A 72089-nucleotide genomic window follows, 5' to 3' on the forward strand; every position below is an offset into this window, starting at 1 on the left:
GGTGGCGTTCTCGATTTTTTGGTACATTAATTTAAGGATATCTTGAAGTTATTTTAATAGTTGAACTAAAGATACCGGAGACAAAATTATCGATTTTATAGGTTTGTAATCTCAATACAGAAAAATAAAAATGATTGTTACTTATTATCGCTTGTTTACTAGAAAATAAAATTTTACATAATTATACCCACTAGCTTATTTATGTCTCTAATATGGTAGCAGAGCGGTAAAAATTACAATCGATACATACAAATCATCTTCAAAATGTTTTCTGTATTGTTAACAAAGGATTAATTGTATATTTAAACATGAGAAATTTGTTAAGGACTTGGGGTTGTCCACTTAACTGTATATGTTTTGTATATAAGGCTAAGGGGCAGTATTCTTTGTAATCTTGAAATCTATTAGAGAAAGAAGCGAGTTATTTGTCTAATAGATTTCGTCTAATATTTGATAATACGAGCAGGTTTCTATGTTTCCTGAATAGATGATATCGGATGACATACGTCAATGGTGATGCCATCCAGTAGGCGGCCCGCTGATTAAAAAGAGTAAAACGGCGGGAAGTAACAGTATACAAAATATAGTATAATAATGATTTGATATTTTGTTTCTCCACAAGTTTGTTGAAAAGCGTCTCTTTGCAGAGTTCACCCAGAATTTACCTTTCCATGCACTTTCAGCTAGTTAGCTAGTTTGTAATTCAAATTACACATAGAAAAAGTATCGATAACCACACAATGAACATTTACTTTCAGTGTGCTTTTTTGTATCATACTATCATTTCAGCTGTGAAAGTGCATCGCGAACTTCTGTTATTTTATGAAATCCTGGTGCTAGATTATCAGGGAATTTCATCGGTGCATAGTGGGGAGGGATTTTTAAGTATTATTTATTTCCTAAGAAATTATATTTTATTTGAATTTATGTCATTATATCCTATTATCTATACTCTTTCTTGCATTTGTAACCTAAAATAGTAGACGATAATAAAGTATAATGTGATATCTTATGCAAGTATACATCTTATTTAGTTTTATTTTCGTAATATTATTAATGTTAATAATACTATATTTAGTTTACACCACGTAGCCAATATCTTATGACAACTTTTACTTTCAATGTGCTTTGTTTCGTACCTGTTACCTGTCAATAAGCGTCGCTAACGATTCAGATGCATACAGTTATTATAAGTGTATGTTATCAGATAGTGCATTGCAGACATCTGTTATTTAAAGAAATCCTGATCCTGATATTCTCCCAATTGTATCGGTGCATAGTGTTATATGGGGTACAGTTAATTTCGTGTATGAAATTTTGTGTGCATTGTTATAGTGATATTTGAATGATTCGGGGTATTTTCCATAACTAATGATCCTACTTGGAAATTCATTCAGTGTTGAATAGGTTATTTATCGAGGAAAACTATACGCTATAATTATAACATCATGCTATAATCAATAATAATGCCACAGATAACATAATATTCGTTATTACTATGAAATATGTCACAAAAACTGATATATAAGATCCAGATGAAGTTGCTCGGGCCAGCTACTAATAATGTGGAAGAAATGGTTATGGATATCTGGGAGAAATATCATATATTATTTAATAAAATTAATAACAATATTACTAACCTTGAATAATTTACACATATAATTATATATATATATCTGTTGGGAGATAACTTAGACGCCTATTACCTGAAAGTTTTGATGTAATCGATGTCAATATATAGCCTACATGTACAACCTAATCTGCATTTCTATTATTCTGTTATGTGATATAATCCTGGTTGCATAGGTACAGGTACACGGCAATATATTGGTACTTCCCATCTCGGACACGATGCAAATATTTGTTTGTACTCATAATGATTGTGTGTATCGACGGGTCTGAATGGTTTCATGTACCTATTATGTATTATATTGAAAAAAAATTAATAATATATCAGTACTAGACAGAGTTGTGTGAATTGTCCAAACTTAACCTATTATTATTGTTGCAGGTAACTAAGCTTTTTGTATGTGTCAAATGCAATTCATATCTCTTTTAATCGATGAAGTCCTGGTGTAAAACTTTCACAGAAATGCATCAATGTCTATAGCGCTTCTGTAAATATACTCTGTACGCAATAAGTTCGTAGGATAATGTCAAATAGAAATATCATTTATTCAGAATTTTGTATTTTATATAATATTTTTCATTGTACCTGTAAAGTCATTCCTACGTATGACTGCCATATATGAAGAAGTTTAATAAAATACGCGTGCGTTATAAATGCAAATAGGAAAGTTATATTCCATAATGTATATATGTTATTTTTTATCACATTTCGAATTGAGCGTGGTGATTTTAAAAAGTAAAACGGCTGGACGTAACAGAATAAACTGTACATTATAAATGAATAAAATATAATATTGTCATGTATTTTTATTATGTTTAAGTGAAAATAAAGTATAAACGTCGTAAACGTCGTCGTTAAACACACTTGGTTCTATTACGCCTTCGCCTTCGGCTCGGGCAGAAATTCCGCCTAGTATGTAATAAGCATCATAACACACTTATATTATAAAAGACAGTATATGATTTGCTATTTGTATTTATATTGTCAGTATTATTAAATTAAATTCTACTTTCTTTCCCATTAAAATTGACTAATTGGAAAAACTTCAGGTTATGATATCACATTTATGGACTCACATACGTACACTGTAAGTAGATAATGTAAGATTATATATGAAAACCTGGATGTTCACTGAATCGCATCGGTGTTTTTTATATTTTATAAGAATATTTTTGTTGACTTTACCAGTTATGATTATATTCTCAATCTTGAACTTGTAACTTGAAATAGTAAATGATAATCACTGACTAGAATAATGTGACATCAGATATATCTTATTTAGCTTTTTACCCTAAAAAATATTTTATTATTAACTGAAAAATACTTTCTTCCAGATTAGAACTAACTTTTTGCTTGGAAAAAGGTTATAATGTCATCACCTCTGTAGTCCCAATTTATAAAGTGTAAGTATGTACTAAGAGTAGCTTATGATTATATGTCTTTTCTTAACAGTGTTTATAACTTTTTAAAGGATTTTCAAGTTTGTCATTCAAATATGTAGAACAAAAGTTAGAGTACACTACGCAGCGTCATATACAAACATTTACTTTTATTATGCTTCATTCATCCTATCGATTCAGATGCATGTTAGTTAAAAGTGCATTGCAGACGTCTGTTATTTTATGAAGTCCTGGTGTCCGATGTCCACAGAATTGCGTCTGTGCATAGTGTCGTCTATGAACAAATTTTGTGTATTATTAAATAGTAATTTTATAAAATTATGTCTTAATTAACTTAAACACTACTTACTGTCTTCCCGATTGAAAATGTTTGGAAAAAGGATAATGGATGACACAATCAAAATGAGCAGCATCATAAGTGCCACAGAGAAGCCTACTTCAAAGTTGTTGTTTACCTAAGTACCAAATTTAATCCAGATTTAAAAAATGGCGATTGAAAAAAGTTAACAATTTGGAAATTTGGATTTAAACTATGTCTATGTTGTAATCGCCTACAATTGCGGCGGTTTTCGTTATTGTTTTTATTTACAAAATTTATTAACAAACAATAACTCGGTTCTTGTAACGACAAAGTTTATTAGATTTATTTTATAATCACATATAAAAGAGGAACAACTTTTCTTTTCATTCTCCGTCATAAATCTAAGTAGTTCAACTTCATGCTACAACCAATAGGAATGAAGCATCTATGAAGAATTTTGCAAAAAGGGATAAATATGATGAAATAGTTTTGGATATCTGCGAAAACACAATTTTATTTTTATATTTGTCAAGTTGCAAATGCTTGTGTTGTCCTTGTTAGGTAATTTTTAAACATATGTAGATACTTTATTTTCTAAATACATTTTTTCTCATCTACTTGTTTGTGTAATGGGAAGAATCGAATCCGCTACCAAAAAGGCGGTATTGTAATGTTTAAACATCACAAGTTAAGTACCTGATCCAATTTTAACTATTGTACTAATATTATGAACACAATAGTTCCACTAATATTACTTTATTGTCTTCTCCCATCATGCGATGCGATTCCATGCTACATACACGATTATAATATTTATTTATTTATGTAAGAACTAATAAATTCATCAAATAGATAGTAACAGACTTTTCAGAAAACTTATTGCCAGATTATGAAAGAGGTGATAATTATTATAGAACTCAAACTTCTCTGATAGTTGACAATACGTGATGGGATTCCATACTACACTACACGTGATGAGAGTACACAGCTGTTCTGCAAAGGTGTACTCGTAGATAGTGCAATTAATATCTCTGTTAATTTATGATATCCTGGTGCAACACTTTCATGGAAATCGATGTCTATAGCACATATTTTTAATTATACCTAGATATAGTAATTCCTACGAATGTTCCCTCTTCCTTCCTTGTTTATTAATCAATTTATTGATCAAGTTACTCATGGTTCAGAATGCTGCCTGTTTCTCTTCCTTCCTTCTCTGTTAATCAATAAAAACGTATTATAAAATATTGGTATATATTGCTATGACGTGAAAGTGCAGCATACACCTGTGTTCATTGATGAAACCCTGGTTTCAGAGATTCACGGAATTGCATCGGAAACTCGATTCGATTCCAGTTCGTTATTTAATTTGCGATTTACAAATTCTAAAAGGATATTTTTTTATTCTCTACTTGTTTGTTGTTGGAGATTATACGATACTTAAACCAATTTGGGTCATTTTTAATAATTATAATAATAATATTGCTGACTTTATTTCTATATTAATGATATCTACTTTCTTCATGATTTGTAACTTTGAAACAACTATCTCACACATGTGCTTTCATTTATATCTTCATTATAGGTAATATCAATTCGATGCAATTTTTTAATGCATCTAAGTAGAACAGCTGATACAGTACACTTCTATTTGTGTATGAAATTCTAGTACTAGACGATCACAGAAATGCATCGGTGCAGCTGCGTATAGAACGGTTATTGCTGTCTAACTTTTAATGTCATTTTTCTCTTCTTGTATGAATTACTACAATAAAATACAGGTTTTACTTTAGATGTCACGTTTTTTTAAGATTACCTCGCAGGATAAGACTACATTTTAATTGTATGTTAATTTTACACAAATTTTATGATACAAGTAACATGCGTGGAAAATGTTTGTTTTATTTGTAAGTACGTCATATCTGTAGTTAGTTCTAAATAATAATCTAAATCCGGCAAAATTGTCCCGTTTGGTAAATTTTATTGGGAAAGTTCGTTGATATTAAATGTTTTGTAGTAAATTCAAATTCAAATTCAAAAATCATTTATTCATGTAGGACATTTTAGCCGCTTATGAACGTCAAATTTTTACATTATAATTTTATTTTTTTCCCTACCGTCCAGTTCGGTATATAGATCCAATTGAGAAGAACTGGCAAGAAACTCAATTGAATTACTTTTTTTTTTTTTTAAAGCCAGTTTATTTACAATGTATATTTATATAGGTGTCTATGTCTAACATTAAATGAAAATTCAGTGCATGAACAACTATTGCCATGCACACTCATCATTCAAGTAATCGTTTAGTGAGTAATAGGCTTTGCTCAGTAAATATGATTTAACAGATGTTTTGAATTTATTTAAGGGTAATTCCAACATATCCTTTGGTATCTTATTGTAAATTTTTATACCTATTCCCATAAAAGACCTATTAACTTTTTCTAAACGATACTTGGGGACAGCAAGTTTGTCTTTAAATCTTGTATTAATATTATGAATATTGCTGTTTTTTGGAAATAAGTCAAGATTTTTATAAACATATAAGATATTTGAATATATAAATTGAGAAGCAACGGTGAGAATATTTGCCTCTTTGAATTTCTCTCTTAATGAGTCACGACTCTTCATACAGTAGATCGCTCGAACGGCACGTTTTTGTAATATGAATATATTTTTAATATCTGCCGCTTTTCCCCATAGTAATATTCCATAAGAGAGTAAACTAAAGTACCCAAGGATAGTAGTTATTGTTGTATATATCATTTCGTTATGTAGGTTATAACAAAATTTCTTCATTCGTACGGTATTTAACATATGGTACTAAATGTTATGCTTTGATTATTTTGTATTTGAAATGCGCCTGCTGGTATATAACAGGGATAATTTTTTCATGACTGGTCTATCTAGCCATCTAAATTATATCCTGTAGTATATAGGGTTGTTATTTTAATCTTGGACGCCAATTTATTTACATGTAATAAAAATGAATTCAAAATAATCAATCTTTGAGTACATTTTTAGGTTTAAATAATATTACAAAAGTAAATATTTCATAATTTATAACATAAGGTTTCATTTTAATCTAAATTCATTTGTACTCGACTTAGCAACACGCACAGGTAACTTATTGTACTTTTCTAAACCAATGCCTTATTTGATTAAGTAAGTCCTATTATTAGGAGCTGGATATTGTTTGTAGACATCTGGTATTTGAAGACATGTGGCAAGTTGGAATGTTCTCGGAGTGGATAACATCGACTTCCTCCAGTTACGTTCGTCAAGATCATGTTCATAATACTGTAGGTACCTACTATTGCGATTTGTACTTTGTACCAGGATATCTACATATCTATAAATTCACTTTCGGAAAGCTGTCTGTTGAGCTTCCTTCCTTGTCTGATAATCAATAAATACGTATTATAAAATATTTGTATATATTGCTATGACGTGAATATGCAGCAGACATCTCTGTTGATTGATGAAACCCTGGTTTCCGAGTTTAAAGGAATTGCATCGGAAAGTCAGTTCGTCCAATTCTTAATTTAATTTGAGATTTACAGTTTTAAAAAGGACACGTTCTCTAGTCGTTTGTGTGGAGATTATAAGACACTTAAGTCAATTTTCAGGCATGTAATAATAGGTGTGTAATAATAATAAGATTTCTGAGTTTAGTTGGAAGTTAATTTCTACGTTCTTCATAATTTGTGAATAAAAACAACTACGAGTATGTCACACTGTAAGTATGCATCTATAAAAATGCCAATTACACTTAATACTTCAACAATTGGATGCATTTTTAAAGCATATTATGCAAGCTAAAACTATGATGTGTATGAATTTGATATCTGCCTCTCAGATTAAGTTAAAAAGCAAGCTGCGCATTAAAATTTTAAGAAAGCTTTGATTAATAACTATATAAGAATTCTTTATTTTCCATGTACTCGTTATTTCAATTCACAACTTTTGTGTCATTTAAGATATATAAAAATGTATTATCTTTAATGTATTCAGATTCAAATTGCATAGGTATTTAAAGTTTCACTTTCCGTTCTATTTTTGTGTTCAACTCATTATTTGCATTTTACTAGATATATTAAATATCGTTAGTAGTAGGTAGTATCGTGTCGCCGCAATGCAAAGTGTGGTGTGGCAAAGTGTATAACTTTGTTATTTCATACATTCCTGGTACAAGACGATCATAAAATTGCATAGGCGCAGCTTTAGGTAAATTTTACATTAAATTTAAATTAAAAAAGAAGGCATTCTCAATTTACGTTCATTATATTTAAGTATATTTAGGGGTTGTTTTAACAGTTGAACTAAAAATGCCAAAATGAAATTGTAGATTTTATTGTATTATATTATTTACAATTTGTAATCTCAATACAGGAAAAGAAAAATAATTGTTCATCATCGTCATCAACATTGTAACGCTTGTTTACTGGAAAATAAAATTTTACATCTTTAAAGTTATTTCTCTAATAGATTTCGTCTGATATAATGATAAAACGAGCTGGTTTCTATGTTTCCTGAATATATGATATCGGATGATATATGTCGATCAACTTATAACCTAAGATCTCCCACTACCTCATTATTATGTGATGTCTCCTATTGAAACCTGGTCATTGTACGGGTATACCTGTATACCTTAGTTTCCAAGGTTGGCAACGCGCACATGACACCCTTGGTGTTTCAGGCGCCCATAGGCTACGGGAATCGTTTTACATCAGATGGACCGTATGCATTTTATCACCTAAATAGAGCCTCCCGGAAACTCCTCGGTATACAGCGTTGATGGCGTAGTCAATTTCATGTTCTGCATTTTGTGAAGATTTTACGTAGTCCTTACTTGAATGGTTAAGTCATAACACATCTTATTAAGTTATATTATTTTCAACACACTCGTAAAGTGGATCTAATATCATCAGTTTTTGATATATAAAAGTTTATAAACACGCGTGGATTATTATAACAATACTAACTCTTTATTGTGCACACATAAACACAGAACAATAAGTAGAAAACAATGGGAATAAATGTTTCACAAAAGGCGGTGTATGGTATAAAATATGGTAGGTCACGGTGATGGCAAACGAAGACTTTTAAGACAATTGGATTTATTTTCGACACATAAATTTTATAATGTTAATTAGAGATATGACGTGCGGTGTCGATCGCATCTAGGTGCAGACTGCGTGGCGTCTGTTGCGCCGGTTATAAGTTTTTTTGAAAACGACTACGACACCGCACGCAGAGACAATAACATAGACAAACATCATTTTAATTATTTTGTTTTTTAAGGCACAGAACGCGTCGCTTACACACCCCACCCCAGTGTTGAGCCTGGCTCAGCACTCATTATCCATCGAAATACGAACGACACGCGTCACCGGCCGTTTCAAAATGCCAGTCTTAGTTTTCAATTCTACGACCCTAACTCGACCATCCCTTCCTGGAAACACCTGCTGAACCACAGCTTTCAGCCAGAAATTACGAGGTGCATCAGGATCGACAATAAGTACAAAATCACCTACCTGTATCGGTGTCTGGTCGTACTGCCATTTACGCCTAGGTATTAGGTCAGGAAGCACTTCTCTGACCCACCGCTTCCAAAACATGTCAGCGAGCCTCTGCGCCTTACGCCACCGTTTACGTAGGTACAAATCAGAGTCATTAAATACACCAACAGTTGGCAAATTTGATGACGAACCCAACATAAAATGATTAGGAGTTAGAGACTCACTACTACCTACTTCTACCGATACATGTGACAAGGGTCGACTGTTGACAATATTCTCAACTTCCGTCAGGAGCGTGTTGAGTACTTCTTCACGTGGTGCACGTTCTTTTAAAATTACCCTAAGTGAAGTCTTGACACTCCTAATAAGTCGCTCCCATGCCCCACCCCAGTGGGGACTGGCAGGCGGGATGAAGGTCCATTCCACTCCATTATTAGCTGCTTCATTTGTTAGCCTATCAAAATCTACCTCATTTATAGACTTCTTCAGCTCAGCATCAGCGCCTCTCAAGTTTGTACCATTATCAGAGTACAGCATACGAGGCCAACCGCGTCTTGCTGCCATTCGACGAAGAGCCATAATGAGGGAGTCAGAGGTAAGTGATGATACCAGTTCTAAGTGGATTCCACGGACGGTCAAACAAGTAAATAAAACTCCATACCTTTTCTCTCTATGTCTCCCCACAGTGACCTCCATGGGTCCAAACAAATCCAGACCACAGTGTGTGAAAGGACGCTGATGATGAGCCAGTCGTGCTTCAGGCAGCTCTCCCATTCTCGGTACCTGTGGTTTTGCTCTTTTTATTCTACAAAACATACATTTATATGCTACATGTTTTACGGTTGGACGTATTCTAATAATCCAATATTTCTGTTTCAGGTTGTTTACAACGGTTTCCTGGTTCCCGTGGGCTGTCTTCACATGGTTGTATCTAACAATTAATTGAGATACCTGACTACGCCCGTCCAAGATGATAGGTCTCTTCATTTCAGGTTCAACATCCGGTGCAGCATCTGCGGCCGCCGACACGGAGAATCCCGTACTCATCCAGAAATGGAGATAACGTAAGTAACTTACTACCTTTTGACAAACAGTTACCATTTTTAATTGCAGCTATTTCATCACCGAATGACTGTTCTTGTGTATATTTTAGCAGCAATCGCTCAGCCCTCTTCATGACTGTGCAAACAGTCTCAATCTGCTTTCTACACTTGTATATAAATTTTAGAATACATGCCGTAGCCCTCACCAGTCGTAACCAGCATGAAAATCTTCCTGGGTCAGGTACAGGTAAGTTACAATCTTCATGTTGTATTATCATTACTCGTTCTAAACTCATTTCATTTATCTTATCGATTATATTCACCGGCCACGATGACTCATCGCTGTATAAGAATGACGGACCTCTAAACCATTCATTTTTAAAAAGAGAATAGTCGTAATTTTCTCTCGTAGCGAGATCAGCAACATTTAATTTTGTAGGTACATACCGCCACTCCTCAGGGCGGCTTAGCTCGTCTATTTCACCCAGCCGGTTTGCTATGTACGTTTTATAGCTACGTGTATTATTACATATCCAGTGTAGCACGGTACTAGAGTCGCACCAAAAATAACGCCTTACTGGATTTATTTTGTGTTCTCTGATTATTGTATCTGCCAACCTCGCAGCCAATAAAGCAGCTTGCAATTCCAAACGCGGCACGGTAGTATGACTCACGGGCGCGACACGGCACTTGCTAGCTATGAATGACATACATATATCTTTATTTACGTACCATCGCCAGTATGCGACTGCGCACATTGCTTTAGTCGACGCATCGCAACACAAGTGTAACTCTAAATTACTATATTCACTTCCAGCCAAAACCTGTTTCGTAGCGCCTGTCACTACGTCATTGCAGCGGGATGTCGTAGCGCAGCTATTAGCTACGCCAGTTTCGTAGCCGATAGCCCGTTCGGTTACGCTTGTAGATGTAAGAGAGGTGAGAGAGGTTATGTTTACCTGAACTGATGTGCTACGTTTTATCGCTGACTCGCTCCCACTCGTCGCTGCTTGATACCACCTCGGCAGACGGATATTTTTTATTTCACTCGTTAGTACATTGACCCACTGACACCATTTTTTATGTATGTCATCTGTTACTAAGTCGTCCCAGCTGATTCCAGCGCGCCAGGTATCTTGCAACATTATTTTACCTTGTATAGAAAATGGCGATAAGAATCCAAATACATCGAATATTGACATTATGACTCTGAGCATAACTCTTTTTGTTGGTCTATTCTTACCATTAATTATGTCATGTGGTATGCGCTTGAGAGACACATCGAACCCCAACTCGTCTTCGCGCGGGTACCATATCAATCCGAGCGTACGTTCACCTTCGCATTCTTGATCTATTTTGAACTTTACGGCCGTAGTACCTAAGGACTCCTTTGGAATACTATCCAATACGGCTGGACTGTTGCTAGTCCAATTACAAATATGAAAACCACCTGATTTGTGAATTTTACTAATATTACGTACCATTGTTATGGCGGCGGCCTCGTCTGGCAAACTGTCTATGTAGTCATCCATATAATGTTGATTACATATCGCTGCTACGGCGTTTGGCATCGATGACTCATACCTTAGTGCGTTTTTATTCTTAATAAATTGAGCTATGAACGGTGAACATTTCGCGCCAAATATTAATGACGTCATCACGTACGTTTTTTCATGTTCTGCAGGACTGCTTCTCCACAGAAATCTGAGTGCGTTCTGGTCTTCTTCTCTTACCTTTATCCTTAAAAACATATCTTTTATATCGCCGGTCACCGCTACTCTGTTCTCCCTAAATCTTACCATAATGCCGAACAGAGATGTAAGTAGGTCCGGCCCCTTCAGTAGATAGTCATTTAATGACAAACCATTTGTGCTAGCTGCGGCATCGAAGACCAGACGTAGTTTTTTTTATTTGGGTTGTCTACCCCAAAATGTGGTAAGTACCATGTCCGTGGCGAGACACTGCAATCTTCCAACTCTCTGGCATAATCATTTTGTAATAAATGATTAACACGTTCGACATACCTGTTACCATATTCCGTATTTAACATAATTTTCTTTTCTATACCTTTTAATCTGCGTACAGCGTTAGGGAAGCTATTTGGCATCCTGCAGCTTTCATCTTTCCATGGTAGCCCAACCTCCCACCTGCCGTTGATGAGTGTAGCAGTTTGCTCCATCACTGTCAGGGCACGGATATCATCAGCATTCTCCCGTGGCTTACCTGACACTCCCATGGACTCGATGGTGAATGACCGTCGCACCTCGTCATGGATGTCTCGTAACATGCGCTCGCTCTCGTCGACTGGTAAGCTGTGTAACTCAGAGATAAGGAGGGTCGAGTGGGACGATTGTTTATGTTCCGGTATACCTAAACAACCATGTATACACCAACCTAAGGGAGTGCGTGTAGCGACGGGTTCATTCTTATTACCTAAACTAGTTTGCAAAGGAATTAACAAATGATAATTATCCTGCCCTAATAGTATTTCAGGTTTCAATTTTTTTATACACAATTCATTTTTAATTTTACGCAAATTTTTATACAAGTTGTAATTAACAGTAGATAAATCTTGTATAGGCAAATCTAAATTATTTATGGTACGAGCTTTTACAGTATACACATCATTATTATCATATGAATTTACAGAGAAAATATCAAAGGTTACAACAGTAGTGTTACATAAATTTACAGAATTATTCCATGCACCACACATACGTAATGTGTCGCTGGGGCCGCTCAGTCCCGCGCGGTTAGCGAGATCGGTAGCTATGAGCGACACAGTTGAACCGTCATCAAGTAAGGCGGTGGTATTAATAACACCGTATGGTCCACGAATTTTTACCGGCACTACTTTTAATAACACTTGTTGATTATTTACGTTAATATGGGTCACAGTTTCACTCACGGGTGGACATTCGTTCACTTGTTCGGCGGTGACGTTGCTAGTCCTGCACCCGGTGGGTACGGGGTAGTGCAGAAGCCGGTGGTGCGCTCCGCCGCAGCCATCTTTATCGCAGGCGGGCGCCGGACATGTTTCGCGCTCATGACTTGACAGTAAACACTTGTAACAAAGATTGTTACGCTTAATGTATCGCCATCTATCTTTTCTTAGCGCTTTTTTAAACTGCGTACATTTTGTTAAATCGTGTCTTGAAACACGACAGTATTGACACTTATCATTCAGTACTAAAACAGAATGTGATCTGCTACTTATATTATTATCATAATTTTTATATTTATCGCTGCGTGCATTTATTAAGCATAAGTTAGATGTTGTGGAAATCTTTACTGCTTCTTGAGTTAGAAATTCGGATAATAATTCTAATCTAGATTTCTTTCTTTCTAGTAACAGTGTGTAACTATAATCTGACCACTTAGATACAAGAACAGTTGGCATCTTAGATAATAATAATGTAAATGCATCTATACCTTGTAAATATTCCTGGCGGCCGACGGCTCGTGTTGCTTCCACGAAATTCTGCACTTTCACAGCAAAGTACACTATGTCCTTTTGATATTCTTGTGACACTGGATGTAACTTTTTTAATTCTTGTATCAAGCGTGATATAATTATATCTGGATTACCGAACCTTAGTTCCAGTGTCGCCATTAATTTATCAGGAGTTACGGCGCTGATGAGTAAAGCTGATACCGCTTCCTTTGCGGCTCCACGTAGACATTTCCGTAAACGCCATAAATTTTCCTTCGGATTGAAGTTGCAGACTTCAGTCGATTCTTCATAGGCCTGTTTAAATTGCAGCCATTCCATGGGGTCCCCTGAGTAGTATGGCAAATCCTTCGGCGTGCTCAATCGAGACAATAATTTAGCATTCGAGTTGCTATTCGCAGAGGCGGCGGCCATGTTCTTTAGAGCGCTTGCTAGCATCTGAACTGTAGTACCATTAGTGCCAGAATCTATTGCTGGCGGACACGTGTCACCCTGTTGAAAACCATGATCGTGGGCAAACTGTGTGTTTTCCAATTCTTGCTGGCTGTGTTCGACCCACCTCTCCACATTACTATTAATGTTGGTGCGATTATCCTCTAGGTCTGGACTGTATTCTGCTTCTAAATCAGCTAGGTCTGCTTCCAATTGTTTGTCAATTAATTCCATTTGAATTTTAGCTTTCTTCTGTGCAGCATCGAGTTCTAACTGCTTTTTACGTGCCAGTACAGATGAATACGAAGACTTCGTGGACTTTGCACGCTTCGTTGTAACGGGCGTCGACGGTTGGCATTCTTCTTTACAAGTACCCGCTTTTGAATTTGTGCTCATAACGGTCACCGTCTTCTCTTCTGTAGGCTTCATATTACTCGGCCGTGGCGTATCTTGATACTGTTCAGAACCAGGATGCTGCTCCGTCTGCATGCAGTCCTTATTGCGTGCAGTACTTCGGGTGCCTACCATTTTGTGCGCTGGTGGTGTGCGGTACATAAATCCGGCCGAATGACCAAATGTATGGTATAAAATATGGTAGGTCACGGTGATGGCAAACGAAGACTTTTAAGACAATTGGATTTATTTTCGACACATAAATTTTATAATGTTAATTAGAGATATGACGTGCGGTGTCGATCGCATCTAGGTGCAGACTGCGTGGCGTCTGTTGCGCCGGTTATAAGTTTTTTTGAAAACGACTACGACACCGCACGCAGAGACAATAACATAGACAAACATCATTTTAATTATTTTGTTTTTTAAGGCACAGAACGCGTCGCTTACAGGCGGACTTATCGCTATCAGAAATCTCTTACAGACAACCTAGTGTTAACAGAGAGTATTTACATATAGAGAGAAGGTAGGAGGCAAACTAGACACTCATTTATTATACAATTATGGATAAACATACATTTCATAAATAAAATATAAATGCAAAAGTTATATTCCATAATCGCATTTTTTTATCGCATTTCGAACTGTCCGCCGAGTGATTCCATCCAGTAGGCAGCGCGCTTATTAAAAAAAGTAAAACGGCGGGAAGTAACAGTGTACATCATAGTTAAAACTAGTTATTTCTCTAATAGATTGGGTCTGATATTTGACAACTCGGGCCAGTTTCTATGTTTTCTGAATAGATGATATACATTGATCAACTTAAAAACTAAGATCTCCCACTACTCCATTGTTATGTGCTGTCTCCTATTAAAACCTGGTCATGCAGTTATATACCTTAGTTTCCATCTAATATCACCAGTTTTTGTTTTATAAAAGTTTATAAAACACGCGTGGCTTATAAATGCTAATTGTGAAGTTATATTTCATAACCGCATTATTTTTTTTCACATTTCGAACTGACCGCCCGCGCCGCGCGATGCCACACAGTAGGCGATTGATTGAAAAAAAAGATTTATTGATTGATTAAAAAAAAGTAAAACGGCGGGAAGTAACAGTGTACATCACAGTTCAAAATGAACAAAATATAATATAAAGATTTTTAAATCTATTTCCCTGCAAGATTGTTGAAAAACGGCTCATTGTAGTGTTTGTTTCCTTTTCCATAGACTTTCAGCTAGGTAGCTAGTTTACAATTCAACTACGCATAAAAAATATCGATAAATGTTATGTTAATGTGTCATTGAACTTTGACTTTAGAATTTAATAATATTATTATTCTTAAGTTAAAAAGACTTTCTTCACTCATTTTGTGGTTGGAAATTAATTATGTCATAAAACTGCTGTCTCAATTTATATTTACTTACAATATCCACTTGTTTTTGTAGTGGGAAGAAACGAATCCGCGACGATTGGAAGTATGAATAGAATAATAATAATTGTAAAAAGTAAGGCGGCATTCGAAATCAAAAATAGTGATACAATTTAAAATCTTTATTAAGTATTACATTATTGAAAAAAACTGTAGTGTATCGTACCTTAGAACATAGGCTCTGCTTAACTTGGAACTAAATAGCGCCGTGTGAATTGTCCTGCATTATTAGTATTATTTTATTATGAAACGAAAGTATAACTAAACTTTTTGTATGTGTCACGGGATATAATTTCATTAATTTTGTGCTTTGTTTAAAGAATAGTCTTTAAATACTTACATGTTAAACCTACGTTACATATGTAATAACTGTAATCATCATCTATACTAAGTATTGATAATTCGTCAAATAAATACAAACTTTTCCGAAAACTTTTTATTAGATTTTAAAAAGTAGTTGTACACAGCAAAATTTATATCTCTATTAATTTATGAGGTCCTGGTGTAAAACTTTCACGGAAATGCATCGATGATCTAATAATAAAAAATAAAGAGGCAATACGCGTTATTTATATATTATATGAAATGTTCATAATACATATTTAGTTTACACTACGTAGTAGTACATATACAAACTTTTACTTTCAATATGCTTTGTTTCGTAGCTGTTCTGTCAATAAGCGCTGCTATCAGTTCAGCTGCATAAAAATATTATAATTGTATGTTATCGGAAAATTCATCGCAGACGTCTGATATTTTATGAAATCCTGGTATTGGATGTGCAGGGAATTGCATCGATGTGTATAGTGTAGTGTATTTTGAAATAAAATCATTGTGTACTCTTTCTAGAACTTGTAACTTAAAATAGTAGATGAATATTAAGAATGACGTGGTGAATATTTTATTATTAACATAAAAATATTTTATTCGATATAAATCTGGAAAAATGTTATATTGTCATCATGTATGTAGTCTCAATGTATACTTCGCTTTTCTTACTTCTACTTTCATACTTCACTGTACGTAGGTACTTACAGTAGCTTAGGACAATATTTCTTTTGTTCTTAGTGTTTGCACCTTTTCAATGAACTTTCAGCTAGTTTGTCAATTAAACTATGTAACGAGTTGACAATAGGTAGTATATTTAGTTTACACTACATGTCTGATAGGGATGAATGGAAGAGAAAAACATATTACCCCAACCCCAAGTAAATGGCATAAGGAGTAGCACCGTATACAAACTTTTACTTTCATTATAATCTGTTTCACCCTGTTCCGTATTCCGAACCTCCTTAGTCTAAGCAGATTGTATCACCGGCTTGTTTACTGAAGCAAAGGGCGCTTGGTAATACTGGCTACAAATAAATATATGTGGCCACTTAAATTTCGAATATAGAATAAAAAAAAAACAATTGAAAATAAGAACTGGAATAAAAAGGACGCTCCGTATTTTTAACTATATAAAACAAGAAAATTATTGATTTAACTCATCTATGGACTCATATACACAGTGTAAGTAGACAGCGTAAGATTGTATATTTTTTATGTTAATAGTGGCGTTTTACATGTATTACTTTGCAGTATTTACCCAGTATATGAAACTTTCAATGGACTTTCATCTTAGTTTTCAATCCAAACTACACATTGACATTGGTGTAGAAAGAGTCGATAACACAATATTTAGTTAATACTACGTCACAACATACTTAACTTTTATCTTCAGTATGCTTTGCTTCGGTCGCGATGCAACTCCACAGCTGAAAAGATGGTATGCTTTTAAAATTTATTAAGTGTAAGTACGTACTTAGAGTAGCTTATTATTATTTATTTTCTTAACAGTGTTTAGTTGGATTTTCAACAAGTTTGTCATTCAAAATACATAGAAAAAAGGTCATAACACAAAGGTTAGAAGTACACTACGCAGCGTCATATACAAACTTTTACTTTCATTATGCTTCATTCATCCTATCGATTCAGCTGCATGTTAGTTGATAGTGCATTGTAGACGTCTGTTATTTTATGAAGTCCTGGTGCTCGATGTCCACAGAATTGCGTCTGTACATAGTGTCGTCTATGACGTTAAAAATTTTGTCTATATTTTTAAATAGTAATTTTATTTAAGTCTTAATTAACTTAAACACTACTTTCTTCCCGATTAAAACTTACTCGTGTTTGTAAAAAGGATGATGGTTGAGACAATTAAAATGAAATGCAGCATCTTATTGCTATAATGAAGCTTACTGTGAAACTTGTTGTTTACCGAAGTACCAAAATCCAAATTGGTGTAAATGGCGATTGATAAAATTATGTATGATGTAGCATCATAAATGCTATAAATATAATGTATCAAACTTGTTCAATTAAATATAAAAATTTTATCCAGATTTATAAAAGGCGATTGAAAATAATATTCAACATTTGGGAATTTGCTTTTAAAATGTATGTTGCAATCGCCTACAATTGCGGCGGTTTTCGTCATAGCTTTTATTTACAAATTTTATTAAAAGGACTAAATCGGTACTTATAACGCTGCAAACTGTAACATACAAAAAAAATATTAAGCACCTCCTACCTCATATAAAATAGCAAAAACTATTCTTTTCATTCTTCGTCATAAATCTAAATAGTTCAACATCTTGTTGCAACCAATAGGAAGGAAGCTTTGATAAAGAATTTTGTAAAAACGGATGAATTTGATGAAATGGTTATGATTTCTTAAGATATCTGGGAGAAATATTCACTATTTATTTAATAAAATTGAAAAACATCAAGTTGCAAGTGCTTATGTTGTGGCTGTTAAACAATTGATAAAAATGTATAGATACTTTATTGTCTAAATACATTTTATATCATCTACTTGTTTGTATAGTGGGTACATACACACAAGTGAAGTACATCATTCATAAGTTCTGCTTATCTTGGGACTAGATGGCGCTGTGTGAATTGTTCAATTGTTATTATTATCATTAAAAGTTTACATAACTAAGCTTTTTGTAGGTGTCACGGGATAATTTCGTTAATTTTGTGTTTTGTTTAAAGAAAAGGAACTTAAATTTTAATTTACAGTGTAAAATTTAACAATTTTCAATTAGAAAATCTAATATCAGGTTTTATAAAATGGCGTTGTATTATGGAGTTCCTCTGATATTTGACAACTCGTGATGTGATTCCATGCTACATACACGATTATAATCATTATTTATTTATGTAAGCACTTATAATGATTCATGAAATCAATAGTAATTGACTTTTCAGAAAATTGATTGCCTGCATTTGAAAAGGTGGTAATTATTATAGAACTCGAACTCCTCTAATATTTCAATCGCCTTTTATAATACATGATTGGATTCCATGCTACACTACACGTGATGAGATTATATACCTGTTCTGTAAAGGTAGGTAGGGGTTTAAATTCTGCATAGACAGTGCAATTACTATCTCTGTTAATTGCTGAAGTCCTGGTGTAAAACTTTCAGGGAAATGCATCGATGTCTATAGCGCTTATAAAGCTGTTTGTTGCTCTTCTTTCCTACTCTGATAATCAATAAATACGTATTATAGAATATAGGTATATATTGCTATGACGTGAAAGTGCAGCATACACCTTTGTTGATTGATGAAACCCTGGTTGCAGAGATTCACGGAATTGCATCGGAAACTCAGTTCGTCCATTTCGTTATTGCGACAGTCGAAGAGCCAAGTAAACTGCGTTTTACAATATTTTCACAATATCTTGTATATATTACGTGTATTACATTAAAATGAATTTGTCATATCATATATATATATATAATTAATCAGACAACAAAGAACAACTAAATTTAATAATATAAGAAATAATTTGAGATTTACAATTGAATTAACTAGACTTTTCTCTACTTGTTTGTGTGGAGATTATACGATACGTAAGTCAATTTTGATTCATTTAATATATGTTTGTAATAATAATAAGTATGCTGACTATAGTTGTTAGTTAATATCTACTTTCTTCATGATTTGTACTTAAAAACATCTACGTTGTCACACTATAAGTATGTTTCTATAAAAATGGCAAAATATTTCATACATTATATGCATTTTTCATATAAGTACAAAACAGCTAATACTATGATGTGTATGAATTTGATGTCTACCAATACGATTAAAATAAAAAAACATGCTTGTTTAATTATTGAGAAATCGCATTAAACTTTGAGAAAACTTTAAATGTTTTTGATGTCGAACTTAGATGAAAGGTAATCGCAATGGCTTGTGGTTTAGGTATAGGTCTCTATAAATATATAATCATTCTTTATTTTCCATGCAATCGTCTTTTTTCTACTCTTTCCATTCACAACATTTGTTTTATTTAATATAGACGAAAAATATGTTGATAATATATTCAGATTCATATTACATAGATATTTAATGTTTCACTTTCCGTTCTACTTTTGTTTTCTACTCATTATTTGCATTTTAGTAGATGTATCAAATATCTATCGTTTAGTAGGTGGTATTGTGTCGCAGGAATGCAATGTCGTGGAAGTGCATAACTTTATTTCATAAATTCCTGGTACTAGACGATCATAAAATTGCATAGGCGCAGCTGCCTTTAGAAACCTCTTATTTATAAATATTAAATTAAAAAAGGAGGTATTCTCTATTTTACTTTACATTCCTTATGTTTAAGGTTATTATTTTAACAGTTGACCTAAAAATACCGGAGATAAAAAAAATTTTAGATTTTATTGAGGTTTTGTAATCTCAGTATAGAAAATGAAAAATTATTGTTTACTAGAAAATAAAATTTTACATCTTTACTTTTCTTTATGTCTCTAATATAATAGCAGAGCGGTAAAAAATACAATCTATACATGCAAATCCCCTTCAAAATGACTTCTTCATTGTTAACCATGGATAAACGTGAGGACTAGAGTTGTCCAAGTAAGTATATTTTGTATATAAGGTTAAGGGGCGGTATTGCGGTTTGTAATCTCGAAATGCATTGGAGAAACAAGCTATCTAGTTTCTCTAATATATTTCGTCTGATATTTGACAACACGAGCAGGTATCTATGTTTCCTGAATAGATGATACCGGTTGATATACGTCGATCAATTTAAAACCTAAGATCTCCCACTACCCTATTGTTATGAGTTGTCTCTTATTGAAACCTGGTCATTGTACAGTTATACCTTAGTTTCCAACAAGGTCGGCAACGCGCACGTGACACCTCTGGTTTATCAAGCGTCCATAGTCTACGGTAACCGTTTACCATCAGATGGGCCGTATACATATTTGTCACGTAAGTAGAGAAACCCATCGGTGCACAGCGTTCATAGCGTAGTCAATTTTATCTTCTGCTTTTTGTGTAGATTTTACATAGTCTTTACTTGAATGGTGAAGTCGTAACACATCAGAATCTTATTAAGTTGTAGGTATTATTTTCAACACACTTGCTCGGAAAATGAAAATGGAATCTAATATCACCAGGTTTTATAAAAAGTTTATAAAACACGCGTGGGTTATATATGCACATAGTGTAGTTATATTCCATAACCACACAATTTTTTTATCGCATTTTGAACTGACCACCGCCGCGTAATCCCATCCAGTAGGCAGTGCGCTGATTTAAAAAAGTAAAACGGCGAGAAGTAACAGTTAAAATTTAACAAAATATAATATAATGATTTATTATTCTATTTCCCCGCAAGTTTCTTGAAAAACGTCTCTTTGCAGTATTCACCCAGTGTTTCCCTTTCCATGGACTTTTATTGTAGTTAGCTACTTTGCCATTCAAACTACGCATAGAAAAAATATCGATAACGACACATAAATCTTACTTTCATTGTGCTTTGTTTCCTACCATCGTTTCAGCTGTAAAAGTCCATCGCGAATGTCTGTTATTTTATGAAATCTTGGTATGTTTAGGGAATTGCATCGGTGCATAGTGGGGAGGGTTCAAGTATTCTAAGGAATATTTCATATTTTATTTGAATTTATGTATCATTATATCCTATTTATACTCTTTCCTGCATTTGTAACCTAAAATAGTACACGAAAATTAAGTATAATGTGATTTCATATATAAGTGTATATCTTATTTAGTTTTATTATCATAATAATATTATTATTCTCAAGTTAAAGACATTTTCTTGAAAACCTACTTTGTGGACGGAAAAGGTTATGTCATCAAACTGTTGTCTCAATTTATACACTGTATGTAGGTACTTATTCTAGCTTTAGATTATACATATTTTTTTTGTTAGTGTTTCCCCCAATCAATGGACTTTCCGCTAGTCTGTCATTTAAATTATATAAATAGTTGATAATACTGTATTTAGTTTACACTACGTAACACCACATACAAACTTTTCCTTCAATATGCTTTGTTTCGTCTCTGTTACCTGTGCTTCTATCGATTCAGCTGCATATAACTAAGAGTATGTTATCAGAAACTGCATTGCAGACATCTGTTATTTTATGAAATCCTGATCTTCGATATTCCTGTAATTGCATCGGTGCATAGTTATTACGTCTTACATTCCTTATTGACATTTTTATTATTAACAAGTACATATATTACTAACTGGGATTAAAATATAATAATTTTACTATTATTATATAACAAATACTACTTTCTTTCCGATTAAAACTGTTTATTTTTTGCTTGGAAAAAGATTGTCATTCCACGTAAGATATAAATTTTTAAATTGTTGTTATTTACTATTAGATAGTAGTATCAAATATTAGTCTACATATATTTAAAGCGGGAAGCAAAAACTTTGTACCTCTTTTTACGAAAACTGTACGATGGAGGAGGTTGTAATTTCTTACAGTTATGACAATCATAGCGTCGACACACCACCCACTTCGGTCAGCCAAGTTCTGCTTTATGAAGGTGTGCAGCATGTTGGTGGATACTCGGGTCACAAACGCCTTGAATCTTGCGTTGTGACTCGACTCCAACTGCGTCACCCACAATTTCAAGTTACTCCTGGTCCAAAAAGCTGTCTCTCTTCCTTCCTTGTCTTTTAATCAATAAAAACGTAGTATAAAATATTGGTATATATTGGTATGACGTGAAAGTGCAGCATACACCTCTGTTGACTGATGAAACCCTGGTTTTAGAGATTCACGGAATTGCATGCATATATGTCATACCAAATACAATATAATCAAAGCAAATATATAAACTTGACCAAAAACTTAATACAGAATAATATCTCTGTAGTTCTAGTCCATCTAGCTATCTTAATTACATCTTGTAGCATCTACGGCTCCTATTTGAATCTTGGACGCTAATTTATTACATCGGTAGACCTCTCTGTCATTTAATGAAATCATAGTGCCATATTTTCACGAATTTTGGCAATAATACATAACATTACATAGATAGACAGTGTATTGTGTACTGTGTGTAGTACTCACGTGGCGTGATACTAAATAAGATCTGATATATGTATTTTATAAATACTTTTAATACTATATTTACACACTATTTTATATTTCTTGGCAATAAAATCTTGAATGTCATTTCCACAGGAAATATGTGGAAAAAGCTATGACGCAGCTGTAATCTCGTTTATGTACTGTAAGCATACAGTAATGTGAAATTAAATTACTAATAGTGACAAAAAATTATGACTTGCATAAGTAGCTGAGAGTGTCTTTTATAAGAATAAATAATAATTTATTTGTTAATTGGAAAAACTTACTTACCTATTTATTATAGGCACATGTTATGCAGTACCTAAATTTTGCATAATTACAACTTAATCAAGATCTGGTTTATCATACCACTTTCTTTCCGATGGTCACGTGTTGGATTCCAATCACGGTACAAACATTTGTATTCAGAATACAGAAAACTGATTGTTAGTATTAGTCTTGGTGTTTTCTATGTGTATATTTTTTAATATCTACTTATATTTAAAAAAAATATGTATCTAAGTTGTCTAGTACACAACACAAGCACTGCCTAACCGCGGACCAGACAGAAAAAAAATTACAGAGGAGAGTAATAAAATTACATACATAAAATAAATTCAGAATAAAACACAATGGAATAAAAGTTAATTCTTTGAGTATATTTTTAGGTTTAGATAATATTACAAAACTAAGAGTATTTCATCATTCATAATATAAGGGTTCATTTTAATTTAAATTCATTTGTCGAGTACAAATGAATTTACTTGGCAACACGCATAGGTAAATTATTGTACTTTTCTAAACTTTATATGATTAAGTAAGTCCAATTATTAGGAGATGGATATTGTTTGTAGACTTCTGGTATTTGAAGGCATGTGGCAAGTTGCAATGTTCTCGGAGAGGATATCATCGTCTTTCTCCAGCTAAGTTCGTCGGGTTAAGACCTAGGATCCCTAACATATTGTGGTATACAAGGTAACATTTTATCTTTGCAAACGTTTACTACATACGTTTTGATTTGTACTGTGTCGGGATACATATTTAAAATTTCACTTAAAGCTGGAAAGCTGTCTGTCTGCTCTTCCTTCCTTGTCTGGTAATCAATAAATACGTATTATAAAATATTTGTATATATTGCTATGACGTGAAAGTGCAATATAAACCTCTGTTGATTGATGAAACCCTGGTGTCAGAGATTCACGGAATTGCATCGGAAATTCGTCCATTTCGTTTTTACCATTAAAAAAAGAGACTTTCTCTACTTGTTTGTGTGGAGATTATACGACACTAAGTTAATTTTATTTGCATTTAATAATCGACTTATAATAATAATAAGATTTCTGACTTTAGTTGGAAGTTAATATCTATTTTCTTCATGATTTATACTTAAAAACAACTATGTCGCACTGTAAGTATGCATCTATAAAAATGCCAATTAGACTAAATACTTCACCAATTCTATACAATTATTATGAAAGGTCCCAAATTACCTAAACCCAATGGTTTGTGGTTTAGGTATAGGTCCCTATAAATATATAAACATTCTTTATTTTCCATGTACTCTTTATTTTCTATTCACAACTTTTGTGTTATTTAGGATATACGAAAAATATGTTGATGATAATATAATCAGATTCATATTACAAATGTAATTTAAAGTTTCGTTTTTCTGGTGGACTTTTATTTTCAACTAATTATTTTGTTGCATTTTACTATATGTATCAAGTATCTATCGTTTGGTAGGTAGTATCGTGCCGCAGCAATGTCATGACGTAAAAGTGCATAACTTTGATATTTCATAAATTCCTGGTACTAAACGATCATAAAATTGCATAGGCGCAGCTGCCTTTAGGTGTAAGTAAGTAACCTTTATTATACTAAATTAAAAAAGGAGGCGTACTCGATTTTTCGGTACATTCTAAGTTTTAAGGGTATTTTAAGGTTATTTTAACGTTGAACTAAAAATACCGAAGATAAAATTGTAGATTTTATTGAGGTTTGTAATCTGAATACAGAAAACGAAAAATATTGTTACTCGTATTTAGTAATGCTTGTTTACTAGAAAATAAAATTTTACATCTTTACTTTTCTTTATGTCTCTAATATAATAGCAGAGCGGTAAAAAATACAATCTATACATGAAATCCCCTTCTAAATGACTTCTTCATTGTTAACCATGGATTAATTTTATATTTGAACATGTGAAATTTGTTAAGGAGTCGGGGTGTAACTGTATATGTTTTGTGTATAAGATATTTGCAGGTTACAAATCGTAATACCGCCCGTATTGCGATTTGCAACCTGCAAATATGTATATTAGAGAAACAAGCTAGTTATTTCTCTAATAGATTTCGGCTGGTATTTGACAACACGAGCTGGTTTCTATGTTTCCTGAATAGATGATATCGGTTGATATACGTCGATTAACCTAAGATATCCCACTACCTCATTGTTATGTGCTGTTTCCTATTCAGATCTGGTCATTGTACAGTTATATACCGTAGCTTCCATCAAGGTCGGCAGCGCGCGTGACACCCCTGGTGTTGCAGGCGTCCATTGGCTACGGTAACCGTATACCATCAGATGTGCCGTGTACATATTTGTCACGTAAGTAGAAATTTACGGAAACCCATCCGTGCACAGCGTTCATGGCGTAGTCAATTTCATGTTCTGCAATTTGTGTAGATTTTACATAGTCCTTAGTTGAATGGTCAAGTCCTAACATATTTTATTAAGTTATATTATTTTCTACACACTTGCTCGTAAAGTGCATCTAATATCATCAGTTTTTGATATATAAAAGTTTATAAAGCATCTGTGGGTTATATATTCAAATAGTGTATTTATATTTCATAACCACACTATTTTTTTATCGCATTTCGAACTGACCGCCCCGTAATCCGATCCAGTAGGCAGCGCGCTGATTTAAAAAGTAAAATGGCGAGAAGTAACAGTGTAAAAATTAACAAAATATAATATAATGATTTTTATTCTGTTTGCCCATAAGTTTATTGAACGTCTCTTAGCAGAGTTCACCCAGTGTTTCCTTGCAGTGTTTCTTTCCATAGACTTTCAGCTAGTTTGCCATTCAAACTACGCATAGAAAAAATGACGATAACCACACATTAAACTTTTACTTTCAGTGTGCTTTGTTTCATACTATCATTTCAGCTATGAAAGTGTATCGCGAACTTCTGTTATTTTATGAAATCCTGGTGCTAGATGTTCAGGGAATTGCATCGGTGCATAGTGGGGAGGGATTTTTATTTTATTTGAATTTACAACATTATCCTATTATGAAGTATACTCATTCTTTCTTGCATTTGTAACCTAAAATAGTACACGAAAATTAAGTATAATGTGATATCGGTATACATCCTATTTAGTTTTATTACCATAATATTATTATTCTTAAGTTAAAAACACTTTCCTTAAAACATACTTTATGGACGGAAAAGGTTATGTCATCAAATTATTGTCTCAATTTGTACACTGTACGTAAGTACTTACAATAGCTTAAAATTATATTTCTTTTCTTATTTGTGTTTGCCCCTTTTCAATCATCTTCTTACAAGTTTGTTATTTAAACTATATAAAAAGTTGATAATATTATATTTCGTTTACATTTCGTAGCACCTGTCAATAAGCGCCTATCTATATGCAGCTGAATCGTGCGGCGCTTATTATTACTAACCTTGAACAATTTACAAAACGCCATAAAGTTGCAAGTGCCTGTATTGTTGCTGTTAGACAAATTACAAACATAAATAGATACTTTATTTTCTAAATATATTTTATCTCATCCACTTGTTTGTACAGTGGGGAGAATCGAATCCGCGACCATTGGAAATAATAATAGAATAGCATTAAATTTACATACATTAGTGAATAATGAAAGGAATGAGAGAATAATGAGATGAGGGTATATGTACTTCTCTTAGGACGTAACTTAGACGCCTATTAGGTAATAGATATTAGGTAATACTTTCAGGTGAAAGTGCATCGGTCTGTGATTAAACTTGTGTTATTTGATGTAATCCGAGTGCTACCTTTTCATGAAACTACATCGATGTCAAAGATGATATATATGGCCTACATGTACCTACAATCTAATCTGTAATTCTTTTATTTGATGTAATCCTGGTTCCATAGGTAGGTACACGGCAATATATTGGTGCTTCCATTGCATCTCGGGTTTCGATTCCACGCACGATGTAAATATTTGTTTGTATTCATTTTTGATGCTACATTGAATTTTTTAAATTACAGGAAAAACATCATTTTCTTTTCATTCTTCGTCATAAATCTAAATAGTTCAATATCGTGCTACAACCAATAGGAAGAAAGCTGCTATAAAGAATTCTGTAAAAACATATAAATATGATGTAATGATTATGGATATCTAGGAGAAATAATCATGTAAATATTTAATAAAATTGCATGCATGCATCAAGTTCCATGTGCTCGTGTTGCAGCTGTTACTGGAGCAGGAACACAACTACTATTTTAATAAAAACCAAATACTAGTAAAAATGTGTATTCTTCCCAAAAGGGCTCACAGCGAGAAGTAACAAAACAATATAGATAGTCAAAAGTGACGTATAAAAATAGATATAAAAAATATAAAGTTTATAAAAAGAATGGTAGACAAGCTGCCAGTAACAGCAGCTATTAGACAATTAATAAAAAGATATAGATTCTACTATTTTCTAAATACATTTTACATCATTTATTTATTTGTATAGTGCCAAGAATCGAATCCGCGACCATTGCAAGTAAGACGCCATTATAATGTTTAAACATCACAAGTGAAGTACTAGATCCAATTTTAACTATTCTACTACTATTACGAACACAATAGTTGTACTTATATTTCGTTATTATTTTCCCTCATTTGTCTTCTCCCTTCAATATCAAATATTCGAAGGAATATTACACAGAGCAATTATTGAAGAGCTATGATAGTCTACAAGTTATATAAAATATGCGTAATATGCATCGTAAGTCATAATTTTAAAACGTAATAGTTCGATTTACTGCATTTGTGATACATATGACATTTGACTGACTGTCAATAATTTAATTGATATCGTATTTCTTTCAAGTTCAATGTCTCTTTATACAATTAATTAAGTACGTTTTGGCCATAGCGGTGTCGAAAGTAATTTCTTATGATACTAAATATGTTTTCTTCCTTCTTTGTTCCGTACTTGAACACCTAAGAACCGGGTTAACCCTCGCGTGATTTTTAAATCTTCATATTATCTAATAAATAAACGTCTTTAGTGAAACGTAACAAAGACGCATATTACCTGAAAGTGCATCGCGCATGTCTGTTATTTGATGTAATCCTGGTTCCATAGGTACACAGCAAAGTATTGGTGCTTCTTCCAAATCATATCGGGTTTCGATTCCTCGCATGATGCAATATTTGTACGATTATTTGTATCGGTTTAGATTCTATGGTTATTATATATGTATGTATTATTGAAATAATGTATGTGTATCCGTTGTCTTACCCCATACCATAAGTTCTGCTTATCTTGGGACTAGTTGGCGCAGAGAGAATTATTAAATTGTTATTATTATCATGAAAAGTTTATAGACCTAAGGTTTTTGTATGTGTCACGGGATAATTTCGTTAACTTTATGTTTTGTTTAAAGAAAAGGCTATAGGTACTTGAAATTTAACCTTACGCTACAAATGTAACGATTGTAATCTACTGCACTGATAAATTTGTCAAATTGATAATGGACTTTTCAGAAATATTAATATCAACACGCAATTATATACATACACGATTATAATAATTATTTTTGTATGTAAGGACTAATAATTCATCGGTAGTAACGGACTTTTCAGAAAACTTATTGCCAGATTTTGAAAAATGTGGTATTTATTATAGAACTCCATCTCTTCTGACGTCAAATGTTCAAAAATAAGTTATTGTCAAATCAACACATGATTGGATTTCACGCTACACTACACGTGATGAGATTACATAGCTATTCTGTAAAGGTAGCTCTAGACAGTGCAATTAATATCACTGTTAATTCATGAAGTCCTGGTGTAAAACTTTCACGGAAATGCATTGATATTTATAGCGCATATTTGTAACCAACCCTACATATACAGTAATTCCTAGGTATGATTGTATACATAAACTACTTAATATAATAATACACTTTCAGAAAGCTGTTTGTTGCTCTTCCTTCCTTCTCTGATAATCAATAAAGACGTATTATAAAATATTGGTATATATTGCTATGACGTGAAAGTGCAGCGTACACCTCTGTCGATTGATGAAACCCTAGTTTAAGAGACTCACGGAAAAGCATCGGAAACTCAGTTCGAATCCAGTTCGTTTGTGATTTAAAAATTAAAAAAGGAGATTTTATTCTCTATATTGTGTGGAGATTATACGACACTTAAATCAATTAAAAGTAATTTTTAATAATCATAATAATGATGATGGATCATAATAAGGAAGATGTCAATATCTACTTTCTTCGTGATTTATACTTTGAAACAACTATGTCATACATTGTAAATATCAATTCGATGAGTTTTTTTTAAAGCATCTGAGTAGAACAGCTAATAATCTGATATCTGCCAATCCGATAGAAATAAAATCTTTAAATGTTTTAACTTTTATTTTATGTATGTATCGGAACTATTTTGTTCGTGACTTACATTTTAATAGTAAATTAAATATGTCACTAATGTAATAATTATTAATATTGAAGTAAGCACTCAGGAATTACAATGCAATACCGGAAATTTATCTTTACTATTTATTGCTTATGGGCAATAGTGATTATTACATTAGTTTATAAAAATGAACATAAACAACGGAAATCTTCGTAGACCCTCCCTCACTCTGGTATTTAAAACCATATGGTGAGTTTCCTAATTTTCTGAGTAGATAACATCCTCTTCATCGACGTAGGATAATATCTAGAATCTATCCTAGATATGTTGTTGGATGTTAATATCTACTTTACTAAGTATGCATCTATAAAAATGCCAATTACGAGTACGCTCAATACTTCAATAACATCAATTAGATGAAATTTTTTTTAAAGCATCTATGTACAGAACAGTTACACCTACTATGATTTGTATGAATCTGATATCTGCTAATCCGATTAAAATAAAACTTATTCTGCACATTAAATTTTTGAGAAAACTTTTAGTGTTTTTATTACCTGATTCAGTTGAAATGTCCCAGTGTACTTAATCGCAATGAGTGGTGGTTTGTAGGTCTCTATAAATATATAATCATTCTTTATTTTCTAATCACAACTTTTGTGTTATATATTATCATCAATATATATTTTCTATATCTTAAATAGGAAATATATATTGATGTATTTAAAGTTTCACTTTCAGTTCCACTTTTGTATTTTTTTATTTATTTACATGTTAGTAGATGTATCAAATATATATCGTTTAGGTAGGTAGTATCGTGTTGCAGAAATGCAATGTCGTGGAAGTGCATACCTTTGTTATTTCATAAATTCCTGGTACTAAACGGCCTTTATGTAACCTCTATTATTCATATTAAATTAAAAGAGAAGGCGTCCTCGTTTTTCTCGGCACATTCTTTATCCTTAAGGGTATTCTTAGTTGATTGTAACAGTTGAACTAAAAATACCGGGACTTAGGATTTCATTGAGGTTTGTAATCTCAATATACAGAAAAATAAAAATTATTGTTACATAGTAAAATATTGTTTACTAGCAAATAAAGTTTTACATCTTAACACCGACGAGCTTGTATCTATAATATGGTAGCAGAGCGGTAAAAATTACAATCTAAACATGCAAATCTTCTTCAAAATGATTTCTTCATTGTTAACCATGGATTAATTGTATATTTAAACAAAAGAAATTTGTTAACGACTTGTTAAGGGACAGTATTGCAGTTTGTAATCTCGAAATCTATTAGAGAAACAAGTAGTTATTTCTCTAATAGATTTCGTCTGATATTTGATAACACGAGGTAGTTTTAAATGGACTTTCAGCTAGTTTGTCAATTAAACTATGTAACGAGTAGATAATAGGTACTATACTTAGTTTATACTAAATGTATGACAGGGATGAATGGAAGAGAAAATGTTTTGTCACAACTGAAAAACGTCGTACGACATACGTGCATGCTTTACACACTCGGCTCTATTACGCCTTCGCCTACGGCTCCTGCAGATATTCCACCTAGTGTGTAGCAACAAAACACGCTTATATCGTAAGATTATTTACTACTTTTATTTATATTGTGAGCACAAAAAGAATTCTACTTTCTTCCCGATTAAAATCTATTAATTAGAAAAACAAATCTATGGACTCATATATACACTGTATATAGTAGATAGCGTAAGATTATAAAGATTTTGTCTTAACAGTGGCGGTTTCCACGTATTAATTTGCAGTATTTAAAGCTTTCCATGAACTTTCAGCTTAGTTTTTAATTTCAACTACGCTGTGTTATCGACTCTTTCTATACCTGTGTATAGGAAGAGTTTTTTTTTTATAGATGATAATGGAATGGTGCACCCGCCTGCGCTAACGGTTTACGCTGGCGGGACACCAGTGAAGGATGATAACATGAGCATGAGGTCAGGTCGGTTAGCCCATCGTGACAAATTCACCAGGAATTTAACACGATGGTTTCCAGGGGGAACCGCGTGGAGGTCGACCTGACATGGTACATTGCTAGCAACGGGGTGATCAATCCACATTACTAACAATCCCCTTTCCCCCCATGTATAGGAAGAGTCGATAACACAATATGTAGTTAACACTACGTAACAACAAACTTAAATATTAATTTTCGTGTGCTTTGCTTCGTACCATTCTTGGAAAGGTTATAACGTCTTCACATAATAATATATAGTCTCAATTTATAAAGTATAAGTACGTACTTAGAGTAGCTTATGATACTATTTCTTTTCTTAACAGTGTTTAGTTGGATTTACATTAAGTTTGTCATTCAAAATTTATAGAAGAAGGTCGTAACACAAAAGTCTAACTTTACACTACACTACGCAGCGTCATATATACAAACTTTTACTTTCATTATGCTTCATTCATCCTATCGATTCAGCTGCATGTTAGTTGAAAGTGCAGTGCAGACGTCTGTTATTTTATGAAGTCCTGGTGCTCGATGTCCACAGAATTGCGTCTGTGCATAGTGTCGTCTATGACGTTACAAATTTTGTCTATATTTTATTCAGTAATTGTATTATTATGCCTTAATTAACTTAAACACCACTTAATTCCCGATTAAAACGTACTGATGTTTGGAAAAATGATGGTAAATTAAAGAACGGCAATGAAATGTGGCATCAGCATTTATGATAGAGAAGCCTACTCAAACATGTTGTTTATTTAAATATTAAATTTAATCCAGATTTATAAATGGCTATTGAAAAATTCATTCATGCGAATTTAGTTTGAATTCTATGCTACACTACACGTGATCAGATTACATAGCTATTCTGCAAAGGTAGGTCAGCATCTGCTTCTTCCTTATCCCATTTATTTAAGGTCGGCGTAATATGTTTTTCTCTTCTATTCATCCCTGTTCGCAGTTGTTGCGTTCTTTACTTCTTTTCTTACCATATCATCTGTCACACAGTCCATCCATCTCTTTTTCGGCCTTCCTCTGCCCTTATAACCATCCACATTCATATGTAATACCCTGCTTAAAATATTATCCTCATTCCTACGCGTTACATGTCCATACCATGATAGACGATTACTCTTCAACCTCTCTGACACCGGTGTTACTTTCATACTTCCTCTAATGTATTTATTCTTTGTCTTATACATTCTTGTCAGACCGCACATCCACCTCAACATTCTGCAAAGATAGGTAGGGGTTTAAATTCTACATAGAAAGTGCAATTAATATCTCTGTGAATTGATGATGTCCTGGTGTGATTTTCACAGAAATGCATCGATATCTATAGCGCATATTTCTAATTATACCTAGATATAAAGTAATTCCTACGTATGACTGTACATATGAAGTAACACTTTCAGAAAACTGTCTGTTGTTCTTCCTTCCTTCTCTGATAATCAATAAATACGTATATAAAATATTGGTATATATTGCTATGACGTGAAAATGATGCACCTCTGTTGTTTGATAAAACCCTGGTTTCTGAGATTCACGGAATTGCATCGGAAAGTCAGTTCGTACAAATTTCGTAGTTATCTTACATTAAAATGAATTTGTCATGTTATATATACATAACTCAATTATACAACAAAGAACCTAAATTTAATTTGATATTTACAATGTAGAAAACGAGACTTTCTCTACTTGTTTGTTCTGTCTTTTTTAAGTACAAATCATGAAGAAAGTAGTGTATGTGTATGAATTTGATATCTGCTAATTCGATTAAAATAAAAAACATATTTGTTTAATTATTGAGAAAACGCATTAAATTTTAGAGAAAACTTTGAATGTTTTTTACTTGGATCTTAGATGGAAGGTCGCAATGTATATAATAGCAATGGTTTGTGGACGTGGATGATAATATATTCATATTACATATGTATTTAAAGTTTAAATTTTCAGGTCGACTTTTGGTTTCATTAACTAATTATTGACTAATTATTTTGTTGCATTTTACTAGATGTAACAAATATCTATCGTCTGGTAGATAATATCGTGTCGCAGAAATGCAATGACGTGAAAATGCATAACTTTGTTATTTCATAACTTCCTGGTACTAAACTATCATAAAATTGCATAGGCTCAGCTGCCTTTAGGACCTATATTATTAATATTATATTAAAACATGCCTTCTTTTTTCTCGATTTTTCGGTACATTCTTTATGTTCAAATGCATTTTGAGGTTATTTTAACAGTTGATTTAAAACAACCGGATATAAAATTGCAGATTTTATTGAACTTTGTAATCTCAGTAAAGAAGAAGAAAATTACAATTTTGTTTTTTTTTCTTTGTGTCTCCAAGATGGTAGCAGAGCGGTAAAAATAACAATCGATACATGCAAATTCTCTTCAAAATGATTTCTTCATTGTTAACCATAGATAAATTGTATTTAAACATGAGAAATTTGTTAAGGACTTGGGGTTGTCCAAGTAATTGTATATGTTTTGTATATAAGATTAAGTCGGGAAGTAACAGTGTACATCATAGTTAAAAATGAATAAAATATAATATAATGATTTTTTACTAGGTTTCTCCATAAATTTCTTGAAAAATGTCTCTTTGCAGAGTTCACCTAGTGTTTCCCTTTCCATGGATTTTCAGCTATTTAGCAAGTTTGCAATTCAAACTAGGCGTAGAAAAAATATCGATAACGATTGAACTTACTTTGAGTATGCTGTGTTTCCTATCACCCTTTCAGCTGTGAATGTGCATCGCGAACGTCTGTTATTTTATGAAATCCTGGTGCTGGATGTTCCCGGAATTGCATCGGTGCACAGTGTTTAGGGATTTTTGTATTACATAAGGAATATATTCTATTTGAATTTTCCGCATTTGTAACCTAAAATAGTACACGAAAATTAGGTATAATTTGATATTTATCTTATTTAGTTTTATTATCATAATATTAATTCATATGTTAAAACACTTTCTTTAAACTCACTTTGTGCTTGGAAAAGGTTATGTCATCAGTTTGATGACATTTGAATAGTGTATGTAAGTACTTACAATAGCTTGAAATTATATTTCTTATTTGTATTTACCCCTTGATATGGTCTTTCAACAAGTTTGTTATTTAAACTACATAAAAAGTTGATGATAGTGTACAGTACATATACAAACTTTTACTTTTAATATGCTTTATTTCGTAGCTTTTACCTTTTAACAATCGCCGCTAACGATTCAGCTACATATAACTATTATACGAGTAAGTCTATGTTATCAGAAAGTACACTGCAGACATTTGTAATTTGATGAAATCCTGATCCCGAAATTTCCGATATTGCATCGGTTCATAGAAAAAAAATATATATAAAAAAGCTAAAATAGATTAAAACGTACTTATATTTGGAAGAAGGATGATGGATGACACAATTAAAATGAAATGCAGCATCTTATTGCTATAATGAAGCTTACTGTGAAACTTGTTGTTTACCGAAGTACCAAATTTAATCCAGATTGGTGTAAATAAAATGTATGTTGTAATCGCCTATAATTGCAGCGGTTTTCGTAATTGTTTTTATTTACAAAAAATATTTAAAAGAATAATAAGTAAGAAAAAGAAGAATAATAAAGATAAATCGGTACTTGTAACGCTGCAAACTGTTACATTCGTTCAATATTTATTATTTCTTTTCAATCTTCGTCGTAAATCTAAATAGTTCAACATCATGCTATAAGCAATAGCAATGAAGCTTCTATTAAGAAATTTTATATAAAATATTAAGAAAAAACGGATATATATGATGAAATTGTTATGGACATTTAGGAGAAATACTCATGTAAATATTTAATGGGAAAAATGAAAAGGCTATAGGTACTTGAAATTTAACCTTACGCTACAAACGGAACGATTGTAATCTACTGCACTGATAAATTTGTCAAATTGATAATGGACTTTTCAGAATAATTAATATCAACACGCAATTATATACATACACGATTATAATATTTATTTATGTATGTAAGGACTAATAATTTATCGGTAGTAATGGACTTTTCAGAAAACTTATTGCCAGATTTTGAAAAACGATGTCTACAGCGCATATTTGTTGTAAACCTAGATATAAAGTAATTCCTACGTATGACTACTACTTAATATAATAATACACTTTCAGAAAGCTGTTTGTTGCTCTTTCTTCCTTCTCTGATAATCAATAAATAAGTATTATAAAATATTGGTATATATTGCTATGACGTGAAAGTGCAGCGTACACCTCTGTCAATTGATGAAACCCTAGTTTAAGAGACTCACGGAAAAGCATCGGAAACTCAGTTCGATGCCAGTTCGTTTGTGATTTAAAAATTAAAAAAGGAGATTTTATTCTCTACTGCATTGTGTGGAGATTATACGACACTTAAACCAATTAAAAGTAATTTTTAATAATCATAATAATCATGATGGATCATAATAAGGAAGATGTCAATATCTATTTTCTTCGTGATTTTTATACTTTGAAACAACTATGTCATACATTGTAAATATCAATTCGATGCGTTTTTAAAGCATCTGAGTAGAACAGCTAATAATCTGATATCTGCCAATCCGATAGAAATAAAATCTTTAAATGTTTTAACTTTTATTTTATGTATGTATCGGAACTATTTTGTTCGTGACTTACATTTTAATAGTAAATTAAATATGTCACTAATGTAATAATTATTAATATTGAAGTAAGCACTCAGGAATTTACAATGCAATATCGGAAATTTATCTTTACTATTTATTGCTTATGGGCAATAGTGATTATTGCATTAGTTTATAAAAATGAACATAAACAACGGAAATCTTCGTAGACCCTCCCCCACTTTGGTATTTAAAAACATATGGTGAGTTTCCTAATTTTCTGAGTAGATAACATCCTCTTCATCGACGTAGGATAATATCTAGAATCTATCCTAGATATGTTGTTGTATGTTAATATCTACTTTACTAAGTATGCATCTATAAAAATGCCAATTACGAGTACGCTCAATACTTCAATAACATCAATTAAATGAAATTTTTTTTAAAGCATCTAAGTACAGAACAGTTACTACTATGATTTGTATGAATCTGATATCTGCTAATCCGATTAAAATAAAACTCATTCTGCACATTAAATTTTTGAGAAAACTTTAGTGTTTTTATTATATGACTCAGTTGAAATGTCCCAGTGTACTTAATCGCAATGAGTTGTGATTTGTAGGTCTCTATAAATATATAATCATTCTTTATTTTCTATTCAGAACTTTTGTGTTATATATTATCATCAATATATATTCCCTACATCTTAAATAGGAAATATATATTGATGTATTTAAAGTTTCACTTTCAGTTCTACTTTTGTTTTCTACTTATTATTTGCATTTTAACAGATATATCAAATATCTATCGTTTAGGTAGTATCGTGTTGCAGAAATGCAATTCCTGGTACTAAACGGCCTTTATGTAACCTCTATTATTAATATTAAATTAAAAGAGAAGGCGTCCTCGTTGTTTGGCACATTCTTTTATTCTTAAGGGTATTGTTAGTTTATTTTAACAGTTGACTACAAATACCGGTGATATTATTGTAGATTTCATTAAGTTTTGTGATCTCAAGATACAGAAAATAAAAATTATTGTTACTTATTAAAGTTTGTTTACTAGAAAATAAAATTTTATTAAAATATAATTTTGGGGTTATTCAAGTAACTGTCTATTACAAGTGTATGTTATCAGAAAGTGCATTGCAGACATCTGTTATTTTATGAAATCCTGATCCCGATATTTCCACAATTGCATCTATGCATAGCGCAGGAGCGATCGTCGTGGAGATCTTTGGAGAGGCCTATGTCCAGCAGTGGACGTCTTCCGGGCTGCGATGGTGATGATGATGATGATAATGTTGTGGCGTACTTTTTTAATTTGTATTTTATTATGGATATGGTCCTTATTTGAATGATACGTCTTACTTAATAAGATATGTTATTTATTTTACTAACTAGTATTAATGTATAATACTCTTACTATATATTAAACCATCTCGATTAAAACTATCACTTCTTCCCGATTAAAACTATTTATTTTTTGCTTGGAAAAAAGACGTCCTCCTGCCACGTAATATACAAATGTAATTGTTTTGTAATTTTGTAATAGTTTCAAATATTATATTAGTCTGTGTATTAAAGCACGAAGCAAAAATTTTGTAAATTTTTTTTCAAAAACTGTGTGTCTGAGAACTAGTCTAGTTAAGTCTAAGAACTTGAAATGTCGTACACTTATGCCAATCATATATTTCTGTGTGTTCTTAAAAACAATGACTTAGATTTGTTTGTAGAACTAAAGTTATTTTTGTTCCCATATTTGTAATATATAGGTTTATGTATGTATGTAGATATATTGAATAAAATGTATTGTGTATAAACTATAACATAAGCTCTGCTTAGTTTGGGAATAGATGGAGTTACTTACCTATTATTATTGTAGGTATTACTAACTAAGCTTTATGTATGTGTCACGGGATAATTTCGTTAATTTTGAGTTTTGTATAATTGTACATGTAATTGGCATAATTGTACATTACAAATGTAACGATTATTTATTTATGTAAGCATTATATAATGGATATACTAGAAAAATTATACAAATACATAGATTTTTTTCTTAATTATATACATATTATATATACAAAACACCCAGACCGATAGAAACAATCGTTCTCATGAATCCAATGTTTGTACCGAGGGAGGAATCGAACCCGCAACCATCGGTCGCAAAGAACACCAAAGTCATCAAATAATAAAACTCCTTTACAACTCAACATTTGAACACGTGATGAAAGCATGAGATAGCTATACTGAGAAAGTAGTTACAGCAGTGCAATTCATATCTCTGTTAATTGATGAAGTCCTGGTGTGAAACATTCACGGAAATGCATCGATGTCTATAGCGCCTGTAATGAAACCACCGTATACGTGTTTTATCGATCAAATTGACGACCTCGGTGGTCTAGCGGTCTAGCACACCGCTTTACGTCCGATGGTCGCGGGTTCGATTCCTAGCACGGCACAAATATTTGTATTCATGAGTATTATTGTTTGTATCGGTCTGGGTATTTTCTATGTATAATATGTATGTATTTACGAAAAAAAAATTGTCTATGTATTTGTATCAGTAATCTTAGTACCCATAACACAAGCTTTAGCTAGCTTAACTTGGGTCTAGATGGCGCTGTGTGAATTGTCCTGAGATTATTATTATTATTATTATTAAATCAAATAAAAAAGTGAAATAATCACCATTGTACTTTAAAGTAATATATATGTATGCCTTTTAATTTGATGTAATCCTGGTGTAAGAGATTCCAGGAAACCCATCAGTGTGTGTCAATCATTTTTGTTAAGTGTTGTGGTTTAATCTTTATCCGCATTCCATGTACCCCATTCCATGGACTTTGTCACCTAGTTTGAATTCAAACTACAATAGAGAAAAAACATTGATAATACAATATTTAGGTAACGCTACGGAACAACATATTGAACTTTTTACTTTGTTTTACCATCGTTTCATCACTGTAAGTGCATCTAAGACGTCTGTTATGTGCTGGACGTGCAGGGAATTGCACGGTGTTTAGGATTTTCATATATATATTAAATATATATATGAAATAGTTCTAAAATAAATATAATATTTTAATATATATAGTCTTTCTTGAACTTGTAACTTAAAATAGTAGATGAATATTAAGAATGACGTAGTATCATAGACATCTTATTTAGTTTTCTTTTCATTATAATTTATTAATAACATAAACATATTTTCTTTTAGATAAAATTGGAAAAAGATTATAAACATAGTCATCACGTATGTAGTCTCAATGTATACTTCACACTTTCATACTTCACTGTACGTAGGTACTTACAGTAGCTTAGGACTATATTATAGGATTATATATATATATATATATATACATATCAAATACAGGCATAGGTTCTTTTTGTTTTGTGCATTCTTTCTTTTTGTTTATAAGTTAAATTTTCTTTGTTTTTGGTAAATTTAAATATTTTGTAAATTTTATTAGACAATACGTGATGGGTGTGACGTGTATATAATTCCAAAAACTAAAAATAAAATACATTGCATGTATTTTATTTTTAGTTTTTGGAATTATATACATGATATTCGCAACACAGTTTTATACTTCTGTGAATATCATCGTTTCTTCAATAAATTAGTACACATGTTTTCTGTATTAAGTAAATAAAAAAAATATAAATTTCTTTTCTTGATAGTGTTTGCACCTTTTCAATAAACTTTCAGCTAGTTTGTCAATTAAACTATGTAACGAGTAGATAATAGGTACTATATTTAGTTTATACTAAACGTATGATAGGGATGAATGGAAGAGAAAAACATATTACGCCAACCCAAATAAATGGCATAAGGAAGAAGTAGATGATGATTTAGTTTTCGCTACGTAGCACCGAATACAAACTTATACTTTCATTATACTCGGTTTCACACTATCGATTCAGTTGCATATAGCTAATATAAGAATATGTTATCTGTATATATATTTTATTGTGTTTTGTCACAACTGAAAAACGTCGTATGACATACGTGCATGCTTTACACAGTCGGCTCTATTACGCCTTCGCCTACGGCTCCTGCAGATATTCCACCTAGTGTGTAGCCTCAAATCACACTTATGTCGTAATATTATTTACTACTTTTATTTATATTGTGAGCACTATTAAAATAAATTCTACTTTCTTCCCGATTAAACTCTACTAATTGGAAAAATTTTAATTTTAAATATTATATTTGAATTTATATCATCATATTCTCATTCTTGAACTTGCACATTAAAATAGCAAATGAACATTTTTTTTTATTTATTATTACCTTAAAATACTTATTTCCTGATTAGAACTCACTTTTTTCTTGGAAAAGGTTATAACGTCTTCACATAATAATATATAGTCTCAATTTATAAAGTGTAAGTACGTACTTAGAGTAGCTTATGATTCTATTTCTTTTCTTAACAGTGTTTAGTTGGATTTACATTAAGTTTGTCATTCAAAATTTATAGAAGAAGGTCGTAACACAAAAGTCTAACTTTACACTACACTACGCAGCGTCATATAGGTACAAACTTTTACTTTCATTATGCTTCATTCATCCTATCGATTCAGCTGCATGTTAGTTAAAAGTGCAGTGCAGACGTCTGTTATTTTATGAAGTCCTGGTGCTCGATATCCACAGAATTGCGTCTGTGCATAGTGTCGTCTATGACGATACAAATTTTGTCTATATTTTATTTAGTATTTGTATTAATTAATGTCTTAATTAACATAAACGCCACTTTCTTCCCGATTAAAACGTTCTCATGTTTGGAAAATGATCGTAAATTAAAGAACGGCAATGAAATGTGGCATCAGGTAGGTCAGCATCTGCTTCTTCCTTATCCCATTTATTTGAGATCGGCGTAATATGTTTTTCTCTTCCATTCATCCCTGTTCGCAGCTGTTGCGTTATTTACTTCCTTTCTTACCATATCATCTGTCACACAGTCCATCCATCTCTTTTTCGGCCTTCCTTTGCCCTTATAATCATCCACATTCATATGTAATACCCTGCTTAAAATATTATCCTCATTCCTACGCGTTACATGTCCATACCATGATAGACGATTACTCTTCAACCTCTCTGACACCGGTGTCACTTTCATACTTCCTCTAATGTATTTATTCTTTGTCTTATACATTCTTGTCACACCGCACATCCACCTCAACATTCTGCAAAGATAGGTAGGGGTTTAAATTCTACATAGAAAGTGCAATTAATATCTCTGTGAATTGATGATGTCCTGGTGTGATTTTCACAGAAATGCATCGATATCTATAGCGCATATTTCTAATTATACCTAGATATAAACTGTACATATGAAGTAACACTTTCAGAAAACTGTCTGTTGTTCTTCCTTCCTTCTCTGATAATCAATAAATACGTATATAAAATATTGGTATATATTGCTATGACGTGAAAATGATACACCTCTGTTGATTGATAAAACCCTGGTTTCTGAGATTCACGGAATTGCATCGTAAAGTCAGTTCGTACAAATTTCGTAGTTATCTTACATTAAAATGAATTTGTCATGTTATATATACATAACTCAATTATACAACAAAGAACCTAAATTTAATTTGATATTTACAATGTAGAAAACGAGACTTTCTCTACTTGTTTGTTCTGTCTTTTTTAAGTACAAATCATGAAGAAAGTAGTGTATGTGTATGAATTTGATATCTGCTAATTCGATTAAAATAAAAAACTTATTTGTTTAATTATTGAGAAAACGCATTAAATTTTAGAGAAAACTTTGAATGTTTTTTACTTCGATCTTAGATGAAAGGTCGCAATGTATATAATAGCAATGGTTTGTGGACGTGGATGATAATATATTCATATTACATATGTATTTAAAGTTTAATTTTCAGGTCGACTTTTGGTTTCATTAACTAATTATTGACAAATTATTTTGTTGCATTTTACTAGATGTAACAAATATCTATCGTCTGGTAGATAATATCGTGTCGCAGAAATGCAATGACGTGAAAATGCATAACTTTGTTATTTCATAACTTCCTGGTACTAAACTATCATAAAATTGCATAGGCTCAGCTGCCTTTAGGATTAATATTAAATTAAAAACTCGATTTTTCGGTACATTCTTTATGTTCAAAGGCATTTTGAGGTTATTTTAACAGTTGATTTAAAACAACCGGATATAAAATTGCAGATTTTATTGAAGTTTGTAATCTCAGTAAAGAAGAAGAAAATTACAATTTTGTTTTCTTTTCATTGTGTCTCCAAGATGGTAGCAGAGCGGTAAAAATAACAATCGATACATGAAAATTCTCTTCAAAATGATTTCTTCATTGTTAACCATGGATAAATTGTATTTAAACATGAGAAATTTGTTAAGGACTTGGGGTTGTCCAAGTAATTGTACATGTTTTGTATATAAGATTAAGTCGGGAAGTAACAGTGTACATCATAGTTAAAAATGAACAAAATATAATATAATGATTTTTTACTAGGTTTCTCCATAAATTTCTTGAAAAATGTCTCTTTGCAGAGTTCACCTAGTGTTTCCCTTTCCATGGATTTTCAGCTATTTAGCAAGTTTGCAATTCAAACTACGCGTAGAAAATATATCGATAACGATTGAACTTACTTTGAGTATGCTGTGTTTCCTATCACCCTTTCAGCTGTGAATGTGCATCGCGAAAGTATGTTATTTTATGAAATCCTGGTGCTGGATATTTACGGAATTGCATCGATGCACTTACAATAGCTTGAAATTATGTTTCTTATTTGTATTTACCCCTTGATATGGTCTTTCAACAAGTTTGTTATTTAAACTACATAAAAAGTTGATGATGCTAACACTAGCGTATGTATGTAGTGTACACACACTACATATACAAACTATATACAAACTTTTACTTTTAATATGCTTTATTTCGTAGCTTTTACCCTTTAACAATCGCCGCTAACGATTCAGCTACATATAACTATTATACGAGTAAGTCTATGTTATCAGAAAGTACACTGCAGACATCTGTAATTTGATGAAATCCTGATCCCGAAATTTCCGATATTGCATCGGTTCATAGAAAAAAAATATATATAAAAAAGCTAATAAAAGTTAGAGTTCACTACGCAGCGTCATATACAAACTTTTACTTTCATTATGCTTCATTCATACTATCGAATCAACTGCATGTTAGTTGTAAGTGCATTGCAGACGTCTGTAATTTTATGAAATCCTGGTGCTCGATGTCCGCAGAATTGCGTCTGTGCATAGTGCTGTCTATGACATTACAAATTTTGTGTATATTTCAAAAAGTAATTTTATAATTATTTCTTAATTAACTTAAACACTACTTTCTTCCAGATTAAAACGTACTTATATTTGGAAGAAGGATGATGGATGACACAATTAAAATGAGATGCAGCATCTTATTGCTATAATGAAGCTTACTGTGAAACTTGTTTTTTACCGAAGTACCAAATTTAATCCAGATTGGTGTAAATAAAATGTATGTTGTAATCGCCTATAATTGCAGCGGTTTTCGTAATTGTTTTTATTTACAAAAAATATTTAAAAGAATAATAAGTAAGAAAAAGAAGAATAATAAAGATAAATCGGTACTTGTAACGCTGCAAACTGTTACATTCGTTCAAAATTTATTATTTCTTTTCAATCTTCGTCGTAAATCTAAATAGTTCAACATCATGCTATAAGCAATAGCAATGAAGCTTCTATTAAGAAATTTTCAAAAACGGATAAATATGATGAAATTGTTATGGACATTTAGGAGAAATACTCATGTAAATATTTAATGGGAAAAATGAAAAGGCTATAGGTACTTGAAATTTAACCTTACGCTACAAACGTAACGATTGTAATCTACTGCACTGATAAATTTGTCAAATTGATAATGGACTTTTCAGAATAATTAATATCAAAACGCAATTATATACATACACGATTATAATAATTATTTATGTATGTAAGGACTAATAATTCATCGGTAGTAACGGACTTTTCAGAAAACTTATTACCAGATTTTGAAAAATGTGGTATTTATTATAGAACTCCATCTTCTCTGACGTCAAATGTTCAAAAATAATTTATTGTCAAATCAACACATAATTCGATTTCACGCTGCACTACACGTGATGAGATTACATAGCTATTCTGCAAAGGCAGCTCTAGACAGTGCAATTAATATTTCTGTTAATTCATGAAATCCTGGTGTAAAACTTTCACGGAAATGCATCGATGTCTACAGCGCATATTTGTTGTAAACCTAGATATAAAGTAATTCCTACGTATGACTACTACTTAATATAATAATACACTCTCAGAAAGCTGTTTGTTGCTCTTTCTTCCTTCTCTGATAATCAATAAATACGTATTATAAAATATTGGTATATATTGCTATGACGTGAAAGTGCAGCGTACACCTCTGTCAATTGATGAAACCCTAGTTTAAGAGACTCACGGAAAAGCATCGAAAACTCAGTTCGATGCCAGTTCGTTTGTGATTTAAAAATGAAAAAAGGAGATTTTATTCTCTACTGAGATTATACGACACTTAAACCAATTAAAAGTAATTTTTAATAATAATAATAATGATGATGGATCATAATAAGGAAGATGTCAATATCTACTTTCTTCGTGATTTATACTTTGAATGTCATACATTGTAAATATCAATTCGATGCGTATTTTTTAAAGCATCTGAGTAGAACAGCTAATAATCTGATATCTGCCAATCCGATAGAAATAAAATCTTTAAATGTTTTAACTTTTATTTTATGTATGTATCGGAACTATTTTGTTCGTGACTTACATTTTAATAGTAAATTAAATATTTCTAATGTAATAATTATTAATATTGAAGTAAGCACTCAGGAATTACAATGCAATACCGGAAATTTATCTTTAGTATTTATTGCTTATGGGCAATAGTGATTATTGCATTAGTTTATAAAAATGAACATAAACAACGGAAATCTTCGTAGAGCCTCCCCCACTTTGGTATTTAAAAACATATGGTGAGTTTCCTAATTTTCTGAGTAGATAACATCCTCTTCATCGACGTAGGATAATATCTAGAATCTATCCTAGATATGTTGTTGGATGTTAATATCTACTTTACTAAGTATGCATCTATAAAAATGCCAATTACGAGTACGCTCAATACTTCAATAACATCAATTAAATGAAATTTTTTTTAAAGAATCTAAGTACAGAACAGTTACTACTATGATTTGTATGAATCTGATATCATCCGATTGAAATAAAACTCATCCTGCACATTAAATTTTTGAGAAAACTTTTAGTGTTTTTATTATATGACTCAGTTGAAATGTCCCAGTGTACTTAATCGCAATGAGTTGTAATTTGTAGGTCTCTATAAATATATAATCATTCTTTATTTTCTATTCAGAACTTTTGTGTTATATATTATCATCAATATATATTCCCTACATCTTAAATAGGAAATATATATTGATGTATTAAAAGTTTCACTTTCAGTTCTACTTTTGTTTTCTACTCATTATTTACATGTTAATAGATGTATCAAATATATATTGTTTAGGTAGGTACTATCGTGTTGCAGAAATGCAATGTCGTGGAAGTGCATACCTTTGTTATTTCATAAATTCCTGGTACTAAACGGCCTTTATGTAACCTCTATTATTCATATTAAATTAAAAGAGAAGGCGTCCTCGTTTTTCTCGGCACATTCTTTATCCTTAAGGGTATTCTTAGTTGATTTTAACAGTTGAATTAAAAATACCGGGATATAAGATTTCATTGAGGTTTGTAATCTCAATATACAGAAAATAAAAATTAATGTTTCATAGTAAAAGATTGTTTACTAGAAAATAAAATTTTACATCTTAAAACCGACTAGCTTTTATCTCTAATATGGTAGCAGAGCGGTAAAAATTACAATTTAAACATGAATATCCTCTTGAAAATGATTTCTTTATTGTTAACCATGGATTAATTGTATATTTAAACAAGAGAAATTTGTTAACGACTTGGGGTTGTTCAAGTAACTGTATATGTTTTGTATATAAGTTTAAGGGACAGTATTGTAGTTTGTAATCTCGAAATCTATTAGAGAAACAAGTAGTTATTTCTCTAATAGATTTCGTCTGATATTTGATAACACGAGGTAGGTTTAAATGGACATTCAGCTAGTTTGTTATTTAAACTTATATAAAAAGCTGATAATGCTGTATTCAGTTTACACTACATAGTATATACTTTTACTTTCAATGTGCTTTGTGTCGTTGCTGTTACCTGTCAATAAGCGCCGCTAACGATTTAGCTGCATATAGCTATTACAAGTGTATGTTATCAGAAAGTGCATTGCAAACATCTGTTATTTTATAAAATCCTGATCCTGATATTTCCACAATTGCATCTGTGCATAGTGTTATGGCGTACTTTTTTAATTTCGTCTATGAAATTGTGTGTATGTTGTTTATGGATATGGTCTTTATTTGAATGATACGTCTTATTTATTAAGATATGTTACTTATTTTAATAACTAGTATTAAAATATAATATTCTTACTATATATTATTATCACAAACATTACTTTATTCCCGATTAAAACTATTTATTTTTAGCTTGGAAAAACATAGTCCTGCCACGTAAGATACAAATGTAATTGTTTTGTAATTTTCTAATAGTTTCAAATATTATTATTAGTCTATATAAACCACGAAGCAAAAATTTTGTACACCTTTTTGTGTTGTATCACCGAGTTGTGTGAATTGTCCAGAGTTAACCTATTATTATTGCAGATATAACTAACTCAGCTTTATGTATGTGTCATGGGATAATTTCATTAATTTTGAGTTTTGTTTAAAGAATAGGCTATAGGTGGCTAATTGCGTGTTAATATTACATTACAAAAGTAACGATTATAATAATTATTTATTTATGTAAGCATTAACAATGGATATACAAGAAAAAAATATAGAAATATATAGATTTCTTTACATGCAAAACACCCAGACCGATACAAACAATCATGAATACGTATGTTTGTATCGAGGATGGAATCGAATCCGCAACCATCGCATGTAAAGAACACCGAGGTCATCAATTAATAAAACTCCTTTACAACTCAATATTGGAACACGTGATGAGAGCATGAGATAGCTATTCTGCAAAATTAGTTACAGACAGTCTAATGCTTATCTCTGTTAATTGATGAAGTCCTGGTGTGAAACATTCACGGAAATGCATCGATGTCTATAGCGCCTGTAATGCAACCACCGGATACGTGTTTTATCGATCAAATCAAATAGAAAAGTGAAATAATCACCATTTTACTTTCAGCTAGTCAACTAGTTTGAATTCAAACTACATATAGAGAAAAAATGTATAATTGATAATTCAATATATACTACTTAACAAAGTATTGAACTTTTACTTTCTGTGTACACAAAATGTGTTACAAATTTTGTCTATATTTTATTTAGTAATTGTATTATTATGTCTTAATTAGCTAACGCCACTTAATTCCCGATTTGTTTGGAAAAATGATGGTAAATTAAAGTACGTCTATGAAATGTGGCATCAGCATTTATGATAGAGAAGCATACTCAAACTTGTTGTTTACTTAATAAATATTAAATTAAATCCAGATTTATAAAAGGCTATTGAAAAAGTCATTTATGCCAATTTGGTTTGAATTCTATGCTACACTACACGTGATGAGATTACATAGCTATTCCGCAAAGGTAGGTCACCATCTGCTTCTTCCTTATCCCATTTATTTGAGGTCGGCGTAATATATTTTTCTCTTCCATTCATCCCTGTTCGCAGTCATTGCGTTATTTACTTCCTTTCTTACCGTATCATCTGTCACACAATCAATCCATCTCTTTTTCGGTTTTCCTCAGTCCTTATAATCATTCACATTCATATCTAACACACGATAGACGATTACTCTTCAACCTCTCTGACACTGGTGCCACTTTCATACTACCTCTAATGTATTCATTCTTTCAATAATCTGCAAAGGTAGGTAGGGGTTTATAATTTTAATTCTGCATAGAAAGTGCAATTAATATCTCTGTTAATTGATGATGTCCTGGTGTGACTTTCACGGAAATGCATCGATATCTATAGCGCATATTTCTAATTATACCTAGATATAAAGTAATTCCTACGTATGACTGTACATATGAAGTAACACTTTCAGAAAGCTGTCTGTTGCTCTTCCTTCCTTCTCTGATAATCAATAAATACGTATTATAAAATAATTGTATATATTGCTATGACGTGAAAATGATACACCTCTGTTGATTGATAAAACCCTGGTTTCTGAGATTCACGGAATTGCATCGGAGAGTCAGTTCGTACAAATTTCGTTATTGCGACAGTCGAAGAACTGCGTTGTGTTACACTTTTGAACAATATCATATATATATAATAGAGAATATATAATAGAGAATTATTAAATTGTTATTATTATAATGAAAACTTTATATAACTAAGTTTTTCGTATGTGTCAGGGGAAAATTTCGTTAACTTTGTATTTTGTTTAAAGAAAAGGGTATAGGTACCTGAATTTTAATCTTACACTACAAATGTAACGATTGTAATCTACTGCACTGTGACTAGTACTGATGTGGTAGTGTATTATAGAGTTCCTCTGATATTTGACAACACGTGATACGATTCCATGCTACGTACACGATTATAATAATTATTTATTTATATAAACATTAATAATTCATCAAATCTATAGTAATGGACTTTTCAGAAAACTTATTGGCAGATTTTGAAAAAGCTGGTAATTATTATAGAACTCCAACTCCTCTGATATTTGACAACACGTAATGAGATTACATAGCTATTGTGCAAAAGTAGGTAGGTATTTAAATTCTGCATAGACAGTGCAATTAATATCTCTGTTAATTGATGAAGTCCTGGTGTAGAACTTTCACGGCAACGCATCGATGTTTATAACGCATATAAAGCTGTTTGTTGCTCTTCCTTCCTTCTCTGATAATCAATAAATACGTATTATGAAATATTGGTATATGACGTGAAAGTGCAGCGTACACCTCTGTCGATTGATGAAACCCTAGTTTCATCTCACGCAAAAGTATCGGAAACTCAGTTCGTCCATTTCGTTATTGCGACAGTCGAAGAGCCAAATACTCTGCGTTGTACTTACACCATTTAAACAATATCTTGTATATATTACATGTAATTATCTTACATTAAAATGAATTTGTCATACTATACATAACTTAATTATAAAACAAAGAACCTAAATTTAATTTGAGATTTTGAATTGAAAAAACGAGACTTTCTCTACTTGTTTATTTTGTCTTTTTTAAGTACAAATCATGAAGAAAGTGGTGTATGTGTATGAAATTGATATCTGCTAATCCGATTAAAATAAAAAAGATGCTTGTATAATTATTAAGAAAACGTGTTAAATTTTTGAGAAAACTTTAAATGTTTTTATCTTTGAACTTAGATGAAAGGTCGCAATGTATATAATAGCCTATGGCTTGTGTTTTAGGTATAGGTCTCTATAATTATATAATCATACTTTATTTTCCACTCGTTATTTTGCTACTCTTTCCATGTGCAACATTTGTGTTACTTAAGATATACGATAAATGTGTTGATGATAATATATTCAGATTCATATTACATAGGTATTTAGTTTCACTTTCAGTTCTACTTTTGTTTTCTACTCATTATTTGTATTTTACTAGATGTATCAAATATCTATCGTCTGGTAGGTAATATCGTGTCACAGAAATGCAATGACGTGAAAATGCATAACTTTGTTCATTTCATAAATTCCTGGTACTAAACTATCATAAAATTGCATAGGCTCAGCTGCCTTTAGGTAATCTCTATTAATGTTAAATTAAAAATGTGGGCGATCTCGATTTTTCAGTACATTCTTTATTTTAGAGGTTATTTTAACAGTTGAATTAATACATCCGGAGATAAAATTGTAAATTTTATTGAGGTTTGTCATTGTCATCTCAGTATAGTAGAAGAAAAATTATCGTTGCTTAGTAAAGCTTGTTTACTAGAAAATAAAATTTTACATCTTTACTTTTCTATGTGTCTCTAAGATAGTAGCAGAGCTGATTGGTAAAAATTACAATCAATACATGCAAATTTTTATTAAGTTATATTATTTTCAACACACTTGCTGGTAAAGTGGGTTATAAATGCAAACAGTGTAGTTATATTCCATAACCACACTATTATTTTATTACATTTCGAACTGTCCGCCGTGCGATGCCATTCTGTAGGGCGCTGCACGCCGATTAAACAAAGTAAAACGGCGGGAAGTAAAAGTGTACATCACAGTTAAAATGAACAAAATATAATATAATGATTTTTTATTCTGTTTCTCCACAAGTTTGGTTGTAAAACGTCTCTTTGCAGAGTTCACCCAGTGTTTCCCTTCCCATGGACTTTCAGCTAGTTAGCAAGTTTGCAATTCAAACTATGCATAGAAAATATATCGATAACGACACGTTAAACTTTTACTTTCAGTATGCTTTGTTTCCTACCACCATTTCAGCTGTGAAAGTGCATCGAATCTAATCGCATCGAACATCTGTTATTTTATGATATCCTGGTGCTGGATGTTCATGGAATTGCATCGGTGTATAGTGTTTGGATTTTTGTATTTCGGAATAATGTATTTTATTTAAATGTTCTGCATTTGGAACCAAAAATAGTACACGAAAATTAAGTATAATGTGATGATATATCGTATAAAATTATGTCTTATTTGGTTTTATTATCATAATATTTATTATTTTTATGTTAAAACACTTTCTTTAACACTCACTTTGTGCTCGGAAAGGGTTATGTCATCAGTTTGATGACATTTGAACACTGTATGTAAGTACTTACAATAGATTGAAATTATATTTCTTATTTGTGTTTACCCCTTTTCAATGGTCTTTCAACAAGTTTGTTATTAAACTATATAAAAAGTTAATAATACTACATTTAGTTTACACTACATACTAACTTTTACTTTAAATATGCTTTATTTCGTAGTTTTTACCTTTCAACAAACGCCGCTAACGACTCAGCTGCATATAACTATTTTACGAGTAAGTGTATGTTATCAGAAAGTACACCGCAGACATCTGTAATTTTATGAAATCCTGATACCGAAATTCACGATATTGCATCGGTTCATAAAAAAAAAATATAGGAAAAATTCGTAACACAAAAGTTAGAGTACACTACGTAGCGTCATATACAAACTTTTACATTCATTATGCTTCATTCATCCTATCGATTCAGCTGCATGTGAGTAGAAAGTGCATTGCAGACGTCTGTTATTTTATGAAGTCCTGATGCTCGATGTCCACAGAATTGCGTCTGTGCATAGCACGGTCTATACCGTTAAAAATTTTGTGTATATTTTAAATAGTAATTTTATAATTATGTCTTAATTAACTTCACTACTTTCTTCCCGATTAAAATGTAGTTATGTTTAAAAAAAGGATGATGGATGAGACAATTAAAATGTAGCATCATAAATGTTTCTATAAATTCCAAATTTCCACATTTATAAACGGCGATTGAAAAATTTATTCAACATTTGGGAATTTGGTTTTATAATGTATCTTGTAAATCGCCTATAATTGCGGCGGTTTTCGTAATTGTTTTCATTTACAAAAAATATTGAATAGAATAAGTCGGTACTTGTAACGCTGCAAACTATAACATACTTACAACAATATTTATTAGGCACCACATACAAAAAAGGAAAAAAAAATCTTTTCATTCTTTGATATAACATTAAATAGTTCAACATCATGCTACAACCAATAGGAATGGAGCATCTATAAAGAATTTTGCAAAAACGTATAAATATGATGAAATGATTATGGATCTTTACGAGAAATGCTCATGTAATATTTAATGAAATAGCAAAACTTGAAGTTGCAAGTGTTTGTGTTGTAGCTATTAAACAATTGATAAAAATATATAGAGTCTATATTTTCTAAATACATTTTACGTCATCTACTTGTCTGTATAGTGAGAAGAATCGAATCCGCGACCATTAGAAGTAAGGCAGCATTATAATTTTTAAACATCACAAGTGAAGTACTTGATCCAACTTTAACTATCCTACTAATATTATGAACACAATAGTTGTACTAATATTTCTTTATTATCTTCCCCCATTTGTCTTCTCTCATCAATATCAAGTATAAGTCGAAGGAAATTACACAGAGCAATTATTGAAGAGCTATGATAGTCTACGACTTATATAAAATATGCGTAATATATATATATATCATAAGTCATAATTTTGAAATGGAATGGTCTATAATGGAATGGTCGAATAACTTAATTGATATCGTATTTCTTTCAATTTCAATATCTCTTTATACAACTAATTGAGTACGTTTTGGCTATAGCGGTGTCGAAAGTAATTTCTTATAATACTAAATCTGTTTTCTTCCTTCTTTGTTCCGTACTTGAACACCTAAGATAAGGGTTAATCCCCGAGAGATTTATAAATCTTCATTGTATCTAACAAATAAACATCTTAGAGAAACGTAACTAACATGCATTTTACCTGAAAGTGCATCGCGTATCTCTGTTATTTGATGTAATCCTGGTGCTACCTTTTACGAAACTAAAGATATATAGCATATATAAATTTAGAAAGACTAGCACATGTATGTACACGTAAGATTAGCACATGTACACGTACAATCTGTTCTGCATTTCTCTGTATTGTGATGTAATCCTAGTTCCATAGGTACAGGGCAAAGTATTGGTACTTCTTCTAAATCATCTCGGGTTTAGATTCCTCGCATGATGCCATCAATGTTTGTACGATTATTTGTGTCTGTCTGGATTCTATGGTTATTATGTATGTATATTATATTGTATTGTATATTGAATAAATGTATGCGTATCTGTTATCTTACCCCTTAACTTAAGTTCCGCTTATTTTGAGATTAGATGGCGCTGAGAGAATTATTAAATTGTTATTATTATCATGAAAAGTTTATATAACTAATATTAAGTAAGTTTTTTGTGTGTGCCATGGTATACTTTTCGTTAACTTTGTGTTTTGTTTAAAGAAAAGGCTATAGATACTTTAACTTTAATGTTACACTACAAATATAGCGATTGTAATCAACTGCACTGATATGGCGGTGTATAATAAAGTTCCTCTGATATTTGACAACACGTGATACGAGTCCATGCTACATACACTATTATAATAATTATTTATTTATATAAGCACTAATAATTCATCAAATCTATAGTAATGGACTTTTCAGAAAACTTATTGCCAGATTTTGAAAAGGTGGTAATTATTAAGGAACTCGAACTTCTTTGATAGTTGACAACACGTAATAGGATTCCATGCTACACAACACGTGATGACTACGCACTATAGAACTCCAACTCTGATATTTGACAGCACGTGATTGTATACTATACTACACTACAAGTGATGAGATTACATAACTCTTCTGTAAAAGTAGGTAGGTGTTTAAATTCTGCATAGACAGTGCAATTAATATCTCTGTTAAATGATGAAGTCCTGTTTTGACTTTCACGGAAATGCATCGGTCTCAATAGCGCATATTTTTTACACCTTATCGTTCACGTATGACCGCCGTATATATAAGTTACTTAATATAATACACTTTCAGTAAGCTGTCTCTTGCTGTTCCTTCCTTGTCTGTTAATCAATATGTATTATAAGATATTGGTATATATTGCTATGACGTGAAAGTGCAGCGTACACCTCTGTTGATTGATGAAACCCTGGTTTCAGAGACACGCTGAAATGCATCGGAAACTCAGTTCGATTCCAGTTCGTTATTTAATTTGTGATTTACAAATTAAAAAAAGAGATTTACTTCTCTACTTGTTTGTGTGGAGATTATACCACACTTAAATCAATTTGAGTCATTTTTAATAATCGTAATAATAAGATTGCTGACTTTAATTGGACAATTCAATCTACTTTCTTCATGATTTATACTTATGAAACTTCTTTATGAAACAACTACGTTATACATTGTAATATCAATTCGATGCGGTTTTTTTAAGGCGTCTGTGTAATACAGCTTATAATCTGATATCTGGCAATCCGATTGAAATAAAAACATTAAATGTATTAACTTTTATTTTATGTATGTACCGGAACAATTGTGTTCGTAACTTACATTTTAATCGTTAATTAAATATGTCACTAATATAATAGTTATTAATATTGAAGTAAGCACTCAGGAATGAGTGATTATTATTTTAATGTATAAAAATAACCCATAAACATAATCAACGGAAACCTTCGTAGACCCTCCCCCACTCTGGTATTTAAAAACATATGGTGAGTTTCCTAATTTTCTGAGTAGATAACATCCTCTTCATCGACGTAGGATAATATCTAGAATCTGTTCTAGAATATTATTGGATGTTAATATCTACTTTCTACATAACTTGTACTTAAAAACAGCTATGTCAAAGTATGCATTTATAAAAATGCCAATTACGCTCAATACTTCATCAATTGGAAGCAATTATTGTTAAAGCATCTTTTCCCGCTGTTATGTACTTAACATAACAGCTAATACTATGACATTTATGAATCTGATATCTGCTAACCTCAAGCGGCGCATTAAATTTTTGAGAAAACATTTAGTATTTTTAATATCTGACTCAGTTGAAAGGCTCCAGTGTACATCACACACACACAATCGCATTGAGTTGTGGTTTATAGGTCTGTATAAATATATATTCATTCTTTATTTTCCATTCACAAGTTTTGTGTTATTTAAGGTAATGGAAATATATATTGATGTATTTAAAGTTTCACTTTCAGTTCTACTTTTGTTTTCTACTTATTATTTGCATTTTCATAGATATATCAAATATCTATCGTTTAGGTAGTATCGTGTTGCAGAAATGCAATGTCGTGGAAGTGCATACCTTTGTTATTTCATAAATTTATGTAACCTCTAATATTAATATTAAATTCCTCGTTTTTTCGGCACATTCTTTATTCTTAAGGGTATTGTTAGTTTATTTTAACAGTTGACTACAAATACCGGTGATATTATTGTAGATTTCATTCAGTTTTGTGATCTCAAGATACAGAAAATAAAAATTATTGTTACTTATTAAAGCTTGTTTACTAGAAAATAAAATTTTATTAAAATATAATTTTGGGGTTGTTCAAGTTACTGTATATGTTTTGTATATAAGTTTAAGATTTTTAGATTTCGAGATTACAAACCGCAATGCTGCCCATATTGCGGTTTGTAACCTCGAAATCTATTAGAGAAACAAGTAATTATTTCACTAATAGATTTCTTCTGATATTTGAAAACACGAGGTTGTTTTAAATGGACTTTCAGCTAGTTTGTTATTTAAACTATATAAAAAGTTGATAATACTGTATTCAGTTTACACTACATAGTATATATTTTTACTTTCAATGTGCTTTGTGTCGTCGCTGTTACCTGTCAATAAGCGCCGCTAACGATTCAGCTGCAAGTAACATGTAGTATGTTAACAGAAAGTGCATTGCAGACATCTGTTATTTTATGAAATCCTGATCCCGATATTTCCACCATTGCATCTGTGATAGCGTACTTTTTTATTTGTATTTTATTATGGTCCTTATTTGAATGATTAAGATATGTTATTTATTTTACTAACTAGTATTAAAATATAATACTCTTACTATATATTATTATCACAAACACTACTTTCTTCCCGATTAAAACTATTTATTTTTTACTTGGAAAAAGACGTCTTCCTGCCACGTGAGATACAAATGTAATTTTCTAATAGTTTCAAATATTATCGATCTGTGTATTAAAACACGAAGCAAAAATTTTGTACACCTTTTTACAAAAACTGTATGTCTGAGAACTAGTCTAGTTCTGAGTCTAAGAACTTGAAATGTCGTACACTTATGCCAATCATATATTTCTGTGTGTTCTTAAAAACAATGACTTAATTTTGTTTGTAGAACTAAAGTTATTTATATATATTGAATAAAATGTATAGTGTATTAGCTATAACATAAGCTCTGCTTAGTTTGGGAATAGATGGAGTTGTGTGAATTGTCCAGAGTTACTACCTATTATTATTGTAGGTATTACTAACTCAGCTTTATGTATGTGTCACGGGATAATTTCGTTAATATTGAGTTTTGTTTAAAGAATAGGCTGTAGGTGGCTACTCACGTGTTAATAGTACATTACAAATGTAACGATTATTTATTTATGTAAGCATTGATATTGGATACACTAGAAAAATTATACAAATACATAGATTTTTTTGTAATTATATACATATTATACATACAAAACACCCAGACCGATAGAAACAATAGTACTCATGAATCCAATGTTTGTACCGAGGGAGGAATCGAACCCGCAACCATCGGACGCAAAGAACACCAAAGTCATCAAATAATAAATCTCCTTTACAACTCAACATTTGAACACGTGATGAAAGCATGAGATAGCTATACTGTGAAAGTAGTTACAGACAGTGCAATTCATATCTCTGTTAATTGATGAAGTCCTGGTGTAAAACATTCATGGAATGCATCGATGTCTATAGCGCCTGTAATGCAACCACCGGATATCGTTTTATCGATCAAATCAAATAAAAAAGTGAAATAATCACCATTTTACATTAAAGTAATATATATGTATGCCTTTTAATTTGATCTAATCCTGGTGTAAGAGATTCCAGGAAACCCATCAGTGTGTCACCATTTTTGTTAAGAGTGGTGGTTTATATGTATTTCCGCATTCCATGTACCCCATTCCATGGACTTTCAGCTATTCACCTAGTTTGAATTCAAACTACAATAGAGAAAAAACATTGATAATACAATATTTAGGTAACGCTACGGAACAATATATTGAACTTTTTACTTTGTTTTACTATCGTTTCATCACTGTAAGTGCATTTAGGACGTCTGTTATATGCTGAACCTGCAGGGAATTGCACGGTGTTTAGGATTTTCAAATATATATTATATAATTCTAAAATAAATACAATATTTTAATATATATGGTCTTTCTTGACCTTGTTACTTAAAATAGTAGATGAATATTAAGAATGACGTGGTATCATAGATATCTTATTTTTTTCTTTTCATAATATTTTATTATTAACATAAAAATATTTTCTTCTTGATAAAACTGGGAAAACGTTATAAACATAGTGTAGTCTCAATTACTTCACTGTACATAGGTACTTACAGTAGCTTAGGACTATATTTATTTTCTTGATGGTGTTTGTACCTTTTCAACGAACTTTCAGCTAGTTTGTCAATTAAACTATGTAACGAGTAGATAATAGGTACTATATTTAGTTTATACTAAATGTATGACAGGGATGAATGGAAGAGAAAATGTTTTGTCACAACTGAAAAACGTCGTACGACATACGTGCATGCTTTACACAGTCGGCTCTATTACGCCTTCGCCTACGGCTCCTGCAGATATTCCACCTAGTGTGTAGCAACAAAACACGCTTATATCGTAAGATTATTTACTACTTTTATTTTATATTGTGAGCACTATTAATATAAATTCTACTTTCTTCCCGATTAAAATCTACTAATTGGAAAAACTTCTGGTTATGATATCAAATCTATGGACTCATATATGTATATACTGTATATAGTAGATAGCGTAAGATTATAATTATAGATTTTGTGCTAACAGTGGCGGTTTCCATGTATTAATTTGCAGTATTTAAAGCTTTCCATGGACTTTCAGCTTAGTTTTTAATGAAATGAAATGAAATGAAAGAATGAAATAATTTATTTGCGAAATATTGGTACAGTATTATAATTAATATGATGTTACATGAAATTGATTGATCAGCAATATTTACCATACAGGCATGCAAATTACGTGAAGGTGTTTGTGTTACTTAAATATTCTTGGACACTGTAAAAATTACCAAGTGACAGCCAATTCTTTAGTTTGCGTTTGAATAACGTATGAGACCCCAGTTCTTTAATCTCTCTTGGAAGATTGTTATACACTTTGATTGCCATACAGTATACATTTCTCTTATGTAAGTCTAATCGACACATTTGTGTGTGTAGTCTATCATTAGGTCTCGTTACTCGCAGTGTTGTGTCTGTTAATTTCTTAAAATAGTCAGGATGTTCCCTTACAAATATACAAATGTCTTTAATATACATACATGGCAATGGAAGAATGTTTAATTTTTTAAAAAGAGATTAATTCCAACTACGTTGTGTTATCGACTCTTTCTATACCTATGTATAGGAAGAGTCGATAACACAATATGTAGTTAACACTACGTAACAACAAACTTAAATATTACTTTCAGTGTGCTTTGCTTCGTACCATCAGATATATTGCGGATGTCTGTTGTTGTATGAAATATTGTTGCTGGATGTTCACGAAATTGCATCGGTGCATAGATCTATTTTTAAAAATCCCTAACCACCCGTTAAGGATTTTAATTTTAAATATTATATTTGAATTTATATCACCATATTCTCATTCTTGAACTTGCACATTAAAATAGCACATGAATATTTTTTTTTATTTATTATTACCTTAAAATAATTCTTTCATGATTAGAACTCACTTTTTTCTTGGAAAAGGTAATAACGTCTTCACATAGTCTCAATTTATAAAGTGTAAGTACGTACTTAGAGTAGTTTATGATTCTATTTCGTTTCTTAACAGTGTTTAGTTGGATTTTCATTAAGTTTGTCATTCAAAATTTATAGAAAAAGGTCGTAACACAAAAGTCTAACTTTACACTACACTACGCAGCGTCATACAGGTACAAACTTTTACTTTCATTATGCTTCATTCATCCTATCGATTCAGCTGCATGTTAGTTGAAAGTGCATTGCAGACGTCTGTAATTTTATGAAGTCCTGGTGCTCGATGTCCACAGAATTGCGTCTGTGCATAGTGTCGTCTATGACAATACAAATTTTGTCTATATTTTATTCAGTAATTGTATTATTATGCCTTAATTAACTTAAACACCACTTAATTCCCGATTAAAACGTACTGATGTTTGGAAAAATGATGGTAAATTAAAGTACGGTTATGAAATTTGGCATCAGCATTTTTGATAGAGAAGCCTACTCAAACTTGTTGTTTACTTAAATATTAAATTTAATCTAGATTCATAATTGGCTATTGAAAAATTCATTCATGCGAATTTAGTTTGAATTCTATGCTACACTACACGTGATCAGATTACATAGCTATTCTGTAAAGGTAGGTCAGCATCTGCTTCTTCCTTATCCCATTTATTTGGGGTCGGCGTAATATGTTTTTCTCTTCCATTCATCCCTGTTCGCAATCATTGCGTTATTTACTTCCTTTCTTACCATATCATCTTTCACACAGCCCATCCATCTCTTTTTCGGCCTTCCTCTGCCCTTATAACCATCCACATTCATATGTAACACCTTCCTTAAAATATTATCCCCATTCCTACGCATTACATGTCCATACCATGATGGACTATTACTCTTCAACCTCTCTGACACCGGTGCCACTTTCATACTTCCCCTAATGTATTCATTCTTTATCTTATCCATTCTTGTCACACCGCCCATCCACCTCAACATTCTGCAAAGGTAGGTAGGGGTTTATAATTTAAATTCTGCATAGAAAGTGCAATTAATATCTCTGTTAATTGATGATATCCTGGTGTGACTTGCACGGAAATGCATCGATTTAGCGCATATTACTAATTATACCTAGATAGATAAAGTAATTCCTACGTATGACTGTACATATAAAGTAACACTTTCAGAAAGCTGTCTGTTGCTCTTCCATCCTTCTTTGATAATCAATAAATACGTATTATAAAATATTGGTATATATTGCTATGACGTGAAAATGATACACCTCTGTTGTTTGATAAAACCCTGGTTTCAGAGATTCACGGAATTGCATCGGAAAGTCATTTCGTTATTGCGACAGTCGAAGAACCACGCTATAACTGCGTTGTTACACTTTTGAACAATATCTTTATATATTACATGTATCTTACATTAATGAATTGTCTTAATTAATGAATTTGCCATACTATATATACATAACTTAATTATACTACAAAGAACCTAAATTTAATTTGATAGTTACAATTGAGAGAATGAGACTTTCTCTACCTGTTTGTTTTGTTATTTTTAAGTACAAATCATGAAGAAAGTAGTGTATGTGTATGAATTTGATATCTGCTAATCCGATTAAAATAAAAAACATACTTGTTTAATTATTGAGAAAACGCATTAATTTTTTTAAGAAAACTTTAAATATTTTTAACTTCGAACTGAGATGAAAGGTCGCAATGTATATAATAGCAATCAATGGTTTGTGGTTTAGGTATAATCATTTTTTATTTTCCATTCACAACATTTGTGTTATTTAAGATATACGAAAAATACGTGGATGATAATATATTCAGATCCATATTACATAGGTACTTAAAGTTTAAATTTTCAGGTCGACTTTTGTTTTCATTAATTAATTATTGACTAATTATTTTGTTGCATTTTACTAGATGTATCAAATATCTATCGTTTGGTAGGTAATATAGTGTCGCAGAAATGCAATGACTTGAAAATGCATAACTTTGTTCATTTCATAAATTCCTGGTACTAAACTATCATAAAATTGCATAGGCTCAGCTGCCTTTAGGTAACCTATATTATTAATATTATATTAAACATGCCTTCTTTTTTCTCGATTTTCCGGTACATTCTTTATGTTCAAAGGCATTTTGAGGTTATTTTAACAGTTTATTTAAAACAACCGGATATAAAATTTCTTGGTTTGTAATCTTAGTAAAGAAAAATTATTGTTGCGTAGTTAAAAGTTGTTTACTTGACAAAAAAAATTTACGTAATTTTTTTTCTTTTCTTTGTGTTTCCAAGATGGTAGCAGAGCGGTAAAAATAACAATCGATACATGCAAATCCTCTTCAAAATGATTTCTTATTTCCTCTTCAAGATGAGTTAACCATGGATAAATTGTATATTTAAACAGGAAAGGAGAAATTTGTTAAGGACTTGGGGTTGTCCAAGTAATTGTATATGTTTTGTATATAAGATTAAGTCGGGAAGTAACAGTGTATATCATAGTTCAAACTAAACAAAATATAATATAATGATTTTTTACTAGGTTACTCCATAAATTTCTTGAAAAATGTCTCTTTGCAAAGTTCACCCAGTGTTTCCGTTTCCATGGATTTTCAGCTATTTAGCAAGTTTGCAATTCAAACTAGGCGTAGAAAAAATATCGATAACGATTGAACTTTTACTTTGAGTATGCTGTGTTTCCTATCACCCTTTCAGCTGTGAATGTGCATCGCGAACGTCTGTTATTTTATGAAATCCTGGTGCTGGATGTTCCCGGAATTGCATCGGTGCACAGTGTTTAGGGATTTTTGTATTACATAAGGAATATATTCTATATGAATTTTCCGCATTTTTAACCTAAAATAGTACACGAAAATTAAGTATAATTTGATATTTATCTTATTTAGTTTTATTATCACATATCACATAGTTAAAACACTTTCTTTAAAACTCACTTTGTGTTCGGAAAAGGCTATGTCATCGGTTTGATGACATTTGAATAGTGCATGTAAGTACTTACAATAGCTTGAAATTATATTTCTTATTTGTATTTACCCCTTGATATGGTCTTTCAACAAGTTTGTTATTCAAACTACATAAAAAGTTGATGATGCTAGTGTACACTACATATACAAACTATATACAAACTTTTACTTTTAATATGCTTTATTTCGTAGCTTTTACCCTTTAACAATCGCCGCTAACGATTCAGCTACATATAACTATTATACGAGTAAGTCTATGTTATCAGAAAGTACACTGCAGACATCTGTAATTTGATGAAATCCTGATCCCGAAATTTCCGATATTGCATCGGTTCATAGAAAAAAAAATATATATAAAAAAGCTAATAAAAGTTAGAGTTCACTACGCAGCGCCATATACAAACTTTTACTTTCATTGTGCTTCATTCATACTATCGAATCAACTGCATGTCAGTTGTAAGTGTATTGCAGACGTCTGTAATTTTATGAAATCCTGGTGCTCGATGTCCGTAGAATTGCGTCTGTGCATAGTGCTGTCTATAACATTACAAATTTTGTGTATATTTCAAAAAGTAATTTTATAATTATTTCTTAATTAACTTAAACACTACTTTCTTCCAGATTAAAACGTACTTATATTTGGAAGAAGGATGATGGATGACACAACTAAAATGAAATGCAGCATCTTATTGCTATAATGAAGCTTACTGTGAAACTTGTTGTTTACCGAAGTACCAAATTTAATCCAGATTGGTGTAAATAAAATGTATGTTGTAATCGCCTATAATTGCAGCGGTTTTCGTAATTGTTTTTATTTACAAAAAATATTTAAAAGAATAATAAGTAAGAAAAAGAAGAATAATAAAGATAAATCGGTACTTGTAACGCTGCAAACTGTTACATTCGTTCAAAATTTATTATTTCTTTTCAATCTTCGTCGTAAATCTAAATAGTTCAACATCATGCTATAAGCAATAGCAATGAAGCTTCTATTAAGAAATTTTCAAAAACGGATAAATATGATGAAATTGTTATGGACATTTAGGAGAAATACTCATGTAAATATTTAATGGGAAAAATGAAAAGGCTATAGGTACTTTAAATTTAACTTTACGACAAACGTAACGATTGTAATCTACTGCATTGATAAATTTGTCAAATTGATAATGGACTTTTCAGAAAAATTAATATCAACACGCAATTATATACATACACGATTATAATAATTATTTATGTATGTAAGGACAATAATTCATCGGTAGTAACGGACTTTTCAGAAAACTTATTGCCAGATTTTGAGAAATGTGGTATTTATTATAGAACTCCATCTCCTCTGACGTCAAATGTTCAAAAATAATTTATTGTCAAATCAACACATGATTGGATTTCACGCTACACTACACGTGATGAGATTACATAGCCATTCTGCAAAGGTAGCTCTAGACAGTGCAATTAATATCACTGTTAATTCATGATGTCCTGGTGTAAAACTTTCACGGAAATGCATTGATATATGCATATTTGTAACCAACCCTACATATACAGTAATTCCTACGTATGATTGTATATACATAAACTACTTAATATAATAATACACTTTCAGAAAGCTGTTTGTTGCTCTTCCTTCCTTCTCTGATAATCAATAAATACGTATTATAAAATAAAATATTGGTATATATTGCTATGACGTGAAAGTGCAGCGTACACCTCTGTCGATTGATGAAACCCTAGTCTAAGAGACTCACGGAAAAGCATCGGAAACTCAGTTCGATTCCAGTTCGTTTGTGATTTAAAAACTAAAAAAGGAGATTTTATTCTCTACTACATTGTGTAGAGATTAAAAGTAATTTTTAATAATCATAATAATGATGATGGATCATAATAAGGAAGATGTCAATATCTACTTTCTTCGTGATTTATACTTTGAAACAACTATGTCATACATTGTAATATCAATTCGATGCGTTTTTTTTAAAGCATCTGAGTAGAACAGATAATAATCTGATATCTGCCAATCCGATAGAAATAAAATCTTTAAATGTTTTAACTTTTATTTTATGTATGTATCGGAACTATTTTGTTCGTGACTTACATTTTAATAGCAAATTAAATATGTCACTAATGTAATAATTATTAATATTGAAGTAAGCAATACCGGAAATTTGTCTTTAGTATTTATTGCTTAGTGATTATTTATATATATCTACTTTACTAAGTATGCATTTATAAAAATGCCAATTACGAGTGCGCTCAATCGCTCAATAACATCAATTAGATGCAATTTTTTTAAAGCATCTAAGTACAGAACAGTTATTACTATGATTTGTATGAATCTGATATCTGCTAATCTGATTAATATAAAACTCATTCTGCACATTAAATTTTTGAGAAAACTTTTAGTGTTTTTATTATATGACTCAGTTGATATGTCCCAGTGTACTTAATCGCAATGAGTTGTAGTTTGTAGGTCTCTATAAATATATAATCATTCTTTATTTTCTATTCACAACTTTTGTGTTATATATTATAATCAATATATATGTCCTATATCTTAAATAGGAAATATATATTGATGTATTTAAAGTTTCACTTTCAGTTCTACTTTTGTTTTTTACTCATTATTTATCAAATATATATCGTTTAGGTAGGTAGTATCGTGTTTCAGAAATGCAATGTCGTGGAATTTATGAAATAACAAAGGTATGCCTTTGTTATTTCATAAACTCCTGGTACTAAACGGCCTTTATGTAACCTCTGTTATTCATATTAAATTAAAAGAGGAGGCTTAAGGGTATTCTTAGTTTATTTTAACAGTTGAACTACAAATACCGGGACATATGATTTCATTGGGGTTTGTAATCTCAATATACAGAAAAATAAAAATTATTGTTATATAGTAAAAGCTTGTTTACTAGAAAATAAAATTTTACATCTTAAAACCGACTAGCTTTTATCTCTAATTATTATTATCACAAACATTACTTTCTTCCCGATTAAAACTATTTATTTTTAGCTTGGAAAAACATAGTCCTGCCACGTAAGATACAAATGTAATTGTTTTGTAATTTTCTAATAGTTTCAAATATTATTAGTCTCTATAAACCACGAAGCAAAAATTTTGTACACCTTTTTGTGTTGTGTCACCGAGTTGTGTGAATTGTCCAGAGTTAACCTATTATTATTGCAGGTATAACTAACTCAGCTTTATGTATGTGTCATGGGATAATTTCATTAATTTTGAGTTTTGTTTAAAGAATAGGCTATAGGTGGCTATTTGCGTATTAATATTACATTACAAAAGTAACGATTATAATAATTATTTATTTATGTAAGCATTAACAATGGATATACAAGAAAAAAATATAGAAATATATAGATTTCTTTGTAAATACATGCAAAACACCCAGACCGATACAAACAATCATGAATACGTATGTTTGTATCGAGGGAGGGATCGAATCCGCAACCATCGCATGTAAAGAACACCGAGGTCATCAATTAATAAAACTCCTTTACAACTCAACATTGGAACACGTGATGAGAGCATGAGATAGCTATTCTGCAAAAGTAGTTACAGACAGTCTAATGCTTATCTCTGTTAATTGATGAAGTCCTGGTGTGAAACATTCACGGAAATGCATCGATGTCTATAGCGCCTGTAATGCAACCTTCGGATACGTGTTTTATCGATCAAATCAAATAAAAAAGTGAAATAATCACCATTTTACTTTCAGCTAGTCAACTAGTTTGAATTCAAACTACATATAGAGAAAAAATGTATAATTGATAATTCAATATATACTACTTAACAAAGTATTGAACTTTTACTTTCTGTGTACACAAAATGTGTTACAAATTTTGTCTATATTTTATTTAGTAATTGTATTATTATGTCTTAATTAGCTAACGCCACTTTATTCCCGATTAAAACGTACTGATGTTTGGAATAATGAAGGTAAATTAAAGTACGTCTATGAAATGTGGCATCAGCATTTATGATAGAGAAGCCTACTCAAACTTGTTGTTTACTTAATAAATATTAAATTAAATCCAGATTTATAAAAGGCTATTGAAAAAGTCATTTATGCCAATTTGGTTTGAATTCTATGCTACACTACACGTGATGAGATTACATAGCTATTCCGCAAAGGTAGGTCACCATCTGCTTCTTCCTTATCCCATTTATTTGGGGTCGGCGTAATATATTTTTCTCTTCCATTCATCCCTGTTCGCAGTCATTGCGTTATTTACTTCCTTTCTTACCGTATCATCTGTCACACAATCAATCCATCTCTTTTTCGGTCTTCCTCAGTCCTTATAACCATTCACATTCATATCTAACACACGATAGACGATTACTCTTCAACCTCTCTGACATTGGTGCCACTTTCATACTACCTCTAATGTATTCATTCTTTCAACAATCTGCAAAGGTAGGTAGGGGTTTAAATTCTGCATAGAAAGTGCAATTAATATCTATGTTAATTGATGATGTCCTGGTGTGACTTCAACGGAAATGCATCGATATCTATAGCGCATATTTCTAATTATACCTAGATATAAAGTAATTCCTACGTATGACTGTACATATAAAGTAACACTTTCAGAAAGCTGTCTGTTGCTCTTCCTTCCTTCTCTGATAATCATAAATACGTATTATAAAATAATTGTATATATTGCTATGACATGAAAATGATACACCTCTGTTGATTGATAAAACCCTGGTTTCTGAGATTCACGGAATTGCATCGGAGAGTCAGTTCGTACAAATTTCGTTATTGCGACAGTCGAAGAACTGCGTTGTGTTACACTTTTGAACAATATCATATATATATATAATAGAGAATTATTAAATGGTTATTATTATAATGAAAAGTTTATATAACTAAGTTTTTCGTATGTGTCATGGGAAAATTTCGTTAACTTTCTATTTTGTTTAAAGAAAAGGGTATAGGTACCTGAATTTAATCTTACACTACAAATGTAACGATTGTAATCTACTGCATTGTGACTAGTACTGATGTGGTAGTGTATTATAGAGTTCCTCTGATATTTGACAACACGTGATACGATTTCATGCTACGTACACGATTATAATAATTATTTATTTATATAAACATTAATAATTCATCAAATCTATAGTAATGGACTTTTCAGAAAACTTATTGGCAGATTTTGAAAAAGCTGGTAATTATTATAGAACTCCTCTGATATTTGACAACACGTGATGAGATTACATAGCTATTGTGCAAAAGTAGGTAGGTATTTAAATTCTGCATAGACAGTGCAATTAATATCTCTGTTAATTGATGAAGTCCTGGTGTAGAACTTTCACGGCAACGCATCGATGTTTATAACGCATATAATAAAGCTGTTTGTTGCTCTTCCTTCCTTCTCTGATAATCAATAAATACGTATTATAAAATATTGGTATATATTGCTATGACGTGAAAGTGCAGCACCTTTATACACCCTTTATGCACCCATACATCTTTGTTGATTGATGAAATCCTGGTTGCAGAGATTCACGGAATTGCATCGGAAACTCAGTTCGCCCATTTCGTTATTGCGACTGTCGAAGAGTTAAGTACAACTCCGTTGTATTACAACATTTAAACAATATCTTATATACATATATTACATGTAATTGTCTTAGATTTAAATGAATTTGTCATACTATATATACATAACTTTTATACAACAAAAAACCTAACTTTAATTAGAGATTTACAACTGAGAAAACGAGACTGTTAACAACTGTCTCTACTTGTTTGTGTGGAGATTATATGACACTTAAGTCAATTTTGAGTTATTTAATAATCTGTTTGTAATAATAATAAGGTTGCTGACTTTAGTCGTTAGTTAATATCTACTATCTTCATGATTTGTACTTAAAAAAAACGATATTGTAATACTGTAAGTATGCATCTATAAAAATGCCAATTACTCTCAATACTTCAGAAATTATATGCATTTTTAAAGCATCTAAGTACAGAACAGCTATTACTATGATGTGTGTGAACTTGATTTCTACCAATACGATTAAAATAAAAAACATGATTGTTTAATTATTGAGAAATCGCATTGCATTTTTGAGAAAAGTTTAATTATTTTTGATTTCGAACTTAGATGACAGGTCACAATACATATAATCGCAACGGCTTGTGGTTTAGAGGGCTGTATAAATATATAATCATTCTTTATTTTCCATGTACTCGTTTTTTTCTACTCTTTCCATTCACAACTTTTGTGTTATTTGAGGTGTAGGAAATATATATTGATGATAATATGTACAGATTCAGATTACATAGGTATTAAAAGTTTCACTTTCAGTTCTACTTTTGTTTTCTACTGATTATTTGCATGTTAGTAGATGTATCGAATATATATCGTTTAGGTAGGTAGTATCGTGTCGCAAGAATGCACTGTCGTAGAAGTACATAACTTTGTTATTTCATAAATTCCTGGTACTAAACGGCCTTTATGTAACCTCTAATATTAATATTAAATTGAAAGAGGAGGCGTCCTCGTTTTTTCGGCACATTCTTTATCCTTAAGGGTATTGTTAGTTTATTTTAACAGTCCACTACAAATACCGGTGATATTATTGTAGATTTCATTAAGTTTTGTGATCTCAATATAGAGAAAATAAAAATTATTGTTGTTTGCTTGTTTACTAGAAAATAAAATTTTAATAAAATATTATTTTCGGGTTGTTCAAGTAACTGTATATGTTTTGTATATAAGTTTAAGATTTTTAGATTTCGAGATTACAAACCGCAATGCTGCCCGTATTGCGGTTTGTAACCTCGAAATCTATTAGAGAAACAAGTAATTATTTCACTAATAGATTTCGTTGTTTTCAATGGACTTTCAGCTAGTTTGTTATTTAAACTATATAAAAAGTTGATAATGCTGTATTCAGTTTACACTACATAGTATAATCTGTTACTTTCAATGTGCTTTGGGTCGTCGCTGTTATCTGTCAATAAACGCCGCTAATTACAAGTGTATGTTATCAGAAAGTGCATTGCAGACATCTGTTATGTTATGAAAACCTAATCCCGATATTTCCATAATTGCACATAGTGTTATGGCGTACTTTTTTAATTTCGTTTATGAAATTATGTGTATTTTGTTATGGATACCATATCCTTATTTGAATGATACGTCTTACTTATTAAGATATGTTATTTATTTTACTAACTAGTATTAAAATATAATACTCTTACTATATATTATTATCACAAACACTACTTTCTTCCCGATTAAATCTATTTATTTTTTGGTAGGAAAAAGATTGTCCTGCGATAAATTTCCAGATAAAAATGTTTAAATTTTTGTAATTATCTAATGGTATCGAATATTATTAATCTATATATTAAAGCATGTAGCAAAAATGTTGTACACCTTTTTACGAAAAATATATGAAGGAAGAACTTGAAATGTCACTTATGCCTATAATATATTTCTGTTTGTTATAAAAAACAATGACCTAGATTTCTTGTAGAAATAAAGTTATTTTATTTACATATTTGTAGTATGTATGATTTCATGTATATATGTATTATAAATATATTGAATAAACTTTGCTTGGGATTGGATGGAGTTGTGTGAATTGTCCAGAGTTACTACCTATTATTAGTGCAGGTATAACTAAATAAGCTTTATGTATGTGTCACGGGATAATTTCGTTAATTTTGAGTTTTGTTTAAAGAATAGGCTATAAGTGGCTACTCACGTGTTAATAGTACATTACAAATGTAACGATTATAATCATTATTTATTTATGTAAGCATTGATAATGGATATGCTAGAAAAAATATATCTATGTATATATATATATACATAGATTTGTTTCGTAATTATATACATATTATACATACAAAACACTCAGACCGATAGAAACAATCGTACTCATGAATCCAATGTTTGTACCGAGGGAGGAATCGAACCCACAACCATCGGACGTAAAGAACACCGAGGTTATCAATTAATAAAACTCCTTTACAACTCAACATTTGAACACGTGATGAAAGCATGAGATAGCTATACTGCGAAAGTAGTTACAGACAGTGCAATTCATATCTCTGTTAATTAATGAAGTCCTGGTGTAAAACATTCACGGAAATGCATCGATGTCTATAGCGCCTATAATGAAACCACCGGATACATGTTTTATCGATGAAAGCAAAATAATCCCCATTGTACATTAAAGTAATATATACAGAAAAGATATATAGATATAAGATATAGACAAAAAAGATTGATAATACAATATTTAGGTAAAGCTACGGACCAACATATTAAACTTTTTACTTTGTTTTACCATCGTTTCATCACTGAAAGTGCATCGAGGACGTTTGTTATGTGCTGGACGTGCAGGGAATTGCACGGTGTTTAGGTTTTCATATATATATTATATAATTCTTTAAAATAAATATAACATTTGAATATAATATACTCTTTTTGAACTTGTAACTTAAAATAGTAGAAGAATATTAAGAATGACGTGGTATCATAGATATCTTATTTTTTTCTTTTCATAATATTTTATTATTAACATAAAAATATTTTCTTCTTGATAAAACTGGGAAAACGTTATAAACATAGTGTAGTCTCAATTACTTCACTGTACATAGGTACTTACAGTAGCTTAGAACTATATTTATTTTCTTGATGGTGTTTGTACTTTTTCAACGACCTTTCAGCTAGTTTGTCAATTAAACTATGTAACGAGTAGATAATAGGTACTATATTTAGTTTATACTAAACGTATGAAAGGGATGAATGGAAGAGAAAAACATATTACGCCAACCCAAATTAATAATGGCATAAGGAGCAGATGATGATTTAGTTTACGCTACGTAGTACCGCATACAAACTTTTACTTTCATTATACTCTAGTTGCATATAGCTATTATAAGAGTATGTTATCTATATATATATGATTATATATATTTTTATTCTGTTTTGTCACAACTGAAAAACGTCGTACGGCATACGTGCATACTTTATACACTCGGCTCCTGCAGATATTCCACCTAGTGTGTAGCAACAAAACACGCTTATATCGTAAGATTATTTACTACTTTTATTTTATATTGTGAGCACTATTAATATAAATTCTACTTTCTTCCCGATTAAAATCTACTAATTGGAAAAACTTCTGGTTATGATATCAAATCTATGGACTAATATATACACTGTAGACAGTAGATAGCGTAAGATTATAAAGATTTTGTGTTAACAGTGGCGGTTTCTATGTATTAATTTGCAGTATTTAAAGCTTTCCATGGACTTTCAGCTTAGTTTTTAATTCCACCTACACTGTGTTATCGACTCTTTCTATACCTATGTATAGGAAGAGTCGATAACACAATATGTAGTTAACACTACGTAACAACAAACTTAAATATTACTTTTAGTGTGGTTTGCTGCGTACCGTCGGATGTATTGCGGATGTCTGTTGTTATATGAAATCCTGGTGCTGGATGTTCACGGAATTGCATCGGTGCATAGGTCTTAGGGATTTTTAAAAATTGAATATTTTATTTGAATTTATGTTCATAGTTATCATATTCTCATTCTTGAACTTGTAACTTAATATAGCACATGAATATTTTTTATTTATTTATTATTACCTTAAAAATACTTCATTCCTGATTAGAACTCACTTTTTTCTTGGAAAAGGTTGTAACGTCTTCACACATATAGTCTCAATTTATAAAGTGTAAGTACGTACTTAGAGTAGCTTATGATTCTATTTCTTTTCTTAACAGTGTTTAGTTGGATTTTCATTAGGTTTGTCATTCAAAATTTATAGAAAAAGGTTGTAACACAAAAGTCTAACTTTACACTACACTACGCAGCGTCATATAGGTACAAACTTTTACTTTCATTATGCTTCATTCATCCTATCGATTCAGCTGCATGTTAGTTGAAAGTGCATTACAGACATCTGTTATTTAATGAAGTCCTGGTGCTCGATGTCCACAGAATTGCATCTGTGCATAGTGATGTCTATAACGACACAAATTTTGTCTATATTTTATTTAGTAATTGTATTATTATGCCTTAATTAACTTAAATACCACTTAATTCCCGATTAATCATCATGTTAGGAAAAATGATGGAAAATTAAAGAACGGCAATAATGTGGCATCAG

The 72089-nt window shown here is 31.4% G+C and overlaps 2 protein-coding genes across 2 annotated transcripts; both read right to left on the bottom strand.

Moving 5' to 3' along the window:
* Positions 1-8682: 8682 nt before the first annotated feature.
* Positions 8683-11791, bottom strand: LOC131853102 (uncharacterized). Its single transcript, XM_059203918.1, has 2 exons — positions 10103-11791; positions 8683-9933 (listed from the first exon to the last, which is right to left on the bottom strand). Exons 1-2 carry the CDS (start codon positions 11696-11698, stop codon positions 8683-8685), a joined length of 2847 nt encoding a protein of 948 aa, XP_059059901.1. The 5' UTR covers positions 11699-11791.
* A 71-nt stretch (positions 11792-11862) lies between these two features.
* On the bottom strand, positions 11863-13705 carry LOC131853103 (uncharacterized; the record flags this gene model as incomplete). Its single annotated transcript, XM_059203919.1, has 1 exon — positions 11863-13705. A coding segment is annotated over exon 1 (1806 nt), but the record flags the coding sequence as incomplete, so codon positions are not given.
* Positions 13706-72089: the final 58384 nt, after the last annotated feature.

The sequence above is a fragment of the Achroia grisella genome, unplaced genomic scaffold, assembly GCF_030625045.1.
Source record: "Achroia grisella isolate CSIRO2021 unplaced genomic scaffold, CSIRO_AGI_Agris_v1 utg874, whole genome shotgun sequence".
NCBI lineage: Eukaryota > Metazoa > Arthropoda > Insecta > Lepidoptera > Pyralidae > Achroia > Achroia grisella.

What these genes read in the sequence shown, in the direction of transcription:
- LOC131853102 (XM_059203918.1), bottom strand. Translation starts at nt 11,698, where the DNA reads ATGGTAAGATTTAGGGAGAACAGAGTAGCGGTGACCGGCGATATAAAA. An exon ending in TTTCATGCTGGTTACGACTG is followed by an intron (nt 9,934 to 10,102) that starts GTGAGGGCTACG and finishes GTTTGTCAAAAG; the next exon opens with GTAGTAAGTTACTTACGTTA.